The 72,089-nt window shown below is 42.3% G+C and overlaps 1 protein-coding gene across 2 annotated transcripts; it reads left to right on the top strand.

Annotated features, from left to right (window-relative positions):
- Positions 1 to 20,452: 20,452 nt before the first annotated feature.
- Positions 20,453 to 68,393, top strand: LOC142749043 (lateral signaling target protein 2 homolog). 2 transcript variants are annotated; one of them, XM_075856574.1, is made up of 13 exons: positions 20,453 to 20,641; positions 31,387 to 31,527; positions 32,184 to 32,321; positions 32,397 to 32,599; positions 39,526 to 39,615; positions 44,062 to 44,151; positions 56,841 to 56,942; positions 60,736 to 61,137; positions 63,010 to 63,089; positions 63,167 to 63,268; positions 67,029 to 67,106; positions 67,221 to 67,324; positions 67,406 to 68,393. In XM_075856574.1, exons 1-13 carry the CDS (start codon positions 20,600 to 20,602, stop codon positions 67,541 to 67,543), a joined length of 1,710 nt encoding a protein of 569 aa, XP_075712689.1. In that variant the 5' UTR covers positions 20,453 to 20,599; the 3' UTR covers positions 67,544 to 68,393. The 2 variants fall into 2 exon arrangements, with proteins under 2 accessions (XP_075712689.1, XP_075712688.1); XM_075856573.1 differs by having other exon boundaries at positions 20,454 to 20,641; positions 63,167 to 63,277.
- Positions 68,394 to 72,089: the final 3,696 nt, after the last annotated feature.

Genomic DNA, 72,089 nt, shown 5'->3' with positions numbered 1-72,089 from the left:
AGTTATGACCATTTTTGTATTTATGCAAATGAGGCTTGCTAAAGTCCAACTGGGCGTGTTTAAAGTAAAAGTCCAACTGGGCGTGTATTATGTGCGTACATCGGGGCGTGTTTACTACTTTTACTAGCTGGGCGTTCTGACGAGAAGTATCATCCACTTCTCTTCAGAACGCCCAGCTTCTGGCAGTGCAGACACGGCGTGTTCTCGAGAGATCACGCTGTGTCGTCATTCACAGATCCTGCATCGTGTCGGACGAGCGAGGACACATCGGCACCAGAGGCTACAGTTGATTTTGCAGCAGCATCGGCGTTTGCAGGTAAGTCGATGTAGCTACTTACCTGCAAACGCTGATACTGCTGCAGAATCAACTGTAGCCTCTGGTGCCGATGTGGCCGACACGATGTAGGACCTGGGGCAGGAAGTGACGTCACAGCGTGATCTCTCGAGAACACGCTGTATGTCTGCACTGCCAGAAGCTGGGTGGTAACGAACAGAAGTGGATGATGCTGATTCGTCAGCATCATACACTCCCATTCCTAACGCCCAGCTAGTAAAAGAAGTAAAAACGCCCCGATGTACACACATAATACACGCCCAGTTGTACTTTTACTGTAAACACGCCCAGTTGTACTTTTGCAAGCCTCATTTGCATAAATACAAAAATGGTCATAACTTGGCCAAAAATGCTCGTTTTTTAAAAATAAAAACGTTACTGTAATCTACATTGCAGCGCCTATCTGCTGCAATAGCAGATAGGGGTTGCAAAATCTGGTGACAGAGCCTCTTTAAGTCTGTCATTGAGCTCTTTTCTTAATGTTTGATTGTAGAAGCACTTTTTTTTAACAGTGCATTTGCAGCTATTTAAATGCAGGTGGGATATTGTTCATGCCTCAGGGCTTTCCACTGCATTTATGTAATACAATTTTTTCCTGTTAAGAAATTAATAGCCTTTGGAGTATGTGACACTTTAGCAACTGTATCAGTAGTGGACTTGTGAAATTTAGTGGAAGCGGGCAACTGTTGGCTCCGAAGTGGCTCGTGATAGGATAGCACCAGCTATATATTTACAATGACAGGCCATTACAGGAAGGTATTTGACAGTAGCTGGCCATAAATGCAGCCTCTGCTTTCATGTTCAGGTCACTGGTTGTGGTCTGTAACTGTCTGTAGAAACAAAAGAAATGCAATTGTGAACCAGTATACATCCTGCAGTAAAGGCCCTTCTACATCAGCCAATAATTGGGCACACGAGCAACCACAGAACGCTCGTTCCTGATCATTGCCCTGTGTAAACAGGGCAACGATCAGCCGATGAACAACCAAACACTTGTTCATCAGCTAATTGTAATGTTTTAACCCATTCCCGCTTTGCTTACTTTTGACCTTCCTGACAGAGCATCATATTTCAAATCGGACATGTTTCACTTTATGTGGCAATAACTTCGGAATGCTTTTACCTATCCAAGCGATTCTGAGCCTGTTTTCTCGTGACATATTGGACTTTATGTTACTGGCAAAATTTGCTCGATACATTCAGTATTTGATTGTGAAAAACAGCAAAATGTAGGGAAAAATAGCAAAAATTTGCATTTTTCTCAATTTAAATGTATCTGCTTGTAAGACGGACAGTTATACTACACAAAATTGTTGCTAATCAACATCCCCCATATGTCTACTTTAGATTGGCATCGTTTTTTTGAACATCCTTTTATTTTTCTAGGACGTTACAAGGCTTTGAACTTTAGCAACAATTTCTCACATTTTCAAGAAAATTTCCAAACGCTATTTTTACAGGGGCCAGTTCAGTTGTGAAGTGGCTTTGGGGGCCTTATATATTAGAAACCCCCAAAAAGTCACCCCATTTTAAAAACGTCACCCCTTAAAGTATTCAAAAAATCATTTAGAAAATGTCTTATCCCTTTAGACGTTTCACAGGAATTAAAGCAAAGTAGAGGTGAAATTTTCAAATTTCGTATTTTTTGCAGAAATTAATTTTTAATCAATTTTTTTTGTAACAGAAAATTTTACAAATTTCTATTTTTTTAACGAAATTCATTTGTAATACAGTTTTTTCTGTAACACAGAAGGTTTTACGAGAGAAATGCAACTCAATATTTATTGCCCAGGTTCTGCAGTTTTAGGAAATATCCTACGTGTGGCCGTAGCGTGCTACTGGACTGAAGCACCGGCCTCAGAAGCAAAGGTGCACCTAGAGGATTTTGGGGCCTTATTTTTATTAGAATATATGTTAGGCACCATGTCAGGTTTAAAGGGCTCTTGCAGTGCCAAAACAGTGGAAATCCCCCAAAAGTAACCCAATTTGGGAAACTACACACCTCAAGGAAATTATCTAGGGCTATAGTAATTATTATATCTAGGTAAAGCAATTTCTGGAGAGTAAAACAGTACCGCATGTGTGGTCATAAACAGCTGTTAGGAAACACGGCAGGGCTTAGAAGGGAAAGAGCGCCATTTGGCTTTTGGAGCTCAAATTTAGCAGGAATGATTTGCGGAGGCCATGTCGCATTTACAAAGCCCCTGAGGGGACAAAACAGTGGAAACCCCCCGAAAGTGACCCGATTTTGGAAACTACACCAATTGAGGAAATTATCTAGGGGTATAGTGAGCGTTTTGACCCCACATGTTTTTTGCAGAAATTATTGGAACTAGGCCCTGAAAATGAAAATCGACATTATTTCAAAGAAAATGTAGGTTTAGCAATTTTTTTCTCATTTCCACAAGGACTGAAGGAGAAAAAGCACTGCAAAATTTGTAAAGCAATTTCTCCAGAGTAAGACAATACCCCACATGTGGTCATAAACGGCTGTTTGGAAACATGGCAGGGCTTAGAAGGGAAAGGGCGCTATTTGGCTTTTGGAGATCAAATTTAGCAGGAATGGTTTGCGGGGGCCATGTCACATTTGCAAATCACCTGAGGGGACAAAACAATGAAAACACCCAAAAAGTGATTCCATTTAGGAAACTACACCCCTTGAGGAATTCATATAGGAGTGTAGTGAGCATTTTGACCCCACAGATGTTTCATAGAATTTATTAGACTTGGGCAGTAAAAATAAAAACAATCCTTTTTCTTCAATAAGACGTAGCTTTAGCTCCAAATTTTTAATTTTCTCAACAAATAAAGGAAAAAAAGAACCCAACATTTGTAAAGCAATTTCTCCAGAGTATGGCAATACCCCATATGTGGTCATAAACTGATGTTTGGGCACACAGTAGGGCTCAGATGGGAAGGAGCAGCATTTGGCTTTTGGAGTGCAGATTTTGCTGTATTGGTTTCTGGGCGCCTGTGGGACCAAAACAGTGGTAACCCCTCAGAAGTGACCCCATTTGTGTAGTGAGCATGTTAACCCCGCAGGTGTTTTGTAGAAATTAGTGTGCACTCGATGTTGCAGAGTGAAAATGGGATTTTTTTCCATAGATATGTGGTGCCCAGCTTGTGCCACCATAACAAGACAGCTCTCTAATTATTATGCGGTGTTTCCCGCTTTTAGAAACACCCTACATGTGGCCCTAATCTTTTGCCTGGATATTTGACAGGGCTCAGGAGTGAAAGAGTACCATGTAAAATTGAGGCCCAATTTGGCGATTTACAAAGTATTGGTTCACAATTGCAGAGGCTCTGATGTGAAATAATAAAAGAAACCCCTGACAAGTGTCGCCATTTTGGAAACTACACCCCTCAAGGCATTTATTAAGGGGTGTAGTGAGCATTTTCACCCCACAGGTCTTTTCCATAAATGAATTCGCTGCGGATGGTGCAAATTAAAAATTTATATTTTTCCCTAGATATGCCATTTCAGTGGCAAATATGTTGTGCCCAGCTTGTGCCACTGGAGACACACACCCCAAAAATTGTTAAAAGGTTCTCCCGGGTAGGGCGATGCCATATATGTGGAAGGAAACTGCTGTTTGGGCACACTGTAGGGTTCAGAGTGGAGGGAGCGTCATTTGGCTTTTGGAGGGCGTATCTTGCTTGGTAGTAGTTTTGTTTGAGTATTGCTGATGTTTCCGTTTATAATGTGGTGACATATGTAAGCTGGGCAGAGTACATCAGGGGCATAGTCAGGTGGTATAATAATGGGGTAAAAAAACAATTAAATAATCCATAGATGTGTGTTACGCTGTGGAGCAATCCTTTCTGCACAGGCCGGTGTCACACTGATAATTGTCCTTTCAAATCCCCCTTTTGGTCCACACGCCGCACCTTTGCGGTTTGGGGAATTTTGCTAGGAAAGTGTTGTCCTAGTATAATACGGGCACCGTCGCTTCCAGCGGATATGTTTGGGTCCTCCCCTTCCTGGTTCCCTAATTTTATAGCCTTGATGATTCGCCTCTTGAAACAGAAGAAATGCTCCCCTCGGATGTGCACAACTGAATATTTTTTATTTCCTGACTTATTGGAGCCTTAACTAATTTTATTTTTCATAGACGTAATGTTATGAGGGCTGTTTTTTTGCGGGATGAGCTGTAGTTGTTATTGGAACCATTTTGGGGTACATGCGACTTTTTGATCACTTTTTATCCTATTTTTTGGGAGGCCAGGTAACCAAAAAAAACGCAATTCTGGCATAGCTTTTTTTGTTTTTTTTATACAGGGTTCACCATGCGTTATAAACTACATGTCAACTTTATTCTGCAGGTCAGTCCGATTCCGGTGATACCTAATTTATAGCACTTTTTTATGTTTTACAACTTTTAGTAAAATAATTTATTTTTTCTGTCGCCATGTTGTGAGAACCATAACTTTTTAGTCGACGGAGCTGTTTGAGGGCTTGTTTTTTGCGAGACGAGCTATAGTTTTTATAGGCACCATTTTTGGATATGTGCGACTTTTTGATCACTTTGAATTCTAATATTTGTAGGGCAAAGTGAACAAAAAACAGTAATTCTGGTATAGTTTTTTAAGTTTTTTTTTACGCTGTTCACCGCGTGCAATAAATAATATAATATTTTTATACCTCAGGTCGTCACGGTCGCGGCGATACCAAATACGTATGGTTTATTATTATTTTTTTCACTAATAAAGGACTTGATAAGGGAGCAGGGCGAGTGTGTTTTATTTCACTTAAAACTTTTATTATGTTTTCAAACTTTTATTTTTTTCACATTTTTACACTTTTTTATACTTTTTTTCAAGTCCCAGTAGAGGACTTGAAGGTCCAACTGTCTGATTTTTTTTTCTAATACATTGCACTACCTACGTAGTGCAATGTATTAGATCTGTCAGTTATTCACTGACAGCAAGCCGATTAGGCTTTGCCTCCCGGCGGGGCCTAATCGGCTTCCGTAATGGCAGAGCAAGAGGCCATTGTGTCTCCTGTTGCCATAGCAGCAGTCGGCAGCCCTGATTGCATGTCAGGGCTGGCGATCTGCTAGCAACCGATGAGATGCAGCGATCGCGTTATCAAAGGGGTTAATGGCAGGGATCCGAGAAGCGCCACGCTCGTATAAATAAGGCCTTAGTCTACTAATTCCACAGTAAGGCTGGATTCACACGAACATGTTCGGTCTGTAAAGGACGGAACGTATTTCGGCCGCAAGTCCCGGACCAAACACACTGCAGGGAGTCGGGCTCCTAGCATCATAGTTATGTACGACGCTAGGAGTCCCTGCCTCGCTGCGGGACAACTGTCCCGTACTGTAATCATGTTTTTAGTACGGGACAGTAGTTCCACGCAGAGGCAGGGACTCCTAGCATCGTACATAACTATGATGCTAGGAGCCCGGCTCGTGTGAATCCAGCCTAAAAGGTAGCATGCATGGAATGTACATTTTAGTTGGTGGCTCCCCTCCCCGTAGGGGGCATGGGTCTAACAGGGGATTTGCTATGAGGAAACATAGCTTGGATGGGCTGGATTTCATTTTTCATATCTGTTCCTATCATTTCCTCTGAAATAAGCAGTGCCAGTCATGCCTGGCAGCTGCTCATTTTCTCATGGTACATAGATCTAAGGATATGTTCACATATACAAAAAGAAGTGGCTGAAAATTACGGAGCTGTTTTCAAGGGACAAACAGCCCCTGATTTCAAGGCATTTTTTGAAGCTGAAAATGAAGCTTTTTCTGATTCGAAGCTCCTTTTGAGGCTTTTTTTTTTTGTATAAACTCTTTTTATTATAGTAGACCAAAAGGCAATATCAAACATATACATACATAAGAAAGAGACATCCAATATGCATGGTACATTAGCACTGTTAGGCCTTATTCACACGAATGTGTGTATTTTGTGTGCGCAAAAAACGCTGCGTTTTTTGCGCGTGCGATGCAGTTCCGTGTGTCATCAGTATGCGCGCATACATGGTACATGATTTTCACGCATATACCATCCTTATGACACGCGGTTTTGAGGTTTAGAAAAAGAAATGAAGGAAGTGCTTTTATTTTTTCCATCATTTCTTTATCTACTGTTGCGTGAATCACGGGCGTCACACGGAAGTGCTTCCAAGAGCCGTGCGCAATTTTCACGCACCCATTGACTTCAATGGGTGCGTGATGTACGAAAAACTGCCAAGTATAGGACATGTCGTGAGTATTACGCAGCGGACATACGCTGAGTGAAAATCACGCACTGTCTGAACGGCCCTATTCAGGAAATAAAGCAAAGTAGAGGTGAAATTTACAAATTTCAATTTTTTTTTACTAAATTAATTTGTAATACAGTTTTTTCTGTAACACAGAAGGTTTTACCAGAGAAACGCAACTCAATATTTATTGCCCACATTCTGCAATTTTTAGAAATATCCCACCTGTGGCCCTAGTGTGGTAATGGACTGAAGCACCGGCCTCAGAAGCAAAGGAGCACCTGGTGGATTTTGGGGCCTCCTTTTTTTAGGAATATATTTTAGGCACCATGTCAGGTTTGAGGAGGTCTTGTGGTGCCAAAACAGTGGAAACCCCCCAAAAGTGACCCCATTTTGGAAACTACACCCCTCAAGGAATTTTTTAAGAGGTATAGTTAGCCCACAGATTTTTTGCTAAATTTATTGGAGCTGGTCTGTGAAAATGAAAATCTACTTTTTTTTCTGAAAAAACATACAATGTTTTAGTTTTTACAAGGAATAAAGGAGAAAAAGCCCCCCAATATTTGTAAAGCAATGTCTCCCGATTACGGCAATACCCCATATGTGGTAATAAACTGCTGTTTGGACCCACGGCAGGGCTCAGAAGGGAACGAGGGCCATTTGGATTTTGGAGCGCAGATTTTACTGGATTGGTTTTCGGTGCCATGTTGTGTTTGCAAAGCCCTGGAGGGACCATAACAGTGGAAACTCCCCAAAAGTGACCCCATTTTGGAAACTACACCCCTCAAGGAATTTTTCAAGAGGTATAGTTAGCATTTTTAGCCCACAGGTTTTTTGCTAAATTTATTGGAACTGGTCTGTGAAAATGAAAATCTACTTTTTTTCTGAAAAAACATACAATGTTTTAGTTTTTACAAGGAATAAAGGAGAAAAAGCACTGCAACATTTGTAAAGCAATGTCTCCCGATTACGGCAATACCCCATATGTGGTAATAAACTGGTGTTTGGACCCACGGCAGGGCTCAGAAGGGAACGAGGGCCATTTGGATTTTGGAGCGCAGATTTTGCTGGATTGGTTTTCGGTGCCATGTTGTGTTTGCAACGCCCTGGAGGGAACATAACAGTGGAAACTCCCCAAAAGTGATCCCATTTTGGAAACTACACACCTCAAGGAATTTTTCTAGGGGTATAGTTAGCATTTTGACCCTACACGGTTTTTGCTGAATTTATGGGAATTATGCCGTGAAATTGAAAATCTAAATTTTTTCTAATAAAATGTAGTTTTAGCTCAAATTTTTTCATTTTTACAACAGATAAAGGAAAAAAAACAGCCCATATGTGGTAATAAACTGCTGTTTGGACACATGGCGGAAGTTAGAAAGGACGGAGCGCCATTTGACTTTTGGAGCTCAAGTTTTGCTGGAGTGGTTTGCGGCCCCATGTCACATTTGCAAAGCCACTGAGGGGCCAAAATAGTGCAAACCCGGCAAAAGTGACCCCATTTGGGAAACTATACCCCTCGTGGAATTTATCTAGCGGTATAGTGAGCATTTTGACCCCACAGTGGGATAATGCAGTGAAAATGAAAATCTACATTCTTTCCACTAAAATGTTGAATTGTTTTCATTTTCACAAGGAATAAAGGAGAAAAAACACCCCAACAATTGTAAAGCAATTTCTCCCGAGTCCGGCAATACCCCATATGTGGTCATAAACTGCTGCTTGGATACACCGCAGGGCTCAGAAAGACAGGACTGCTACTTGGCATGTAGATTTTGGTTGATTGTTTTTTGAGCGCCATGTCGCATTTGCAGAGCCCCTGAAGTACCCGTACAGTAGAAACCCCTGAAAAGTGACTCCATTTTGGAAACTTTACCCCTCAGGGTAATCATCTAGGGGTGTACTGAGCATTTTGATCCCACAGGTGTTTAATAGATTGTATTAGAATGAGGCAGTGAAAATGAAAAATTATTTTTTTCCCCAAAAATATGTAGTTTTGCACACATTTTTTTTCCTACAAGGGGTAATAGGAGAAAAAACAACACATAATTTTTACCCAATTTCTCCCGGGTACAGCAATACCCCATGTGTGGCCCTAAACTGCTGTTTGGGCACATGGCAGAGCTCAAAATGGAAGGAGTGCCATTGGGCTTTTAGAGCGCAGATTTTGCTGGACTGGTGTACGGGCTCCATGTCGCATTTGCAGAGCTCCCTTTGGTACCAGAGTAGAGTGTAAAACCCTGAGAAGTGACCCCATTTGGTAAACTACACCCCTCAAGACATTTATCATTTGCCTGGATATATGACAGGGTTTAGAAGTGAAAGGCGCATGTGAGACCTATTTTGGTGATTTTCGCAGCATTAGCCCACAATGGCAGAGCTCTGGGGCCAAATAGTAAAACAAACCCCCAAGTAGTGACCCCCATTTTGGAAACTGCACCCCTGAAGGCATTTTGACCACACAGGTTTTTTTTCTATTAGAAATGAATGCTCAGTGGATGGTGCAAAGTGAAAATTGCAAATTTCCACAGGTATATGCCATTTTAGTGCACAATATTTTGTGCCCAGTTCGTGCCACTGAAGACAAATACCTCAAACTGTTAACCCCTTAGGGCACCAGGACGCACCGGTACGTCCTGCATTGAAGTGCTATAAGGCACATGGACGTACCGGCGCATCCTGGCTAAAAACTGTCACCCTGTCAAAGGACAAGGTGACAGAACTGTGCAGTCAGCTGTTTATGACAGTTGACCGGCTCATTAAGACTGCAGGGGACCATTCACAGCGGTCTCCTGCCGGCGATCGCTGTGATTGGTCAGTCAAAGCAGACTGACCAATCACAGCTCCATGACGTGTGTATGTGATGGCGCTGGCTCAGAAGCTGAGCCAGCGCTATCACCGCCGGGAATCAGCTGTCCGACGCCCCTCTGCAACGGCCAGGACCGGAGCTAAGCTCCGATCCGGCCGATTAACCCCTTCGATGCATCGATCAACGTGATCGATGCATCGAAGTGTCTTGTAGCCTGTCGGCAACCACGATGGTTGCCACGGGCGCGGATGTCAGCTGTTTGTCACACCTGACATCGTGCCCTAATGGCCAGGACCGGAGCGAGGCTCCGATCCGGCCGATTAACCCCTTAGATGCAGCTATCGCTGCATCTAAGTGATTAGTTCGTGCCCTATGGTTGCTAATGACAACCATCGGCACCCGCGGGTGTTCCGATGGTTGCTATGGCAACCATAGCCTAACAATCACTTCCTAGTACGGAAGCCTATTAGGCCCCGCCGGGAGGCGAAGCCTAAGGGTATGTTCACACGAGGGCGTCCGTTACGGCTGAAATTACGGGGATGTTTCAGCCTGAAAACATCCCCGTAATTTCAGCCGTACCGGCATGTGCAGGCGCTTGAACGCCGCGTCCATTACGGCCGTAATTAGCGCTGCTATTCATTGGAGTCAATGAATAACGGCTCCAATTACTGCCAAAGAAGTGACAGGTCACTTCTTTGACGCGGGCGTCTATTTACGCGCCGTCATTTGACAGCGGCGCGTAAATATACGCCTCGTGTGAACAGACAAACGTCTGCCCATTGCTTTCAATGGGCAGATGTTTGTCAGCGCTATTGAGGCGCTATTTTCGGACGTGATTCGGGGCAAAAACGCCCGAATTACGTCCGTAAATAGGCCGTGTGAACATACCCTAATAGGCTTGCTGTCAGTGAATAGCTGACAGCTCTAATACACTGCACTATGTAGGTAGTGCAGTGTATTAGAATAGCGATCAGGGCTTCATGCCTTCAAGTTCCCTAGTGGGACAAAAAAAAAGTTAAAACAAGTTAATAAAAATGTTGTAAAAAAGTAAAAAAAAATACGTTTCATGTTAAAAAACACTATAACAGCCTTTTTTCCTATAGTAAGTATTTTATTATAGGAAAAACCAAAAAACATAAAAAAAGTATACATATGTGGTATCCCCGCATCCGTAACGACCCAAACTATAAAAATATCACGCTATTTTACCCGTACGGTGAACACCGTAAAAAAAATTAATAAAAAACTATTCCAGCATCGCTGTTTGTTAATCACTACCCCTCGCAAAACAGAATAAAAAAAGGGATTTAAAAGTTGCATGTACCCCAAAATTATACCATTAAAAAACGCAGCCCGTCCCGCAAAAAACAAGCCCTCCCACCGCTTTTTTTGACGGAAAAATAAAAAAGTTATGGCTCTCAGTATAAATTATTTGAAACAAAAGTGATTTTATCGTGCAGACGCTTCAAAGCATAAGAAAAACGATATACATCTGGTATCACCGTAATCGTACCGACCCGCAGAATAACGTAAAATTGTCATTCATAGCGCATAGCGAACGCCGTAAAAAAATAAATTATAAAAAACATCAGAATTGCAGGTTTTTGGTCACGTTGCTTGCCAAAACAATGAAATACAAAGTGATCAAAAAATCGCATGTACCCCAAAATGGTACCAATGAAATCTACAGATTGTCCCGCAACAAATAAGCCCTCACAGACGTTTTGGCTCTCAGAATATGGCGATGCAAAATGTGCAGAGTGTCCAAAAGCGGATCAGATTGGGCGCCATTTATCAGTGCGACACCGGCCACACATCTGTGAATAATTATTTATTTACCCCATTATTATACTCTCTTATTATACCCCTGATGTTCTCCGCACAGATTACATATGCCCCCACATCATAACTGAAATACCAGCAAAACCCCTAACAGAACAACTAGCGAGCAAAATCCACGCTCCAAAAGCCAAATGGTGCGCCCTGCAGCATGCCCAAGCAGCAGTGTACGTCCACATATATGGCATCGCCATACCCGGGAGAACCCGCTTAACAGTTTGAGGTATTTGTCTTCAGTGGCACGAACTGGGCACAAAATATTGTGCACTAAAATGGCACATACCTGTGGAAATTTGCAATTTTCACTTTGCACCATCCACTGAGCATTCATTTCTAATAGAAAAAAAACAACCTGTGTGGTCAAAATGCCTTGAGGGGTGCAGTTTCCAAAATGGGGGTCACTATTTGGGGGTTTGTTTTACTATTTGACCCCAGAGCTCTGCCATTGTGGGCGAATGCTGCGAAAATCACCAAAATAGGTCTCGCATGCGCCTTTCAATCCTAAGCCCTGTCATATGTCCAGGCAAATGATCGATGCCTTGAGGGGTGTAGTTTACAAAATGGGGTCACTTCTCATGGTTTTACACTCTACTCTGGTACCTAAGAACGCTCTGCAAATGCGACATGGCGCCCGTACACCAGTCCAGCAAAATCTGTGCTCTAAAAGCCACATGGCACTCCTTCCATTTTGAGCTCTGCCATGTGCCCAAACAGCAGTTTAGGGCCACACATAGGGTATTGCCATACTCGGGAGAAATTGGGTAACAAATTATGTGTTGTTTTTTTCTCCTATTACTCCTTGTGGGGAAAAAAATTGGGTGCAAAACTACATATTTTTGGGAAAAATTTTTTTTTTTTCATTTTCACTGCCTCATTCTAATACAATCTATGAAACACCTGTGGGATCAAAATGCTCAGTATACCCCTAGATGATTACCCTGAGGGGTAAAGTTTCCAAAATGGAGTCACTTCTCAGGTGTTTCTACTGTACGGGTACCTCAGGGGCTCTGCAAATGCGACATGGCGCCCAAAAAACAATCAACCAAAATCTACATGCCAAGTAGCACTCCTGCCATTCTGAGCCTTGCGGTGTATCCAAGCAGCAGTTTATAACCACATATGGGGTATTGCCGTACTCGGGAGAAATTGCTTTACAATTGTTGGGGCGCTTTTTCTCCTTTATTCCTTGTGAAAATGAAAATAATTCAACATTTTAGTGGAAAGAATGTCGATTTTCATTTTCACTGCATAATCCCAATAATTCAGCAAAAAAACTGTGGGGTCAAAGTGCTCACTATACCGCTAGATAAATTCCACGAGGGGTATAGTTTCCCAAATGGGGTCACTTTTGCCGGGTTTGCACTATTTTGGCCCCTCAGTGGCTTTGCAAATGTCACATGGGGCCGCAAACCATTCCAGCAAAACTTGAGCTCCAAAAGTCAAATGGCGCTCCGTCCTTTCTAACTTCCGCCATGTGTCGAAACAGCAGTTTATTACCACATATGGGGTATTGCTGTGCTCAGAAGAGTTTGCTTTACAAATATTGGGGTGTTTTTTCTCCTTTATCTGTTGTAAAAATGAAAAAATCTGAGCTAAAACTACATTTTATGAGAAAAATTTAGATTTTCAATTTCACGGCATAATTCCCATAAATTCAGCAAAAACTGTGTAGGGTCAAAATGCACACTATACCCCTAGAAAAATTCCTTGAGGGGTGTCGTTTCCAAAATTGGGTCACTTTTGGGGAGTTTCCACTGTTATGGTCCCTCCAGGGCTTTGCAAACACGACATGGCACCGAAAACCAATGCAGCACATATGGGGTATTGCCGTAATCGGGAGACATTGCTTTACAAATGTTGGGGTGCTTTTTCTCCTTTATTCCTTGTAAAATCTAAAACATCGTATGTTTTTTCAGAAAAAAAGTAGATTTTCATTTTCACAGACCAGTTCCAATAAATTTAGCAAAAAACCTGTGGGCTAAAAATGCTAACTATACCTCTTGAAAAATTCCTTGAGGGGTGTAGTTTCCAAAATGGGGTCACTTTTGGTGGGTTTCCATTGTTATGGTCCCTCCGGGGCGTTGCAAACACGACATGGCACCGAAAACCATTCCAGCAAAATCTGCGCTCTAAAATCCAAATGGCCCTCGTTCCCTTCTGAGCCCTGCCGTGGGTCCAAACAGCAGTTTATTACCACATATGGGGTATTGCCGTAATCGGGAGACATTGCTTTACAAATCTTGGGGTGCTTTTTCTCCTTTATTCCTTGTAAAAACTAAAACATTGTATGTTTTTTCAGAAAAAAAGTAGATTTCCAATAAATTTAGCAAAAAACCTATGGGCTAAAAATGCTAACTATACCTCTTGAAAAATTCCTTGAGGGGTGTAGTTTCCAAAATGGGGTCAATTTTGGGGAGTTTCCACTGCTTTGGCACACAAGACCTCTTCAAACCTGACATGGTGCCTAAAATATATTCTAATAAAATAGAGGCCCCAAAATCCACCTGGTGCTCCTTTGCTTCTGAGGCCGGTATTTCAGTCCATTACCGGACTAGGTCCACATGTGGGATATTTCTAAAAATTGCAGAATCTGGGCAATAAATATTGAGTTGCATTTCTCTGGTAAAACCTTCTGTGTTACAGAAAAAACTGTATTACAAATGAATTTCGTAAAAAAAAATTGAAATTTGTAAATTTCACCTCTACTTTGCTTTATTTCCTGTGAAATGCCTAAAGGGTTAAAATAATTTCTGAATGTGGTTTTGAATACTTTGAGGGGTGCAGTTTTTAAAATGGGGTGTTTTATAGGGGGTTTCTAATATATAAGGCCCTCAAAGCCACTTCAGAACTGAACTGGTCCCTGAAAAAATAGCTTTTTGAAATTTTCTTGAAAATGCGAGAAATTGCAGCTAAAGTTCTAAGCCTTGTGAGGTCATAGAAAAATAAAAGCACGTTCAAAAAACGATGCAAACATAAAGTAGATATATGGGAAATGTTAACTAGTAAATATTTAGTGTGGTATTACGATCTGTTTTACAAGCAGATACATTACAATTTAGAAAAATGCAGATTTTTGCAAATTTTCTCTAAATTTTGGTGTTTTTTACAAATAAATATTGAATTTAACGACGAAATTTTTGCAGTATCATAAAGTACAACATGTCATAAAGTGACACATGTCAGATTTGCAAAAATCGGCTGTCCACAAGGCCAAAATAGGCTGTGTCCTTAAGGGGTTAAGCGGGTTCTCCCGGGTATGGCGATGCCATATATGTGGAAGTACACTGCTGCTTGGGCACGCTGTAGGGTTCAGAAGGGAGGGAGCGACATTTGGCTTTTGGAGCGTGGAGTTTGCTCGCTAGTTGTTCTGTTTGGGGTATTACTGGTATTTCAGTTTATGATGTGGGGGTACATATAATCTGTGCGGAGAACATCAGGGTATAATAAGAGGGTATAGTAATTGGGTAAATAAATAATCCGCAGACATGTGGTCGCTGTCGCACTGATAAATGGCGCCCAATCTTATCCGCTCTTGGACACTCTGCACATTTTGCATCGCCATATTCTGAGAGCCAAAACTTCTTTATTTTTTCTCCACCGGAGCCGTGTGAGGGCTTATTTGTTGCGGGACAATCTGTAGATTTCATTGGTACCATTTTGGGGTACATGCGATTTTTTGATCACTTTGTATTTCATTTTTTTGGCAAGTAAGGTGACCAAAAACCTGCAATTCTGATGTTTTTTATTATTATTTTTTCACGGCGTTCGCCATGCGCTATGAATGACAATTTTACTTTATTCTGCGGGTCGGTACGATTATGGCGATACCATATGTATATAGTTTATCTTATGTTTTGCAGCGTCTGCACGATAAAATCACTTTTGTTTCAAATAATTTATTTTTGGTGTCACCATATTCTGAGAGCGATAACTTTTTTATTTTTCCGTTAAAAAAGCTGTGAGAGAGCTTGTTTTTTGCGGGACGGGCTGCAGTTTTTAATGGTATAATTTTTGGGTACATGCAAATTTTAGATCTGTGAATATTAGATGTGATATTTTTATTGTTTGGGTCGTTACGGACGCGGGGATACCACATATGTGTACTTTTTTTTATGTTTTTTGGTTTTTCCTATAATAAAAGACTTATTATAGGAAAAAAGGCTGTTATAGTGTTTTTTAACATGAAACTTATTTTTTTTTACTTTTTCACAACATTTTTATTAACTTGTTTTAACTTTTTCTTTTGTCCCACTAGGGAACTTGAAGGCATGAAGCCCTGATCGCTATTCTAATACACTGCACTACCTACATAGTGCAGTGTATTAGAGCTGTCAGCTATTCACTGACAGCGAGCCTATTAGGCTTCGCCTCCCGGCCGGACCTAATAGGCTTCCGTGCTAGGAAGCGATTGTTAAGCTACGGTTGCCATAGCAACCATCGGAACACCCGTGGGTGCCGATGGTTGTCATTAGCAATCATAGGGTACGATCTAAGGGGTTAATCGGCCAGATCGGAGCCTAGCTCCGGTCCTGGCCGTTAGGGCATGATGTCAGCTGTGACAAACAGCTGACACCCGCGCCCATGGCAACTATCGTGGTTGCCGACAGGCTACAAGACACTTCGATGCATCAATCGCGTTGATCGATGCATCGAAGGGGTTAATCGGCCGGATCGGAGCCTAGCTCCGGTCCTGGATGTTACAGCGGGGTGTTGCACAGCCGATACCCGGCGGTGATAGCGCTGGCTCAGCTTCTGAGCCAGCGCCATCACATACACCACGTCATGGAGGTGTGATTGGTCAGTCTGCTTTGACTGACCAATCACAGCGATCGCCGGCAGGAGACCGCTGTGAATGGTCACCTGCCGTCTTACTGTGCCGATCAACTGTCATAAACAGTTGACGGCACAGTTCTGTCACCTTGTCCTTTGACAGGGTGACAATTTTTTAGCCAGGACGCACCGGTACGTCCCTGTGCCTTAAAGCACTTCAATGCAGTACGTACCGGTGCGTCCTGGTGCGTTAAGGGGTTAAAAAACAGCTGAAACAGTTCCGTGTTTACAGCCATGTTTTGTTAAGCGTGTGAACATAGCCTTTTAGTGCCCGGCTATCTTCATACGCTAAAGTAAAAACAGCTGTAAAATACGGAGCTGCTTTCAAGGGAAAACAGCTTCTGATTTTAAGCCTTTTTTAAAGAATCAAAAGTTTTTTGATGCGTTTTTTTAGAGCTGTTTTTCTATTGACACAATGAAAAATGGCGCCAAAAACGGCTCAAGAAGTAACATGCACTTCTTTTTACGGGGCGTCGTTTTTTTTTACAAGAATGCCCTGTCTGGACAAAACGCAGTTTTTCCCATTGAAATTAATAGACAGATATTTGGAGACGTTTAGCTTCCGTTTTTTCAGGCATTTTTCGAGGCGTTTACGTCATCCCAGGAGGCCGGCCGGCTTTAGTTCTGCAGCTTTTCGCAGCGGACACCACAGTTTGTGTGCGTATTTTCGCCCAGAATTCCCTGCGGCAGACGGCAGATGCGGTGCGTGCTATTACGCAGTATATCTACCACGTGTGAACTCAGCCTATGGGTGCTGTGGGCATTACTGTGTTTCATTACTACATTGCACCTATTGTGTAGTATTACTATGTGGCTACTACAATGCGACATAAAAACTGTTGGTGCGACTATGTGGCATACAATATGGTGCTAGAACTTGTTTCCATTCTTCTTTGTGGAATTACTACATGCTTTTATGTCTAGATCAATACATTCTTTTATACTTGTAGGTATTACTTTATAGGGAAGTTCCAGTAAGAACTTTCATGTTCCATGGAAGAAAAAGTTTTATATTTGCAGATGAGTCGCATGAATATCTTTAAGCCATAATGTGGCCAAAAGTATGTGGACACACCTCCTAATTATTGATTCAGTTGTTTCAGCCACATCCATTGCAAACAGGTGCATAAAATCTAGCACACAGTCATGAAATCTCCATAGACATACATTGCTAGTAGTATGGGTTGTACTGAAGAGCTCAATGACTTTAAACGTGGCATAAGATGCTACTTTGAACTTTTAATAAAAGTCAGTTTGTGAAATATCTGATTTGCTAGATCTGCCTGGTCAACTGTGAGGCTGGGTTCACACGAGCGTGTGCTTTTTGCGCACGCAAAAAACACGGCGTTTTGCCTGCGCAAAATGCACTTAACAGCTCCGTGTGGCCTCAGCATATGATGCGCGGCTGCGTGCTTTTCACGCAGCCACCATCATTATGACACTCCGTTTGGATGTTTGTAAACAGAAAAACACGTGGTGCTTTTCTGTTTTCATTCATCCTTTTCACAGCAGTTGCGCGAATCACGCTGGTCGCACAGAAGTGCTTCCGTGTGGCATGCGTGGTTTTCACGCACCCATTGACTTCAATGGGTGCGTGGTTTTCACGCACCCATTGACTTCAATGGGTGCGTGATGCGTGAAAAACGTCCAAAGAACGGACATGTCGTGACTTTTTTTCAGCGGACTCACGCACATGTCTGCACGGCCCCATAGACCAATATAGGTCCGTGCGACACGCGTGAAAATCACGCGCGTTGCACGGACGTATATCCCGTTCGTCTGAATAAGCCCTAAGTGACATTTTAAAGTGAAAGCGTCTAAAAATCACAACTGCTCAGATACAAACTAGTAGACCACGAAAACTCAGAGAGTGAGGCCGCCGAGTGTTGAAGCGCAGAGTGCGTAAAAATCGCCTATCGTCTGTTGCACCACTCACTGCAGAGTTCTAAACTGTCTCTGGAAGTGACATCAGAACGAGAGCTGTGGCTCAGGAGCTTTATTAAATGAGTCTCCATGGTCGAGCAGCTGCAGACATGCTTAAAGAGGCTCTGTCACCAGATTCTCAAATCCCTATCTCCTATTGCATGTGATCGGCGCTGCAATGTAGAGAACAGTAACGTGTTTTTTTTTAAAAAAACGTTCATTTTTGGCCAAGTTATGAGCTATTTTATATATATATGCAAATGAGGTTTGAAATGGACAACTGGGCGTGTATTGTGTTTTTAACTGGGCGTTGTGAATAGAAGTGTATAATGCTGACGAATCAGTGACCAATTAGCATCATGCACTCCTCTCCATTCATTTACACAGCACATAGTGTTCTTACTAGAACGATGTGCAGCCACATACACAAGTGTCCTGATAATGAATACACATGACCTCCAGCCTGGATGTCATGTGTATTCAGAATCCTGACACTTCTGAATCCTTTCTGTGAGATTTCCAGCAAGGGAAACGAAATCTCGTTTACCTCGTAATCTCGCGAGATTACGCGTGGCTTGCTGGAATCTCACAGAAAAGATTCAGAAGTGTCAGGATTCTGAATACACATGACGTCCAGGCTGGAGGTCATGTGTATTCATTATCAGGACACTTGTGTATGTGGCTGCACATCGTTCTAGTAAGAACGTGATGCTGCTGTGTAAATGAATGGAGAGGAGTGCATGATGCTGATTGGTCACTGATTCGTCAGCATCATACACTTCTATTCACAACGCCCAGTTATTAAAACAAGTAAACATGCCCAGTTAAAAACATAATACACGCCCAGTTGGCCATACGAATAAAAACACGCCCAGTTGTCCATTTCAAAGCTCATTTGCATATATATATAAAATAGCTCATAACTTGGCCAAAAATGAAAGTTTTTCCCCAAAAAAAACATGTTACTGTTATCTACATTGCAGCGCCGATCACATGCAATAGGCGATAGGGATTTGAGAATCTGGTGACAGAGTCTCTTTAAAATAACCATGCACAATGCCAAGCGTTGGCTGGAGTGGTGTAAAGCACGGCCACAATGGACTTTGATCAGTGGAAACGTGGCGTACTATGCCTCGTTTTACGTCTGAAAATAGGACTACAATACGTCGGCAAACATCTGCCCATTCATTTGAATGGGTTTGCCGACGTACTGTGCAGACGACCTGTTATTTACGCGTCGTCGTTTTTGACAGCTGTCAAACGACGACGCGTAAAAATACAGCCACGTCAAAAGAAGTGCAGGACACTTCTTTGGACGTTTTTGGAGCTGTTTTCTCATAGATTCCAATGAAAACAGCTCCAAAAACGGACGTAAAAAACGCAGCGAAAACGGCGCCAAAAACGCTGCGAAAAATGCGAGTTGGTCAAAAAACGTCTGAAAAGCAGGGTCTGTTTTCCCTTGAAAACAGCTCTGGATTTTCAGTCGTTTTTGGTCACTACGTGTGCACATACCCTAATGGTCTGGGGCTGTTTTTCAGGGGTTGACCCCTTGTTTACAAAGAAGAGTAATCTTAAGGGTATGTTCACACGGCAGCCTCCGTTACGGCTGTAATTACGGAGCTGTTTTCAGGAGAAATCAGCTCCGGAATTTCAGACCTAATGGCATGTGCAGGTGCTTTTCGCTGCGTCCATTACGGACGTAATTGGAGCTGTTTTTCCATGGAGTCAATGGAAAACTGCTCCATTTACGTCTCAAGAAGTGACAGGCACTTCTCTGACGCGGGCGTCTTTTTTACACGCCGTCATTTAACAGCGGCGCGTGTAAAAAAATGAACGTCGGCACAGAACATCGTAAGCCCATTCTAATGAATGGGCAGATGTTTGCCGACGCTTTGGAGCCGTATTTTCGGACGTAATTCGAGGCTAAACCGCCCGAATTACGGCGGTAAATAGGGTGTGTGAACCCAGCCTAATGCTTCAGCATACAAACATATTTTGGACAATTGTATGTTTCCAACTGTGTGGGAGCAGTTTGGGGTTCGGCCCTTTTCTGTTCCAGCAGGCCTGTGCGCCAGTGCACAATCACGGTCCATAATGGCATGGTTGGGTGAGTTTGGTGTGGAGGAACTCAGGTGATGTCCTGCAGACAAGATAAAAGCTTACGGGGACGAGCGATTGGTTGTCGCCATACTCCCGATCATTTCTCCGTTTAAATGTAGCAAACTAGTGCCGATTGACAGGCTTTATTGTCGGCGCTCGTTTACTTGCCTGTGGAAAAGGGCCCATACGGAACAATTAACATGCCCCTGTGGAAGGACCAATACTCCCCCTCTACTCAATCTCTCATTTATTTGACATTGCTTCCCATGGTTAGCTGTATTTACATTTTAGATCCATTATCAGGACAAGTCCAGTTCATATCGTGACCAGAGTACACAGAGACCAGACCTCTCCCTCTACCAGGCGAGCACAGGACAAGCCCCGCCCACTTGTGAGAACACCACACGGCAGATGTCCCAGTTCTCAGGTCGGTGGTGACGTCAGCACGCCAGTCATTGTTTAAACAGGTGAGGGAGGAGTGAGGTGTGGAGCGTAGTCATGTGGTGACAGGGGAGAACGGAGTTTACTAGTCAGAGCCGGGAGCCAGGACGGGACCATGTTACCCTCTGTGGTGCGGAGGTGGCTGAACAGACCTAAGGTAGGGGGCGCGCTCACCTGGCGTTAATAACACGTAGCCTGTGGTCTCTAGTTCTCATTGTAGATGCTGAGCTTTCATTCTTCATATCTTCCCTATCCGTAGTTATGTGATGGTTATTATATGACTGACCACCTATGACGCTTTATCTCACCTCGCAGGCGTCGTGGAGCCGTTATGGGATGGAAAGGGTTAAGTATTGTAGCACTTAAAACCTGTTCGAGAGATGTGAAGTCAGTCAGGTGTGGAAACCGGACCCATCCCTGGTGCACTGTGCGGAGGGTTGGTGCATGTCTGCTGCCAGTCTTTCTTTGTTACCCACATAAGCTAGACCTGCTGGCACCATTCACGCAGATGGAGCAAGCTGGTAGAAAGGATGCCGCTTCCCACTGTAGCTCGTGTCCGTTAGGCAGCCTCTCTAAGGCTATGTTCACACGGAGTATTTTGGGGGAGGAATATCTGCCTCAAAGCTCCAAACGGAATTTTGAGGCAGATATTCCTCCCCCAAAATACTCCGTGTGAATAGCAATGATCGCGCCGTTTTTCGCCCGCGGCCATTGAGCGCCGCGGGCAGAAAACACGCTTTCTCCTGCCTCCCATTGAAGTCAATGGGAGGTCGGAGGCGGAAGCGCCCGAAGATAGGGCATGTCGCTTCTTTTTCCCGCGAGGCAGTTTTACTGCTCGCGGGAAAAAGACGCCGACGCCTCCCATTGAAATCAATGGGAGGCGTTCTCGGGCCGTTTCTGCCGAGTTTTGCGACGCGGTTTCCGCGTCAATAAACTCGGCAAAAGACCCCGTGTGAACATAGCCTTACTTCCCGGCCACGAGCAGTTTAATCCGCTGTTCAGTAACAAAGGATGCGGCCCACAGGTTAAACCCACTCTTGTGGAATTGGCATCACATTGAATAGCGGTGCTGGTAGCGTTGGTTTGTGTTGCCAACAGATCGGATACCTGCTACCTGGAAGAGCAAGATGGCAGCTGGGGCCAGCACTGCATTGTGAATATGTTGTGTGAAGTCTGAGGAAATAGTTGAAAAGTAAACTATAAATCATGTAATATATGTGGTGCTCCACCTTGCACAACCTTCTTTCTTGAGGCAGGTCTTTCAAAGATGACTGCTAGGGGTATGGGTGCTGAAGGCCCCCTCTGAAATCAATGGGGTGACCATGTAACATGGTCCTGCTGAGTGCTCACTAGTGACTGGCTCTTCACATGGACTCCCTGGCTAATCGAGGGAGGTCCCGAGTGCATGAGACCCCTCTGATGTGCATTTACCTGGTGTGAATGCTGCCTTAGGCGTCCTTACTCACACCTCAAAATTTTTGATGGAGTTATGACCTATTTTTGCTTTATGCTAATGAGTTTCTTAATGGACAACTGGGCGTGTTTTACTATATGGCCAAGTGGGCGTTGTGGAGAGGCGTGTATGACGCTGACCAATCAGTGTCATACACTTCTCTCCAGTCATTTATACAGCATATCGCTATGTGCAGCCACATAAACACACCATAATGTTACTGCAGTGTCCTGACAATGAATATACATTACCTCCAGCCAGGATGTGATGTGTATTCAGACTCCTGTCACTTCTCTGCACTTCTCTGATTTACAACACAGCAGGCGTAGTCTTGCGAGATTACGCTGTAAACTGTCATTTACAGCGAGATCTCGCTGTGCTGTAAAGTGCAGAGAAGTGACAGGAGACTGAATACACATCACGTCCTGGCTGAGGGTAATGTATATTCATTGTCAGGACACTGCAGTAATGTTATAGTGTGTTTATGTGGCTGCACATAGCGATATAGCTATATCGCGATCTGCAGTGTAAATGAATGGAGAGAAGTGTATGACGCTGATTGGTCACTGATTGGTCAGCGTCATACACTTCTCTCCACAACGCCCACTTGGCCATATAGTAAAACACGCCCAGTTGTCCATTGAGAAACTCATTAGCATAAAGCTAAAATAGGTCATAACTCCATCAAAAATGATCGTTTTTCTAAATAAAAAAATACTGCTGTAATCTACATTACAGCGCCGATCACATCATGTACAATATAGTGCACTTATAATGTGGTGACAGAGCCTCTTTAAGCTAATGCAAGTACCGTGGGCAAAAGACTCCCAGAAATGAGCTGCGGGGAGGTCAGAGGTGGCAACCATTGCAAACGTTTTATATTTTTTTGTTTTTTTCGCGAGCAGCCAAAAGCCATTTGGGGAAAAAAAAAGCGCATCTGCCTCCCATTGAAATCAGTGGTGGGAGGGACAGGATTTCAACCGGTTTCTGTTGCTTATTCCGGTTCGGTTTATGTGTCAAGATCAGCGCCAAAAAACTGTGTGAACTAATCCCTAAGGCTCAGTTCACACTGAGCTTTTTGGCGTGGAAACCGCATCGGCATCCGTGCCAAAAAAACATCTGAAACTGGCTCACATTGATTTCAATGAGAGGCGGTGTCTTTTGTTTGTTTTTTCTTTCCCCCTGCGCGGCGGAATGTCACTTCTTGCAGCAGTTCTGCCTCTGACCTCCCATTGAAATCAGTAGGAGGTAGAAAGTTTTTTTCGCAGCATTTTTTGCCCTCGTTGCTCAATGTCCGTGGGCGAAAACCGCGGCAAGAAATTGCAGACAGGTCAAAAGCTGCCTCAAAATTCCCTTTCCGGGAGATAAAACGTTGACGACTTTTATCTAAAGTGAATGGGACGGAGTTGCGGTACAGATGAGCCAATATGTTTGTGTAAACAAGGAAGGGACCGCCTTGTTTTGCTGATCCAGGTTCAGGGGGGAGGGGCTAGTTTGGACTCCTGCCTATCCCATGTTAGGCCATCATTGTTTGACTCCTGGAAACCCCTTATGACCTCCTTCACAAATAATTTTTCTGGCAATTTAAACGATCAAAAAGTGCTTCCAAACGCCAGCGTTCTTAATCTAACATGTTTTTTTTTTTTTTTTTTTAAAACATTATTTTTCGTGGTTTAATTTTGCACATGTATCTTTTTTATTTTTTCGTGGAGTCATTAGGGCCATTGCACACGATGCGTATTACGTGCAGCAGAACCGTAGCCTAATACGGTACCAGCATAGATAATGAGATTCCAGAGGATCTCCTATCCATGCTGCAGGATTTTTCGGTACGTAAATTGACCCGCAGTGTGTTTTGAAGCCGCGGCATGTCAATTTATACCTAGATTCTGCTTGCAAATTCTATCCTTGTAGCTCTACAGAAATACGCAGCAAAACTTAAAAACCGCACCAAAAAAATTGTCTTTCTTGTGGTTTTGCTGCATATCTTCCGTTGTATCATTAAAGTCTTGTAGAGAAGCTTATCAGAAACACGCCAATGTAGATGAGTTTTATGTGCAGAAAACGTGCAGCAGATTACAGTCCCAGCCGTGAGAATGAGATTTTATAAAAATCGCATTCACATGCTGCGGAACACGTTCTGCACGGAAATCTGATCCGGCTGTGAATTTACTAAATTTCTGCAACAACTCTGCCATGTGTGTGGGTACACTTATGTACACCCTGATACCCATACAGGAGCATGAGGTATGGAACAGAAGTAAGCTCTAAAAACCTGTATGGGTCACAGCAGTAGGGGAATAATAAATGCATTGTGTGTGCTTACAAACAGGCCGTAAAAACCGAGCAGCCGAGTAACAAGGATCATGCACAGGCAAATGTTTAGCTAAAACATCTATCTACTGTTTGTGTGTAAACAAACTTTGAACATTACGGATTACCAGTCAGTACTACTAGTACAGTAGCTCTCTTTAGGCGGGATTCACACGACCGGGTCCCGCCCGAGTATCGGCCGGTAAAATCAGCCATTTTGCCCGGCCGGTTTGCATAAAGTTTTGCATCCGTTCCGGGCCGGGCAGATCTGGACAGTGACATCAGCGGCAACTCCTGAAGGGAGGTTCCCCTGATGTCACTGCCCAGATATGCCCTGTAGATGGTGCCAAAAGTGGCTTTTTAGGTAGCGCTAACCTCCCTTTGTAGATAGCGGCACTCTAGCTCCCTGTAGGAGCGGAATCCTGGCTAGGGCTTTCACTCCTAGAGGAAGCCCCTGATGTCTCTGTCCATATATGGACAATGACGCCAGGGGCTACTCCAGTAACGGAATCCCCTGAGCAGAGTGCCGGCTGGGGATTCCGCTCTTACAGCGTGATCTCTCGAACACGCTGTGTCTGCACTGGCAGAAGCTGGGCGTTCTGAAGAGAAGTGGATGATACTTCTCGTCAGAACGCCCAGCTAGTAAAAGTAGTAAAAACGCCCGATGTACACACATAATACACGCCCACTTGGACTTTTACTTTTAAACACACCCACTTGGACTTTTGCAAGCCTCATTTGCATAAATACAAAAATGGTCATAACTTGGCCAAAAATGCTCGTTTTTTAAAAATAAAAACGTTACTCTTATCTACATTGCAGCACCGATCTGCTGCAATAGCAGATAGGGGTTGCAAAATCTGGTGACAGAGCCTCTTTAAGCTTCTTTTACATCTGCGTTGGGACTCCGTTCATGGGTTCTGTTGGAGCTTAGTCAGGGGAACCTGTGAACGGAATCCAAACTGAAATAAACAGAAACCGTAGGTTTCAGTTTGCATCAATATTGATTTCAATAGTGATTAGATCTGGTGCAAATGGTTTCTTTCTTTTTTTTTACCGTTCCGTCCTTTTAACTGAATCAATGCCGTAGTCGCCTGCGCTATTCATTCTATCAAAACGACGGCAACCCTTAAACAACGGTGACAGACGGAAACCATTTGCACCAGATCCGTCAAATCTTTCTGTGCCATTTGCAAATTAGTCTTCGTGTATGCTAGGCATAGCTCTAATATGGGGAATATAATTATTTACTTGGAAACATGTCAGGAAAGCTGATGGGTCCTCCTTAAAAGGGTTGTCCATGGAAGTAAACTGCATAAAATGATAAAAGTATTACCTTTCTAATCCCCCGCCGCTGCAGCTCTGCTGGTCCAGTGCTTCCCACCTGTCCTTTGTTTCCTGTAGCCAATTAATGGCTTTTTTTTTTTTTTTTTTTTTTTTTTTAAATGCAGGTTGGTTTATTTTTTTTCACTCCTATTACCTATTTTGTGTAATATGGGGAAAAAAATATTGTGTGTGTGTATATATATATATATATATATATACACACACAAAAATATTTAATTTGGGACCTGTATTGACATGTTGCTACTCACAAGATCGTATGACACGCATTCATTATGACGTGCGTATGAAAGTATGAACACCCAGCCCTAAAGCGTTACTTATAAACATGACCTACACCGTGATTTTTGCAATGTTCTGCTTTATCATTGCTTCTTGTTAAACCTGCCAGGCGACTGATTCATAGTCTGCCGTTTTTGTTCGTATGTGCTGTTCGCATAGACCTGCTTTCTGCTTGTACTTTCTCTTGTAGGAATTAAAAAAACGTCAAGTCAATCTCTTTCTTTGTATGAACTTCATTAGTTTGTGATGTCTGTGTATGTCTAGGTTTGCTAATGATAACCTTATCAGGTAGGTCTGGATAGGTGATATCTCTTGCTCCATTTTCCCTATGGGCTAGTCTCAACTCACCCAGGTTACTGATAACTCCATCAGCTATTTACTGATAACACAGCTGCCCAATGTCTCAGTGAAAATAGTCAACAATATGACCATTCTTGGTGAACGATTTTAAAGGGAATGTGTTGCCAGAAAAACATGTTTTTTTTTTAAAAATTAAACATTTAGTGTGTGGGTGATTAAACATGGTTCAAATTTTTTTTATTTTTTTCACGAGTCAGGAAATAGGAAATATTATAAATTAATTCTAATTTATAATACTACCCATTTTTGGTCACTAGATGGAGCTATTCCCAAAATTGCAGCATTGCAACAATGGGTTAAAAGCCCTCGCTCTAGTGAGCTCTCAGCATCCCCCCCTCCTTTATCCTGGCTAGTGCCGGGATAAACGAGGGGTTTGAACGGTGTAACCTCCTACGCTGTGTGTCGCCATTTTTTGAGCTAACACACAGCGTAGTAGGTTTACATACAGTAGTAAACACACACAAACACGAACATACATTGAAATCTCTTACCTGCTCCTGCCGCCGCGGCTCCCTCCGGCCCGTCCGCTCCGTTTGCTGCCGCTGGTCCAAGTGCACAAATCCGGAAGCCGCGACCGGAAGTAGTAATATTACTGTCCGGCCGTGACTTCCGGTCCACAGGAAAATGGCGCCGGACGGCGCCAATTTCGAATTGGACTGTGTGGGAGCGGCGCATGCGCAGTTCCCACACAGACGCCGTACACTGAAGTCAATGGGACGGGAGCCGTTCGCAGTCCCTATGGGACTGTGGCTGCCGTATTCCATGTCTGTATGTGTCGTTAATCGACACAGACAGAAATGGAACAAAAAATGGCAGCCCCCATAGGGAAGAAAAAGTGTAAAAATAAGAAAAAGTAAAACACAAACACACAAATGAATATAAACGTTTTTAATAAAGCACTAACATCTTTAACATATAAAAAAATAATTTGTGATGACACTGTTCCTTTAAATACCAAATTTAGATTTATCTGCCCTGCTAGGAACCTAGGATGTAAAATAATTTATCACGTCACAGGTAGGTGCAGTATGGGCACATAAAGAAAATACTGAACAGATTTGCAACAAAACCAATCCGTCCCACTAATACTTATTCGCTCTACCCTCTGCTAATACTATAGAAAAACTAAATAATATTTACCATAGTTCCAATGTAGTATTCCTGCAAGAAAAGACTGAGCTAAGCTGGCCAGATACTGAAATGTCTGACAAACTTCTTAAAGAGGCTCTGTCACCACATTATAAGTGCCGTATCTCCTACATACGGTGATCGGCGCTATAATGTAGGTGACAGTAATGTTTTTTATTTTAAAAAAACGATCTGTTTTTACCACTTTATTAGCGATTTTAGATTTATGCTAATGAGTTGCTTAATGCCCAAATGGGTGTATTTTTACTTTAGACCAAGTGGGCGTTGTACAGGGGATTGTATGACGCTGACCAATCAGTGTCATGCACTCCTCTCCATTCATTTACTCAGCGCATAGGGATCCTGCTAGATCCTTATGTGCTGTCTTATACTAACACATTAACAATACTGAAGTGTTTAGACAGTGAATAGACATTCCACGGGATGTCTATTCACAATCTCTGCACTTCGTTACTCTGTCTGTTACTTACAGCAGAGCAAGCGTAATCTAGCAAAATTACACTGTAGATGACCGGTTACAATGAGATTACGCTTGATCTGCTGTAACTACCACAGAAAGAGTAACGAAGTGCACAGATTATGAATAGACATCCCGTGGAATGTCTATTCACTGTCTAAACACTTCAGTATTGTTAATGTTAGTATAAGACAGCACATAGCGATCTAAAAGGATCCCTATGTGCGGAGGAAATGAATGGAGAGGAGTGCATGACGCTGATTGGTCAGCGTCATACACTCCTCTGTACAACGCCCACTTGGTCTGAAGTAAAAATACGCCCACTTGGGCATTAAAGACACATTAGCATAAATGTAAAATCGCTAATAAAGTGGTGAAAACAGATCGTTTTATTAAATAAAAAGCCCTACTGTCACCTAAATTATAGCGCCGATCTCCTTATGTAGAAGATACAGCACTTATAATGTAGTGACAGAGTCTCTTTAACACTTTCTTGGCTCAACCAAACAACAAGCTTAGGAGAAATAAGTAGCAGGCCAGATCCCTCTGATGCCCTTCATGTGCCAAGGGAAACAATAGGATTAGGAAGGAAAAATCTGTCCCAGAGGTCTAGAAGACCTCATGGACTAAGTCTTTTCTTTGCCTGCTGATATTAAAGATTTAAATAAAAAATAAAAAAGGTACAAAAAGAAATCTGTATCTAGGTTTTTCCAAGGCATTAGATACTGTGCTACATAAAAAGTTGGTACATAAAATGAGGCTGCAAGGAGGTTTGGGGGCAAACAGAGGGTGGTTATTAATAGTACATCCTCCGATTGGGTCACCGTTCCCAGTGGTGTCCCACAGTATTGGTCCCTCTTCTTTTTAATATATTTGTTAATTACCTTGTAGAAGCATACCTATCAACTTTCATGTATTGTAAAGGGGGACAACTGATGTGGCACGCGAAGCCCCCGTAGTGCCCCCACAAAGTATAATGCCACCCATACCCGGTATAGTGCCTAATAAAAAATACCCTTAGCATCGTTCCCACAATTTATTGGAGGTCCCTCTGCTCCTCCGAGTTGTGCTCTGTGTGGCTGGCCATGGACAGGCGTGATGTCACTGAATCACACCTGCCTGCTCCAAGCTGCTAACGATTAGCTTTACGTAGTGGAGCAGGGAGCTGACTGTTTCCTATTCTGCCCTTGGTTTCAACTGTATCAGCGTCCTGAGGACACAGATGCAGTTGACAACGGGACATACCACTGGCTGCCTGGACACTGCCCAGAATCCGGGATGGTTGGGAGGTATGCTAGAGGGCTTAGGTTAAAATTGCAGTATCTGCAGATGATACTAATCTCTGTAAAGTAATCAACACAGAGGAGGGTCATGGAATACCACAGAAGGATTTAGGGAACCTGGAGGCGTGGGTTGAGAAGTGGCAAACTAAGTTTAATGTGGAAAAATGTAAGGTTATGTTGTTGGGCTGAGGATTTTGTTTTTAGAAAAGTTGTGTATTTAATATTAAAAAAACTGGATTTAAACGGCAACTCAAAGGGACTTGGGGATATTGGTGGACTGTAAAATATACCCCTTCCCGACATACTCATACGTGGTTGAGCCTGTTCCGTATGAGGGCGTCTGCTGTATGTTACAGCCGACAACTATAACTAGCGGGCTCGAGTATTGTTTAACCCCTTAGATGCCGCGGTTTCAACAACCTAGACTGGGATTCTTTACTGTAAAGGTTCTTTCACGTGGACAGATTTACTGGTCGGCTAAATATTGATACAACATGTCAATCGGTGCTCGTTCGCTCCATTTACATGGTGCAATAATCTTACTGTATAGGGTCCCCATAAATTGGTTTCTTGTCAGCAGCACATCCCGTTTACACGGAGATGTGCTGCCAACTAGCAACCCTTTTTATGGCAGCGTAAATGATTCGATCAGTCAATCAAGTTTTTGCTCGTTCGACGGCTAATCGCTGTACTGTTTAGACAGGGCAGTGATCGGAAATAAGCATTCGTATGAATGCTCGTTCGTCCGGTCATTGTCCTGTGTAAAAGGACCTTAAAGGGGCTCTGTCACCAGATTATAACTGCCCTATCTCCTACATAATCTGATTGGCGCTGTAATGTAGATAACAGCAGTGGTTTTTATTTTGAAAAACGATAATTTTTTAGCAAGTTACGAGCAATTTTAGATTTATGCTGATTAGTTTCTTAATGACCAACTGGGCGTGTTTTTACTTTTTACCAACTGGGCGTTGAACAGAGGAGAGTATGACGCTGGCCAATCAGCGTCATACACTTCTCATTGTTCCAGCCCAGCTTCTTTCACTGCACAATCACACTGTAACAATGGGCTGGAACAATGAGAAGTGTATGATGCTGATAGGTCACTGATTGGTCAGCGTCATACACTCCTCTGTACAACGCCCACTTGGTAAAAAGTAAAAACACACCCAGTTGGTCATTAAGAAACTAATTAGCATAAATCAAAAATTGCTCAGAACTTGCTCAAAAATTATCGTTTTTCAAAATAAAAACCACTGCTGTTATCTACATTACAGCGCCGATCAGATTATGTAGGAGATGGGGCACTTATAATGTGGTGACAGAGCCTCTTTAAGAGCAGTCGGACTATGGAACCATCTACTACAGGATGTTAGTATGGTTGATCATTTGTACAAGGTCAAGAAAAAAAAATAAATATATATATATATATATATATATATATCTCGCGATAAATGGGTTTATTTTGCTTGGGAAGGAATTTCCCCCTAATATAAGGCAATTGGCATCCGCATTATAGTGGTTTTTGCCTTCCTCTGGATTAATACTGTGGGATTAAAGGTCGGACTTGTCTTAAAAATGAAAAACTTTACAAATGTATCATGGGTTTAAAGAGACTCTGTCACCACATTATAAGTGCCCTATCTCCTACATAAGGAGATGGGCACTGTAATGTAGGTGACAGCAGCGCTTATTATTTAAAAAAACGATCTAGTTTCACAACGTTAGGAGCGATTTTGGTTTATGCTAATGAGCTGCTTAATGCCCAAGTGGGCGTATTTTTACTTTCGACCAAGTGGGCGTTGTACAGAGGAGTGTATGACGCTGACCAATCGGCATCATGCACTTTTCTCCATTCATTTACACTGCACTAGCGATATAGATATATCACTATGTGCAGCCACATACACAAGCCCTAACATTACTACAGTGTCCTGATAATGAATACACATGACCATCCAGCCTGGACGTCATGTGTACTCAGAATCCTGATACTTCTGACTCTTTTCTTTGAGATTTCCAGCAATGGAAACGAAATCTCGTGAAAAACAAATATAGGCGATACGTTCCCTTTAAGAAGTCTGCTGTCACTCACTCACCTTTTTGTTAACGCCACAACACTACTGAACACGAGGCACTGTGAATCTTGCTACAACCTTCAGTACTAAGATGAACCTTAGGGGCACATGCTATGCAGATTGGCATCTGTGTAATCTTGTCAATCTTGACCAAATAATGAGTTTATTTCTGTTCTTGCTCCGCAGAAGTCAGATCCTCGTCTGCTGGCAAAGTTCTTTTATGTAGATGAGGAGGTGAGCGCAATTGTACACGAATTACAATGCCTCGATGTGCGGAAGGATCCTCAGAACTACTTGGTTTTGCTCAGCCAGTTACACACCAGCCAGGTAAGTCAGGCTTTCTAGATAATTTCTAAGCTTGTAGACCTGTCATGCTCGTGCAACCTTTATTTTTCTATTCTACAATATGGTTATGTGGCAGGGTTTATAGTACCCAAATACGGACTACAATTAGACCGCTACTAATCCGGTGTGACTTGCCTTTCACTGTTCAATATTCTTATCTTTCGAATGTTTTTTGTCCTTTTTAGAAGACATTTTAGATGTCCTCAACTGTTGAGATCATGTTTAAGTTCCATTGACTTTTGTGGGGTATTGTTTCTATCCATATCCAGATCTGGCAATTTCCACTTCGACTACAATTTTGGACAGCTGAGATGTTCCCACGTTGAATTGAGCAATTTTTGCATCTCTATTGTAGAACTGCAACAAATAGCAGTAGTCTTGTAGCCTGAGATGTCCGCTTGGTGTAGGATTTTTCTTCAATTGAAATGATAACTTGGGTAAAAAACAGTTGTGACTGCACAGGACTACTGCATTGATGTATTGACCGATCACCTAGACTTGTCTGTCAGTCATGACCGTTTTAACTTTGGGCTTCCTGGTTACTTTGGCAGCGTTGGTGTCTCTAACCTTTGGTTCAAGGATATTTCAAACCATAAAGTTGGCCAACTTTTCTTCTGGAATTCTGTTTCTGCCTGCAGGAGCGCATGCTTGTAATACTGGAGCAGATTCTGGAACAGTGTGTACCAACCAAGAGGAGACAGAGAGACTATCACCTCAAGTTCCCTGATGACATTGTGAATAATACCATGACCACTCACCTCCTCTTTGCTGCTGAGGTATGGTTGTGTGTAAAGTCAATAGTAATCCTCCTCTCCGGAGTATAGGTTTATCATTCTAAATATTTTTTTAAGCTCTTGGTAGGAGGCACATATGTTGAAGTGGAAGAGGCAGATGGAGTTTTACTTCAACCCCTGGCCCAAGAGCTACTACGAAGTTTGGAATGCCTGCGAAGAGTCCTAAGAGAACAAAGTCTTGAAGATCCTGGAATATATCCAAAATCGACCCATAAGGCTATGCTACAATATGACAACTTGTGTGCAGAGTTTGAGCTGAGGTGCGTAGCTGCTAAATGCGATGCCACTTGCCGCAAACGTTTCATATTTTTTTACAAAATCTGTAAGCTAAAAGCCTCTGTGTGAATCTTCACGGGTGATGTAATACAATTTTTAATACGGCTATGTGTACAAGGTATTAAACTAAACTTGTTGCGTAGAAGAGCTATACCTGCCAATTCTAAAGCGTAAGGGTCATCTTGGATTATTGGGCTTTTTAAAAAAAAAAAAATAAATTTGTGCAACTTTAAAATGAGGAAGAATGACGTGCTCCTAAGCATCTTAATTTGTGTATACCCATGTAGAATGGAAAGGCTCTCCACCCAGCTTTCTGAACAGATAATAATCCAGCACTCAACATTAATTTGAAAAATTTGCTTTCACATGATCAAAATGGTGTTTTTTTTTTTTTTTTTAATTTCTTTTTGTTACCGCCTTCTTAAAATCTTACTATTGACTTAACCCTTTCAGGAACGAGCTCATTTTGGCCTTCAGGACCAGCCCCATTTTGGTTTTTTTAAAATCTGACATGTAATTTTTATGTGGTAACTCTGGAATTCTTTCGCCTATCCGAGCAGTTCTGAGATGGTTTTCGCGTGACATATTGTACTTTTAGTGAAAAATTTGGTAACTAAATTCATTGCTTATTTGTGAAAGACACCAAAATTTTAAGAATTTGCAAAACTTATGATTTTTCTAATTTTAAATGGATCTGCTTGTAAAACAGATAGTAATGCCAAACAAAATAGTTACGATTTCACATAACTTTATTTTTCTAGGACGTTACAAGGCTTAGAACTTTAGCAGCAATTTCTCACATTTTCAAGAAAATTTCCAAAGGCTATTTTTCAAGGACCAGTTCAGTTCTGAAGTGGCTTTGAGGGCCTTATGTACTAGATAGACCACATAAATCACCCCATTTTAAAAACTGCACCTCTCAAAGTATTCAAAACGGCATTCAGAAAGTTTCTTAACCCTTTAGGCGTGTCACAGGAATTAAAGCAAAGTAGAGGGGAAATTTGCACGTTTTTGGGTTTTTTTTGCCGAAATTCATTTGTAATGTTTTTTCTGTAAGGCTATTTTCACACGATGTGTTTTCAGACGTAATTCGGGCCGTTTACGCCTCAAATTACGGCTGAAAAAAAACTGCACCATTACGCCTCCAAACATCTGTCCACTGCTTGCAATGGGATTTACGGTGTTCTGTTCCCACAAGACATAATGTTACTTGTTGTTTTTAAAATACGGCACTTGAAAAGACCCCGCGTAAAATGTGCAGGCCATTTTTGGGACGTTTTTGGAGCCATTTTTCATTGAATCCATTGAAAAACCGCTCCAAAAACAGCCGTAAAATACGCCGCGAGAAACGCGAGTTGCTACATAAACGTCTAAAAATCAGGAGCTGTTTTCGCTTGAATACGGCTCCGTATTTTCAGACTTATTTTGTTAAGCCGTGTGAACATACCCTGACACAGAAGGTTTTACCAGGAAACGCAACTCTATTTATTGCCCATATTGTGCAGTTTTTAGAAATATCCCACATGTGGCTCTAGTGTGATAATGGACTGAAGCACCGGTTTCAGAAGCAAAGGAGCACCTAGAGGATTTTGGGGCCTCCTTGAGGTCTCGTGGTGCCAAAACAGTGGAAACTCCCCAAAAGTGACACACTTTTGGAAACTACCCCTAGATCAATTCCTTGAGGTGTGTACAGTTGGAATCTTGACCCCACAGGTCTTTTGCTATATTTAGTGGAATTAGACTGTGAAAATGAAAATCTACTGTTTTTCTGAAATATAAATTAACATTTTTACGAGGAATAAAGAATAAAAAGCACCCCAAAACTTGTAAAGCTGTTTCTCCTGATTATTGCAATACCCCTTATGTGGTAATAAACTGCTGTTTGGACCCACGGCGGAACTCAGAAGGGAAGGAGCGTCATTTGGATTTTGGAGCGCAGATTTTGCTTGATTGGTTTTCAGTGCCATGTCGCGTTTGCAATGCCCTGGAGGGACCAAAACAGTGGGAACCCCTCAAAAGTGACCCCATTTTGGAAACCACATCCCTCCAAGGAATTTTTCTATCTTTAGTTACCATTTTGACCCCACAAGTTTTTTTTTTTTTTAGTTTTTTTTTGCTGAATTTAGTGGAATTAGACTGTGAAAAGAAAAATCTACTTTTTTTCTGAAAAAACATAGACCTGTTTAATTTTTACAATGAATAAGTGAGAAAAAGAGCCCCAAAATTTCTAAAGCTCTTTCTCCCGATTACGGCAATACCCCATATGTGGTAATAAACTGCTGTTTGGACACACGGCAGAGCTCAGAAGGGAAGGAGCAATGTTTGGCTTTTGGAGCTCAAATTTAGATAGAATAGCTTTTGGGTGTCATGAAACATCCCAAAACTTACCCCATTTGGGAAACTACACTCCTTAAAGAGGCTCTGTCACCACATTATAAGTGCCCTATCTCCTATATAAGGAGATCGGCGCTATAATGTAGGTGACAGTAATGCTTTTTATTTAGAAAAACAATCTATTTTAAACCACTTCAGCGATTTTTAGCTTTATGCTAATGACTTTCTTAATTCCCAAGTGGGCGTGTTTTACTTTAGACCAATCAGCGTCGTTCACTTCTCTCCATTAATTTACACTGCACTAGCGATAGTTATATCGTTATGTGCAGCTACATACACAAACGCTAACATTACTGCAGTTTCCTGATAATGAATATGCATCACTACCAGCCTGGACGTGATGTTTATTCAGAATCCTGACATGTCTGTAGCGTCTCTGAGATTTACAGCAAGGCAAACATAGTCTCGCGAGATTACGATGTAACCTGTCATTTCAAACGAGATTACGCTTGCCTTGCTGGAATCTCACAGAAAAGATTCAGAAGTGTCAGGATTCTGAATAAACATCACGTCCAGGTTGGTAGTGATGTGATGTATATTCATTATCAGGACTTCAGTAATGTTAGCGTTTGTGTATGTAGCTGCACATAATAATATAACTATATCGCTAGTGCAGTGTAAATGAATGGAGAGAAGTGTATGACGCTGATTGGTCAGCGTCATACACTCCTCTGTACAACGCCCACTTGGTCTAAAGTAAAACACGCCCACTTGGGCATTAAAGAAGCTCTGTCACCACATTATAAGTGCCGTATCTCCTACATACGGAGATTGGCACTATAATGTAGGTGACAGCAGTGCTTTTTATTTAATAAAACAATCTATTTTCACCACTTAGCGATTTTAGATTTATGCTAATGAGTTGCTTAATGCCCAAGTGGGCGTATTTTTACTTTAGTCCAAGTGGGCGTTGTACAGAGGAGTGTATGACGCTGACCAATCAGCGTCATGCACTTCTCTCCATTCATTTAGTCAGCGCATAGGGATCCTTTTTGGATCGCTATGTGCTGTCTTAGGCTGAGTTCACACGAGCGTGTGCTTTTTGCGTGCGCAAAAGGCACTTAACAGCTCCGTGTGGCCTCAGCAAATGATGCGCGGCTGCGTGCTTTTCGCGCAGCCGCTATCATTATGACACTCCGTTTGGATGTTTGTAAACAGAAAAGCACGTGGTGCTTTTCTGTTTTCATTCATCCTTTTCACAGCTGTTGCGCGAATCACGCAGGTCGCACGGAAGTGCTTCCGTGTGGCATGCGTGGTTTTCATGCACCCATTGACTTCAATGGGTTTGTGATGCGCGAAAAACGCCCAGAGAACGGACATGTCGTGACTTTTTTTTTCAGCGGACTCAAGCTGAGTAAAAATCACGCACATGTCTGCACGGCCCCATAGACTAATATAGGTCCGTGCGACGCGTGTGAAAATCACGCGCGTTGCACAGACGTATATCCCGTTCGTCTGAATAAGGCCTAATACTAACACATTAACCATACTGAAGTGTTTAGACAGTGAATAGACATTCCACGGGATGTCTATTCACAATCTGTGCACTTCGTTACTGTTTTTGTGGTAGTTACAGCAGAGCAAAGCGTAATCTCGCTGTAACCTGTCATTTACCGCATAATCTCTTGAGATTACGCTTCCTCTGCTGTGACTACCACAGACAGAGTAACGAAGTGCAGAGATTGTGAATAGACATCCCGTGGAATGTCTATTCACTGTCAAAACACTTCAGTATTGTTAATGTGTTAGTATAAGACAGCACATAAGGATCTAACAGGATCCCTATGCGCTGACTAAATGAATGGAGAGGAGTGCATGAGGCTGATTGGTCAGCGTCATACACTCCTCTGTACAACGCCCACTTGGTCTAAAGTAAAAATACGCCCACTTGGGCATTAAGCAACTCATTAGCATAAATCTAAAATCGCTAAGTGGTGAAAATAGATTGTTTTATTAAATAAAAAGCACTGCTGTCGTCTACATTATAGCGCCGATCACCGTATGTCGGAGATACGGCACTTATAATGTGGTGACAGAGCCCCTTTAAGAAACTCATTAGCATAAAGCTAAAAATCTCTCATAAAGTGATTTAAAATAGATAGTTTTTCTAAATAAAAAGCATTACTGTCACCTACATTACAGCGCCGATCTCCTTATATAGGAGATAGTGCACTGTAGTAATAATGTGGTGACCGAGCCTCTTTAAGTCATCTATCTAGGGGTATAGTGAGTATTTAGACCCCACAGGTCTTTTTTGCAAAATGTATTGGAATTAGGCCGTGAAAATGAATATCAAATTTTTTTCCCACAAAAACGTTGCATTTTTTTCATTTTCACAAAGGAGAAAAAGCACCCCTACACTTGTAAAGCAAGTACAGCAATACCCCACGTGGTCATAAATGGTTTTTCCTTAGAAATTAATTAATCCTTTCAGGACTGATCCATTTTTTGCTTTTCGTTTTAGTTTTTGCCTCCCAACTTTTTTTTATTTTTCCGTCAGAGTGGTGTGAGGCCTTATTTTTTGTGGGAGGAGTTGTAGTTTTTAGTGACACCATTTATAGTACCATTTAATGTACTGGGAAACTGAAAATACAATTCTTTGCAAGCTGAAATTGGAAAAAGCTGTGATTCCTCCATTAAATTTTTTCGGAGACTTAATACCAAATTTATATGGTTGTTTTATTTACTACTTTTACAAAGTAAACGATTTGTTAAAAAAAAAAACAACCGTTTTGTTTTACCACATTCTAAGAGCCATAACGTTTATTTTTTATTTTTTGGTCGATTGAGTGGTGTGAGGGCTTATTTTTTGCACGATGAGCTGTAGTTTTTATTGGTATGATTTTTTTTGGTACATACAACTTTTTGATCACTTATTAAAATTTTTTTTTAAAAGCTACGGTGACCAAAAAACAGCGATTTTTTTTTTTTTTTTTTTTTATTTATTTTAAATGCTTTCATTTTTTTACGCCGTTCACCGCGCGAGTTAAATAATGGTATATTGTAATAGTTCTGACTTTTACGGATGCAGCAAAACCAATTTATTTATTTTTTTTTTTTCATTACTTTAGAGGAAAAATGGGAAGGGTTTTTTTTACTTAAACTTAGTGGGGAAAAAAATAATTAAATTACTACTTTTTTTTACACATTTTATTAGTCCCCCCTAGGAGACTTGAACCAGCGATCATTAGATTGCTGGTACAATACACTGTACAATACAATGTCATTTTTACAGGTTCCTGTAACTGCACGATCGCTGTTCCTGTCAGTTTAGTCCTGGGTGTCAGCTGTAATACACAGCTGACACCTGCAGCATATGGAGCGGGCTCTGCTCATGAGCCTGCGCCATATATAACCCCCCGCACCATGTCATGCTATTAAGACATTGTATGGCTTCCGGTTTTGCCGTTACAACCGACAGCAGTCGGTCCCTGGGGAAGTTTTGTTGTAGCAACAAACTTTCCCTGTGATCACATGATCGGGACCTGAACCAATCAGATCCCGATCATGTCTCCGGGACCAGAGGTAGGGGTCCACAGCGCAATCCGGGTGTTAACGCTACTCTGAGACACCAGATCGCGCTTTTTAACACCCACCGTGAATTCACGTCAGCACTGCACAGAGCCCAGCAAGTGCCGACGTGGATTTACAGTGGGAGGTCGGGTTAAAGAAATTTGAAACAATATTTACGACTTTTGTTTTTACATTTAGTAGTTTGCAGGTGGAAAAATCTGGCTCAAAATTCCTTCAGGAACACTTCACATTTTTCAGCCACGGCCATTGAGCAAAAAACGCAGCGAGAAATGCTTTCTCTGCCTCCCATTGATGTCAGAGACTGAAAGGGCATGTCACTACTTTTTCCCGCAAACGTTTTTCCGCTCGCAGGGGAAAAAACCCTCCGCCTCCCATTGTAATCAATGAGCGATTTCAGCTGTTCTTTGCCGTGGTTTCCGCGGCAAAAAACTTTGAATTTGCTTAATCTTTCTTCACCAAGACTAATTTAAGCGTAAATTCTCAAGTATTCCTACTGTTGTATAGTAAAATATTGCTATTTTTATTGGAATTGAATGCGTTCTGGCTTTACAAATCTTTCTTTTTGGGAGATTCAAAACTTTATTAAGGAGCCATTGTACAGTAGATTTGAAGGCTGTGCACGCGCAGTTGGCACGTCTCAATTGAAATGCACAGGTTTTATTCTGCAGTAGAATCTGGCAGCCAGTATATGTGATCATTCTCTGCTCTGTGTTAGCTGGATGGCATAGCTTTCATAAGGGCACAGAGCAGGAGGGTGGAATAGTGATGATGAAAATTTTAAGAGCCCCCTCCTTCCTTTAAAAATGAACAGCCTCTTCTTCTTTTTTTTTTTTTTTTTTAGCAAACCATTCTATGTTTATGGTGTGAAAAATATATACTTGCAGATCCAAAAGCCCTGGTGTACGTTGCCTTCTAGTATGTGCCCAGGAATATTCCATATTGATCTATGAAATGCCTAATCATTTTATGTAATATCTGGCAGGTACATGTCATTGGTGGTCAGTGTAAAGACTCCTGAAGAAATCTATGAGCAGCAGGAAGTAGCAGTACTCTTCTGTGAGACTGTTTCCAGGTAAGCAATTGCAAAACAACTATTCATCCAGACCTAGCCAGCCTTAGGCTATGTTCACACGGAGTATTTTGGGGGAGGAATATCTGCCTCAAAATTCCGTTTAGAACTTTGAGGCAGATATTCCTCTCCCTGCACGCCGATTTTCGCGGCAATTATCGCGCTGTTTTTCGCCCGCGGCCATTGAGCGCCGCGGGCATAAAACAGCGAGATATACGCTTTCTCCTGCCTCCCATTGAAGTCAATGGGAGGTCCGAGGCGGAAGCGCCCGAAGATAGGGCATGTCGCTTCTTTTTCCCGCGAGGCAGTTTTACTGCTCGCGGGAAAAAGACGCCGACGCCTCCCATTGAAATCAATGGGAGGCGTTCTCGGGCCGTTTCTGCCGAGTTTTGCGACGCGGTTTCCGCGTCAAAAAACTCGGCAAAATACCCCGTGTGAACATAGCCTTAAAGAGGCTCTGTCACCAGATTTTGCAACCCCATTCTGCTATTGCAGCAGATCGGCGCTGCAATGTAGATTACAGTAACGTTTTTATTTTTAAAAAACGAGCATTTTTGGCCAAGTTATGACCATTTTTGTATTTATGCAAATGAGGCTTGCAAAAGTACAACTGGGCGTGTTTACAGTAAAAGTCCAACTGGGCGTGTATTATGTGTGTACATCGGGGCGTTTTTACTTCTTTTACTAGCTGGGCGTTAGGAATGGGAGTGTATGATGCTGACGAATCAGCATCATCCACTTTTGTTGGTTAACACCCAGCTTCTGGCAGTGCAGACACACAGCGTGTTCTCGAGAGATCACGCTGAGACGTCACTCACTTCCTGCATCGTGTCGGCCACATCGGCACCAGAGGCTACAGTTGATTCTGCATCAGCGTTTGCAGGTAAGTAGCTACATCGACTTACCTGCAGACGCCGATGCTGCTGCAGAATCAACTGTAGCCTCTGGTGCCGATGTGTCCTCGCTCGTCCGACACGATGCAGGACCTGGGGCAGGAAGTAAGTGACGACACAGCGTGATCTCTCGAACACGCTGTGTCTGCACTGCCAGAAGCTGGGCGTTCTGAAGAGAAGTGGATGATACTTGTCAGAACGCCCAGCTAGTAAAAGAAGTAAAAACGCCCCGATGTACGCACATAATACACGCCCAGTTGTACTTTTACTTTAAACACTCCCAGTTGTACTTTTGCAAGCCTCATTTGCATAAATACAAAAATGGTCATAACTTGGCCAAAAATGCTCGTTTTTTAAAAATAAAAACGTTACTGTAATCTACATTGCAGCGCCTATCTGCTGCAATAGCAGATGGGGGTTGCAAAATCTGGTGACAGAACCTCTTTAAGGCCCCTCTACGTGAGCCGATCGGGTTAATGATCGCTCATACAAACACTCGTTCCCGATCATTGGCCTACGTAAAGATGGCAGCGATAAGCCCTTCGTATCTTTTTATTCTGCCATAAAAATGGTAGATTGTCGGCAGTACATCTAATGCAGACTGTATGGGGACTAACTGCCGTGTTAACTATTTATTCTCATCTAGCCACGATCGTGTCTCCAGTGAAGCAAACGAGCGTTGATCAGCATGTAATTGTCGATTGGCACTCGTTACCGTTCAGTAGTCTACCCGTGTAAAACCACCCTCAGCACCAACTCTATTCTAATTCTATTACCTGAATTGGTTTTTTTGTTTTTTTATTTTGTCTGGGAATGAAAACTATAGTAAGGGAGAACGGTCTTGAGCATAAATAAAATTCCTTGCAGCTTCTGTACCCAGTGCTGTAAGCTGAATAATGTAGGTAATATAAATAATAATTGAAAAAACATTCCTAGAGTTCTAAGGATTCTAAATGGAAGCGATGACACTAATGTGTGTAGACCTTGTACGACATTTTTGAAGCTCGAATCAATAAAATATTTAACTTTTGAATCAAAATCTCCATTCTTTCATCCTGCTGAGAAATAAAAGGAAAATATATTGCTTATTTAGTGTGTCTTTCTATGACTGTAAAGCAATGCTTTACATATAGGCAGAGGCGTAGCTAGGTTCTTAATCACCCGCGGCAAAGATTCAGTTTGGCGCCCCCCCCCCACACCTCTTTCCCGACATCTCCTTCCCCCTCGTCGTGTTTGTTTTCTCTACCAATCAATGACGTGTCATCTCTTTCCCACATTTCTTTTTATGTAACTCGAGCATAAAAACATTTGTACATTTTACAAGCAATATAGTTCTATACACAACACCAGAACCAAGCTCAGTACATAAATACAACACCAGCACAAATACAGCTCAATTTAGTTCAACCCCTGCCGTATAGGTATGTACAGCGTAAAACTACAGCTCCCAGCAAGGCCATTCCAATGGTGTGGATATGCTGGGAGATGTTTCGCAAAAAATAAATCCTATCCTAATCATACCACCCATCATCTCGCTGCAGATCATACAGTGCTGATTAGAGGCAGAATAAACATTTACATTAAGTGACTCACCGGTGACATCTCAGATTCTAGTTCTTTTTCTCCATCCGGTCCAGACCTCTATGATGACTTCTCCCGGTCACAGCCCATTTCTGCAACTTGCCGCTCAGATGTCTTCAGCTTCTCAGTTTTCCAACATTTCTACACCTATAAATAAAGATAAAGTTCTCATGATACCACACACTACGCCCCTACATATAATAGCGCCATACATTGCACCTCTAATTATAATCACACCATACACTGTGCCCCTGTAGATAGTGCCCCCCCCCACTTTTTATTACAATAAAATAACAAACTATTCAAACTCCCGTTAATCCCGCTCCCACGCCGGCCGGCAGCAATGGAGACCTGCGCTCTTCTGCGCAGGTCTCCTGGGGGGTTGAACGAAGCATCTACGAAAGGCGCTGATTGGCTGGGCAGAATGACTTTCCCTGTCAGCGCCTTTCAGCGACGGAAGCGCGATACAGCTTCCCTCGTAGAAAAGAGTTGACTGGCCGGGCACGGAACGTACCCGGCCATTCATTGCTTCTAATTGTGCCTGTGTCCTATAGACACAGGTACAATTATAGTGCAGGAGAAGGTGGCGCTGGCGCCCCCCTCCAAGTTGCCCCCCCTAAGCTACGCCCCTGATATAGGGAAGACGTAATTTTGCTGCTGCCTAATATTAGCCAGCACAATCTTCTCTCTAGGTCCGAGGCGTTTGGGATAAATTCACATGTGGCAGATTTGTTGCCGATATTTCCGTGGCTGAAAATTTGTTACATACATCTGAATAGGATTGTTTCTGCAGCATATATATGGATTTTTACAAACCTGATTCACATATATGTAACAATTGCAGAGATCTTGACGACAAATTTGTCACGTGCGAACATAATTTTATTCACTAGCGTCTACTCATTACCTTCCCACTGCAGCTCTGGGAGAATACAACCACTGCATCAGAGACCCATTACTTTACTAGGTAAGTGTATATACTCATTTATTTTTTTTCTGCATGTAGAAAGATGTTCTAAATACTACATGCAATTTAAATTGTGCCTCCGATTTATAAAACGTAATAGTAAAAGCGAAGATATTAAACTGGACAAAGAATAAAAATTATTCTGCAATAAGATATATATTAGACTCCTTTCTGCTCCGCCCCCCCATTTTCCCATGTTCACTCATAGAATCTGTAGAGTAGAAAGGAGATTGATTCTTGCCTTCGCTGACAGATCCAGTTGCAGCTTCTCGTTTAAGTGTATAGAGGGGAAGGAGGAAGCGGGAGACTAGCTGCAATGATGTCTCCCATGCACAGCATACAGGGAAAATCCTGTCGCCCCCCCCCCCCCCCCATCTCACACATACTTAGAAGCCGCCACATGGAGGACATTATACAGAGCAGTGTCGCTTTGAATCCAGCACTAAGGTGAGACTGTAAAACACTTACTAGAAGCCGCAGCATCTCTGTGTGTGTCTCTCTCACACTCTGCTGCTACTCTCTCTCCTGCTTCCCCTCTCATCTTCTGATTAGCTGTAAACTAATCGCTCAGTGAAGCTGATACTCCTCCTTCTGCTCTACGGGTTCTGTGAGTGAATTTTGAAGTAGTGAACATTTAAGGAAGCAGGGGATGAGGAAATTAAGCGGAGTAGAGGCATCTTTTCTTAACCTATATTAGTCTTATCTTTCCTTGTACTTTTGCTTTATGAAAAGTTTTCTCATCAGAGGTACACTTTAAAGTTAGAATAAACTGAAGATTCGCTTTATATATAATATATTATATCGCTTATTTTTGCTTCCCAAAAAGTAGCTATATATATCTTAGGTTAGGTTGGTTCGAACAATTAAATGTCCAAGATTTTGCCTATAGTTAAAAGAATGCAAACTGTAACGCACACTTTTATTCTCTAAATATAATGGTAGAGGGTCAATGTTGGCTATATATATTATTTTTTTAAAGAGAAATTTGTTTTTTTTTGGTCTGCACAGAGCTCTACAAAGAGGATATCTAACACAGGAAATGATTGATGACTGTGAGCCAGAATTGATGATTTCCATCCCACGCTTAGCAATTATCAGGTGAGATTAGCTGCACGGTAGCAGCGGGGAGTTTAAAATTCACCGGAGATCTGCTTAATGCTAGGACACTCATTGCATTCAAAGAATCGGCGCTTATTTTTTCGTCAACATAGCCATATGAGAGCTGTTTTTTTTTGTCTTTTAAGACGAGCTGTAGTTTTTAATGGCACAGTTTAAAGGCCCTGCCTGTACTGCTGATTCCATCAGTTAAGCTGAACCCGCAGGTCATGTGTGTCTAACACACAAGATCAAGATAATAATGATCATATCGAAGCTTATCAATTTAGAGGTGATCGATGTTCGGTGGATCCTGGCTTTGTGAATTTTTTTTCCAATGTTCGCCTGGTAGGTTAAATAACGTGACCTATTAAGGCTGGGTTCACATGACCTATTTTCAGGCGTAAACGAGGCGTATTATGCCTCGTTTTACGTCTGAAAATAGGGCTACAATACGTCGGCAAACCTCTGCCCATTCATTTGAATGGGTTTGCTGACGTACTGTGCAGACAACCTGTCATTTACGTGTCGTCGTTTCACAGCTGTCAAACGACGATGCGTAAAAATACAGCCTCGTCAAAAGAAGAGCAGGGCACTTCTTTCAGACGTAACTTGAGCCGTTCTTCATTGAAGTCAATGAAGCACAGCTTAAAATTTACGGCTGTCAGAGAAGCCTCGCAAAATGCGAGGAGGAGCAATTACGTCTGAAACAAGGCAGCTGTTTTCTCCTGAAAACAGTGTCTTTTCAGACGTAAAAGCCACTTCTCGTGTGCACATACCCTAATAGTTAGAATATATATGAATGTATAACAGCGAGGAACGGAGTTACCTACGAACCTGTCCCTTGCAGGCGGGTGTCGACTCTATAAAATAGCAGTCACCCGCCACGTATGACGCAGACTCCTGAGGTAGCATACATTTGCAGTAGATGTAAGGCAGATGTCGCTAAGGGGTTAAAGGAAGCAATTCTAATTCCATTATATGCAGAGATTGGAATTCGCCAACACAATCTTTTAAAGGGGAACCTGTAGTATTAAACATGTAGTTTGAGCTATGGGAAATATGTTCTAGGGCAGGAGCAGCTGAGCAGATTAATATATATATTCAGGATAACCTGTTGTAGTTTGATTTAAATCCCTGCTCACGGAGTCCAGTAGACAGTCTTACTCTGGTAGCTATTTCTGTATTCACACTTCTACAGGAAAGGCTGTCAATCACGGAGTAGGACCGCCGACTGGATTCTAGCTCAGTGAGCATGGATTTAAACGAATAAACTATGGTCATGTGATGGACACACAGGTACTGGGAACATTAGAAGACACCGCTCTGATACACATATTGTGTCCATCACATGACCATGGACAGAATTTTATCCTCGAAGTAAATAATGGCTGTTCCTACTCAATAGCAAGCAGAGATCTTGAGGAATTAATACAGAATGTATATTGAAAAATTGCATAACTTTTTTTTATTTTTTTTATTATTTTTTTTTCAAAATATAACATTCATTTTCTGAAACTGGACAACCCCTTTAAAATCCACAGCATTCACTGTTTGAGGACTTTGAGCAGGTAGTTTGGGTTTGACTTTTTTTTTTTCCCCCCCCAATTGAATGGAAGCCTCATCTGTATGTAAAACTGCAAACAATACTAATGCTGCGCTTTAGGGCTCATGCACGTGGCTGTCTATCCAGAGCCAGGGATGGAATCCAATCCCATCCTGAAGGTCCGGAAAGTCTTTCTCAAAGCAAGCTTTGAGATGGCCTTGGTTGATCAATTGTCATTAGCCCTAGGAGTCATAATAAGACTGTGTGGAGCTTTGGGGGTATGTTCACATGGGTGGGATACGCTCTGGAAAAGTATGCAGCTCAGATCCTGCAAGGAATTCCATCCGAAAGACTGCACCCCAAATCGCTATTGCCATAGCGACGCATCCCTGCTTTCCGTCTGTGGTCTCTGTGCAGCCTGGCCTGCTGTGCGGACTCTGCAGCCCATGTGACCGCTACAGCCTGTGACTGGTTTCAGCAGTCACATGGGATTAAACATCAGCCAAGGAGGGCCTGCAGCCAGAAAATCTGCCGTTGCTATAGCAATGGCGGGGAAGCAAGTATGGACTTGTTACATTTTAAAGGAGTTTTCCAGTCCCTAAAAATTGATGGCCTATCTGGAGGATAGTCCATCAATAGCTGATCGCTCTGGGTCCAATTGGCAGGACTCCCGCCGATCAGCTGATTTGAAGGGGCCACGGCACTGGTACGAACGCAGCTTCCCCTTCATTCCGGTCACTGCTTGTATTGTGAATCACTGACACAGCAGCAGCATCGATTTACAGTATTACAACCTTATCCCAAAATACAGGCAGGATAACAAGAGTAACGCAAAATATAACCTCTTTTTTTACATACACGATAAAATACAGAATATATGATGGAGCGACAAACCCATGATGCAAGGATTCCCACACACAAATACTAAAAACCTCCTATAGAAAAAAATGCATAGGTAGATACAGCAAAGTGTAAGTGCCTGAACAGTAAATGCACTGACATGTCAAGTTAGGGAAAACAATTGGACTAGACAGGCACAAAAAGGAAGACCGAATGCAGACAGTCTGTATTCAGAAATCGCAACATTTGCCATTTGTTGCTGCTTTTACCTCCCCAATAAGCTCAATAGGGGAAAAAGTGCAATGATTCCACAGCATATATTGATATGCTGCTGATTAAAAATCTGCACCGCAGATCAATTTGCATGTCTTCTCTGCTGAAATTCAGTCCTGAAATTCAGCTGTGGTGCATAATTTTATTTCCGCAGCATGTCCATTATTGCTGCAGAATTTGGTCTGATTTACTGCGTTGTTCTGATGTACTGTGGAATTTGCTGCGGAAACACTGTGGAATTTCTTACAGGGGGTTGAAATAACATCAAAGGATGAAGAAATATTGCCATCACACAGACCTTGAAAAAACAACGCAAATCCGTTGCGTGTGGGCAAGGCCTTCTATAGGAGGTAAGGAAATGGCATAGCTCTACGAGCTCGGCTGTATCCGTATTCCCGACCACCTCTGCAGACAGTGGTGCGGGAGCCGGACGAGGTAGGACATCGTTCAGGGGGCCCCGTTCTAGAGATAGACGTGGTACCTGCGTCTATCTGATACCTTTTGTATTGGAATATTTTTTACTGACTCCTACTAATCCTTGGCCGGGCATAATGGGAGCACAAAGTTGGCAGACCTGGTGACCTTCTTTAGGCTTTAATCGGCACCCCAAGATCGTGTCAGAGGTCCCCCTCTTTCTAACAGTTTAGATGCCATGGTTGCTATTGACCATGGCATTTAAGTGGTTAAATTGCCTAGATCAAAGTGATCAGTTAGTGACGCGTTGACTCTAAAATACAGCCGACACCTGCAGGGTTTAGCCAGTGTACCTGCTCCATTCTCCTTCATGGCCGTGACGTACAGATACGTCATAGGACGTTAAGGAGTTAAATCTTAAAACTTGAGCTTTTAGTTATTCCTCCTTTCTACTGTGAAAGTAGAGAAGGTATATTGCATATGTGCACCCTTCCGGATGTTCTGAATTATTGCACACTAAATTCCTGAAGCTTAGAACCTGTGTAAACCCAGCTTTTGTAGTATTGTTGGTAAAAGTGTGTGTGTGTGTGTGTGTGTGTGTGTGTGTCAGATTTACTTCATGAGAAATACATTTACTTTTTTTTTTTAGGTAGAGTATAGATAGATATAGAATGAATATATATATATCTATATATCTATACTCTACCTAAAAAAAAACGGAAATGTATTTCTCATGAAGTGAATCTGTAGCACTTAGACCTCTACATTGTGCCTTTCCCCTTGTATTCCTTCTGGAAATGTATGAATAAATTGACAGCTGGGCTCTGGTACGGTCTAATGTGTTCTGACAGTGTCCCTGTGTAGGAACACACCCTATTGACAAGGAGTATGTTTTCAAGGAGGTCCACTTGAAGGAAGTTATCAATCGTCCACATCTCTGTGTTAAAGTAACTGCCTCCTAAACTTAAAGGGAATGTGTCGCTCGAATTTTTAAAATTTTTTTTTTTTAGTTAAACAATTATAATTTCAATGATTACACATTGTTTTAATTTTTTTAAAAGTCCGGAAATATTCAAAATTAGATTCTAATTTATAACCTTTCCATGTGCTGGTCACTAGAGGGAGCAGTTCCCAAAATTGCAGCATGGTCAATGTGGTAAAGCAACCTCATTGCTTTATGCTGCAAATTTGGGGTAGACACTCCCTCTCTAGTGACCTCACACAATCCCCCCTCCCTTCTTCTGGCTAGTGCCAGGAGAAGGAGGAGTTTGAATCTTCAAACCTCCTACACTGTGTGCCGCCATTTTCTGAGCGACTGCACAGTGTAGGAGGATTAGATACAGTGCTAAGCAGACAGTATAACACGAACATAATACACACATCACATACACAAACATAAATGACCTGCTCCTGCCGCCTCCGCTTCTATTCCTTGCGTCTTTGCTTCCTTGAACATATGGCCGGAAGCCGCGGCCGGAAGTCGTCACCTTACTGTCCGGCAGCGGCTTCCGGTCCACATGAAAATGGCGCCAGATTTCGCTCTAACTAGCCTAGTTTTGGTCTGTGTGGGAGGGCGCATGCGCCGTTCCCACACAGACGGCGTACGCTGCAGAGAATGGAACGGCTCCTGTTCGCATTCCCTATGGGGATGTATGTGCTGTATTCCATCTCTGTATGTGTCGTTAATCGACACATATAGAGATGAAAAAAAAGTCCGCCCCCATAGAGAAGTAAAAGTAAGAAAAAAGTAGAACACCAGAACACAAATAAATAAAATTTATTTTAATATCCTACTAAAAGCAATATTATAAAAAAATAAATAAATTCATGACCTCTTCCCTTTTAAAGGGCTTTTCCCACCATAATGCTTTGACAGGTCCTATCTTTCGATCAGACTCCCACCAACGATTGTTTTATCCGAACACATTATGGTGGGAAAGTGCCATTAAGTTATTGCACCACCTCTAGGACAAGTGTTTCAGCGAAGGATGTCTGGGTAGTAGGAACACACTATTGCTGGTTGCTCTTGCAGGGGTTAGTGTAGGGATGAATTGCATGTCTGCTAAAAGTGGCATAACCCTTGGTCATTTTGTATGAACTAGCTTTTCTGGTCTTGCCATAACATGAGGCCTTATTCAGTGACAGACCTTTATGCAACCAATTTGCCATGTGTAAACTAACCCTAAAGGACGTCCCGTCTGTGCTTCCATCAGGCATAGTATATACTAGTATGAACATGTAGTAGATCTAAAGTAAAGGGCTAGATAGAGAGATTTATTTATTTATATATATATATATATATATATATATATATATATATATATATATATCCAAAAAAGGATTGACACTGGGAAACTAAAAAGTAGTAAAGGTACAAAAACTTTATTAACAATAATAGCACAATATAAAAAAAGAGAATCCAAAAAAACCACAGTAAAAACAGGGATCATTGGCTGGTGAATGGAGTCAGACCATGCAACTATGTGAGAGGCAGGTAAATGACTAAATAGAGAGCATGTACGTCCTTTAATGTATGCCACTATCCAGTAAATGGTAGTCTGTACAGAAAATAGTACAATAATATTATGAAGTGTTTCAGACTATATAACTGTATTAAGGTAGTATGGTTGTTCTAAGACAACAGATATAACGGCACAAATACCAATTGACATGATGACATATAAAGGATCGAAAACATGCAAACCAAAATACATGAATTACCGATTTCTTGTGAAACCTTCATGTATTTTGGTTTGCATGTTTTCGATCCTTCATATGTCATCATGTCAATTGGTATTTGTGCCGTTATATCTGTTGTCTTAGAACAACCATACTACCTTAATACAGTTATATAGTCTGAAACACTTCATAATTGTACTATTTTCTGTACAGACTACCATTTACTGGATAGCGGCATACATTAAAGGACGTACATGCTCTCTATTTAGTCATTTACCTGCCTCTCACATAGTTGCATGGTCTGACTCCATTCACCAGCCAATGATCCCTGTTTTTACTGTGGTTTTTTTGGATTCTCTTTTTTTATATTGTGCTATTATTGTTAATAAAGTTTTTGTACCTTTACTACTTTTTAGTTTCCCCGTGTCAATCCTTCTTTTTTGGTTCTCTATTTGCATTTTCTGATGCTGTTAGGGTTTTACACCCTGAAATCAACCCAGTGGTCCACCCATACTTCCATGTGCGATTTACCTTGGACCTTTGGGGATTTAGATTTCTGCTGTTTTCTTTCTTGAATCGGCTCTATATATATATATGTCTCTCTGTCTCTCTGTCTCTCTGTCTCTCTGTCTCTCTGTCTCTCTGTCTCTCTGTCTCTCTGTCTCTCTGTCTCTCTGTCTCTCTGTCTCTCTGTCTCTCTGTCTCTCTGTCTCTCTGTCTCTCTGTCTCTCTGTCTCTCTGTCTCTCTGTCTCTCTGTCTCTCTGTCTCTCTGTCTCTCTGTCTCTCTGTCTCTCTGTCTCTCTGTCTCTCTGTCTCTCTGTCTCTCTGTCTCTCTGTCTCTCTGTCTCTCTGTCTCTCTGTCTCTCTGTCTCTCTGTCTCTCTGTCTCTCTGTCTCTCTGTCTCTCTGTCTCTCTGTCTCTCTGTCTCTCTGTCTCTCTGTCTCTCTGTCTCTCTGTCTCTCTGTCTCTCTGTCTCTCTGTCTCTCTGTCTCTCTGTCTCTCTGTCTCTCTGTCTCTCTGTCTCTCTGTCTCTCTGTCTCTCTGTCTCTCTGTCTCTCTGTCTCTCTGTCTCTCTGTCTCTCTGTCTCTCTGTCTCTCTGTCTCTCTGTCTCTCTGTCTCTCTGTCTCTCTGTCTCTCTGTCTCTCTGTCTCTCTGTCTCTCTGTCTCTCTGTCTCTCTGTCTCTCTGTCTCTCTGTCTCTCTGTCTCTCTGTCTCTCTGTCTCTCTGTCTCTCTGTCTCTCTGTCTCTCTGTCTCTCTGTCTCTCTGTCTCTCTGTCTCTCTGTCTCTCTGTCTCTCTGTCTCTCTGTCTCTCTGTCTCTCTGTCTCTCTGTCTCTCTGTCTCTCTGTCTCTCTGTCTCTCTGTCTCTCTGTCTCTCTGTCTCTCTGTCTCTCTGTCTCTCTGTCTCTCTGTCTCTCTGTCTCTCTGTCTCTCTGTCTCTCTGTCTCTCTGTCTCTCTGTCTCTCTGTCTCTCTGTCTCTCTGTCTCTCTGTCTCTCTGTCTCTCTGTCTCTCTGTCTCTCTGTCTCTCTGTCTCTCTGTCTCTCTGTCTCTCTGTCTCTCTGTCTCTCTGTCTCTCTGTCTCTCTGTCTCTCTGTCTCTCTGTCTCTCTGTCTCTCTGTCTCTCTGTCTCTCTGTCTCTCTGTCTCTCTGTCTCTCTGTCTCTCTGTCTCTCTGTCTCTCTGTCTCTCTGTCTCTCTGTCTCTCTGTCTCTCTGTCTCTCTGTCTCTCTGTCTCTCTGTCTCTCTGTCTCTCTGTCTCTCTGTCTCTCTGTCTCTCTGTCTCTCTGTCTCTCTGTCTCTCTGTCTCTCTGTCTCTCTGTCTCTCTGTCTCTCTGTCTCTCTGTCTCTCTGTCTCTCTGTCTCTCTGTCTCTCTGTCTCTCTGTCTCTCTGTCTCTCTGTCTCTCTGTCTCTCTGTCTCTATTAGTATATGTATGTCATTCATTAAGTATCCCATGTCTGGCAACAATGGAGAAAGAGAGTGGAATTGAGGGGCTGTAGAAGGTGGGGTGTGTCTTCACTGCCTGCCCATACAAGTCTATGGAGGGGTGAGTGTGGGGAGCAGAGTAAGACTGCTGGTAAGATTTCTCTCACGGTCACCCAAGTGCTGGATTCTTAGATACACTACTCATTACTGCTGTATATTCTCCTCCATGCTTATGCAGCTTCTATATATTTGATAGAGGCAATTTCTGCTCTTATCTCTGTGTGCAGTGTATAGAAAAACGTGATGGCAGTTAGGCTGCGCCCACTAGCTTAAAGACCGCAGAATTAGAAAACCCGCAGAGGACAAAACTGCTAAATAATGCCATACACAAGTCCTATAATGGCCATAAATACATAGACCGCTTATCCTGAATGTCATCTGAGAAGTTGGGTTCGCTTTAATAGCTAATTTGTATATATACCCCTATACTATGCCTAAAATTACACTGCAAAGTACCTAGCATAAAATGTCTTCTTGACTAAGTAGTTGTTGTGCCGAAAGATGTTCAGACTTGCTCACTGGGAGATGTAAGAAGATTGGAAACCTTCAGCAACTAAGGGTCCTTTTACACCAGCCAACTTGGGCCATAAAAAAAACAGAGCGCTTGTTGATCGGCACTCGTTCGCTCCATTAACAAGGAGCAATGATCAGTAATATATAGGGACGGGCGCTTGTTAATACCATCGCTCGTCCCCATATATTTATTTTTTTTTTTCCCATTTTCTCCAAACAAACACGGTAAAGCAGGTAATGCACACATCTGCAGTACACATCAGCACGCAGGCCAGCATAAGTGATCACATTAAATGCAAGAAGAACAATAAGGAATAACTTAAACTCTAACTGAGACAAACCCCTCAGCATCCTGAACCCGCAGCCATGCAGAGAGGCCCCAGGGTAAACATATCAGAAAGGAAGAATAAAGAAAGAAAAGAGGAATGACGGAGGGAGGGAAGAGAACTAGCATTGTCCCCTAAGCTTCAGAATCATATCAAGAGGCCACGATGTTCCTGAACTCCGCGGAAGATTGGAATCTGACCCAATGATACCAAGTCTTAAGGAACTTGGCATGGGTGCCTCTCATGGATGCCGTGAGATCCTCCATTCTCATGATCTCCTTTATCTTACTAAACCACATGCTGATCGACGGAGGGCAAGTTTGTCTCCACAGCGCTGGGATACACGCTCTAGCTGCATTCTCCAGGTTGCGAACCATAGAACGGCGGTACATGGGTAACAGAGCCGCGCACAGATGGAGCAAGAAGAAGGCCGGCGTACGCGGGAGCTGGAAATCTGTGAATTTGGAGGAGATACGCCACACCTCTGACCAAAAAGCTGTCAGCCGCGGGCACTCCCAAAAAATATGTCAAATCGTGCCCACCTGGTCTCCACATCTCCAACACAGTGGCGAGACCGCCGGAATCATTGCATGCAATCTGGAAGGCACTCTAGACCAACGCGATAAGATCTTAAATCACGCCTCCTGATACCTGCTAGCCATGGATGATTTATGTGTCATAGTATACACCCGATCCTGTTGTTCTGCTGTGAGTTAGGCCCAAGTCCCTCTCCCAGTTGAGCAGATAAGTAGTTGTGGGAAGAGTGGATGGGGAAATTAGTAGGGTATATAGTCTGGACAGTGAGTGATGCAACGAGCCTGTACCTATGCAAAGGAGCTCAAACAGGGTTTTGTCCCGCGTGTGTTCAGCAGGGTTAGGCAAGGACTCCCCATGCATTTTTATCACATCAGGACATGCTGCCAACAACGATAATATTTTGTGCTGCATAAATGACATGATGAGCCGATGAACGAGTGTTTGCTCGTTCATTCGCTGATCATTGCCCGGTTTACATATGAATGCTTGTTTGCCCGATCATTGGCCCGTGTAAAAGAGCCTTTACGGAGTGTCTAGTACAGGACATGATGGGTAAACTATGTGATTTTACATACTGTGAAGGTGGGATGATCATGAGTGAAGCCCTGGCATAAGCAGAACTCCTGTACTTGTGAACGGCAGTTGTAAATGTTTTTGATTTCTGGAGCTGGCCTGAGGGTTGTTAGACTTGTACAGGAAAATAGACCAGCAACAGTCACTTAAAGAGAACCTTTCACCTCCCCATACATGTGCAGCATGTAATGGGGAGGGCTGAACTAACCCTGGGGCACTTTAAAAAAAAAAAAAAATTCTATCTTCCTCCGTTATTTATATATCGGTGCTGTTATATTTGGTGCCTGATATTTAAATAACCTCCTGAACTGTCAATGGGGTGTGTTACTATGGCTGGCTGTGACACTGCTCTCCTCGCTCTTGCTGTAACACGGTCCATATCTGATTGGACAGTGTCACAGCCAGCCATAGTAACACACCTCTTCAGCTTTCAAGATTAGTCTTCTGCCGAACTGGCAAGGGGCCGTGTCACTGCTACGGACAGTGTAAGAGCTGTGGAGAGGAGAGCGCGCATGCGCGCTCATCTCTGCAGCTATTGCGGGAGATCAGTCTTGTATTATCTGCCGAACTGGCAAGGGGCGTGTCTCCGCTGCGGACAGTGCAAGCGCTCCCCAGCTCTTACACTGTCCGTAGCAGAGACACGCCCCCTTGCCAGTTCGGCAGAAGGCTGATCTTGAAAGCTGAAGAGTGTGTGTGTGTGCGTGTGCACTCTCTCCTCTCTCCTGCTGTAACACTGTCCATATCTGATTGGACAGTGTCACAGCCGTAGTAACACGCCCCCTTGCCAGTAAAAAAATGTAAAGTGCGCCAGGGTTTGTGCAGCCCTCCCCATTACATGCTGCACATGTATGAGAAGGTGAAAGGTTCTCTTTTTAAAGGGGTTGTCCTAGTATTTAAGGGAATGTGACACTAGAAAAAAATGTATTTTTTTTAGTTAAACAATTAGTGTATAGGTGATTAAACATTGTTCTAATTTTTTTCACAAGTCAGGAAATATTATAAATTAGATTCTAATTTATAATATTTCCCAGTGCTGGTCACTAGATGGAGCAATTCCCAAAATTTCAGCATTGCATGTGGTAAAGCAACCACATTGCTTTATGCTGCAAAATTTGAGAAAACTCACTCGCTCTAGTGAGCTCTCAGAATCCCCCCCCCCTCCTTTATCCTGGCTAGTGCCGGGAGAAACGAGGGGATTGAACGGTCAAACCTCCTACACTGTGTCGCCATTTTTTGAGCTAACACAGTGTAGTAGGTTTACATACACTAGTAAACACACAGAAATAACTCACCTGCTCCAGCCGCCGCCGCTCCCTCCGGTCCGTCCGCTCCGTCTGCTACCTCCCGCTCCAAGTGCACAAGTCCGGAAGCCGCGATCGGAAGTAGTAATCTTACTGTCCGGCCGCGACTTCCGGTCCACAGGAAAATGGCGCCGGACGTCGCACAGTTCAACTCGGACTGTGTGGGAGCGGCGCATGTGCCGTTCCCACACAGACGGCGTACAGCATAGTGGATGGAACGGGCCCCGTTCGCATTCACTATGGGACTGTATGTGCCGTATTCCATGTCTGTATGTCGTTAATCGACACATACAGAAATGGAAAAAAAAATGGCAGCCCCCATAGGGAAGAACAAGTTCAAAAATAAAAAAAATTTAAAACACAAACACACAAATATATAAAAGTTTTTAATAAAACCCTAAAATCAAACTGATGTAAAAAAATTTTTTTTCGTGACACTGTTCCTTTAATTTTTAATGCTGAATTACATTGCAAAAAACATTTTAGTTTTGTAACTTGCCTTCTATTGCAAAAGCTCCAGTTGTGCGATGTTCCCTTTACTTCATTTGTAATGGTGCCCCCTGAAGTTCAAGCTGCATAGTAATGTGCATGTCTTCCTACTGAGCTGAATAAGGAAGGACACTCATTCCTTGTTCCACTCTCCAAATTTGCCACCTGCCAATAGAAAATATTTTCTGCTCTGCTTGTAAAGAAAGACGAAGCATTTCTGACAAGTAGGGAAGCTTCAGAAACACAGTAGTAAACACACAGGAGAGCTAGCACTTAGATGAAGACAGAGCTGGCATACAGCACTGCTAACATACAGCATTGAGCACTTCCCCCTCTGCTGCTCATCCTTTGTGTAAGCTTCAGGCTCTCCCTCTTGTTATATAAAGCTGGGCTCTCCCTCAAAAAATGTAATGGCCATTTATGAAGCTTCTAGAGAGGGACAGAGTTATGTTTCACTGCCTATACAAGTTATGATGGTGGGGGAGCTGCAGCATAAACATACAGCTTAAAAGTCAAGCAGAGCAATTGGAATAATGGGGTGATCTCTGGATCCATGTAAGATAAAGGACTGGTTCTAGCTTGGTTACAAAGCATTTGACATGCTGTATATTATGTCTGGTTTTTTTTTTATATTGATACTAGGACAACCCCTTTAACAGAATTTGAACCAGGGACCAAGTTGGCCTCTCAACATACAGTACAATACTGGACACTGGGACTGACTAGATCAGTGTCAGCGGTTCCTGCGTCTCTCTGACACGCAGGATCCACCTGTAACCTATAACATCTAAGTGATGAACTTAGGTGTGATTGGTAACAGCTCGATGCTGCATGTCAGATGCAGGACCCGCTGACACTGAGCCAGTCCCACTAACCTGACGGATTCAGGTCTTAGAAGCACGATGCAGCTGCTCTGTATACAGGATACAAAACATCTGTATCTCCAATGTAAAAATCATTTTTAACTAAGTACTTTGAAAGCTGCAACAATCACATTAATAAAAATGTCTTTCAAAGGTTTATATGGCCTTTAAGGGGTTAAATAGCTGAACATTTTCAACAAATCTGAACTAACGAGACTACTAAAAATTAAAAATAGATCTACAGAAGACCTTTTGAATACGCTTACTGCACTGTGCTTTTTTCAGAGTCCTGTTTTGTGTTTTTCAATGTATATATTCAGGCCTCTAATGTAAAATGATGATCTCTTACAGTGGGCTTCTAATATTCCCTGATGGACCGTTAAACTTGGAGAAACCACCAGAGGACATGTGTGAACTTTTCAGTCCATTTTATGGTTTGCTGAAGAAAATAAGGTGACCGGCAACTAGGATTTTAGTTCCCCTGTCTGAAGAGTTTGAAACCAACATTAACTTGTTTTCGCGAATGGGTGTACCGCTGTGGTTGATTGCAATAGAATGTAACGGTACGCTGAGTGGGGACATCACAGCCGACCTCCCGCTGCAATTGCCGGGGCCAGAGTTGCCTCCAGTCTCTGCCGTTTAGACACTTAGATGCTGCCATCTATGTCGACTGTGGCAATTAAATGGCTACAAAGGGAGGGGGCTCCCTCTGTCACCCCATTGGGGCACAGGTTTGTTGACATTTCAACTGGGGGCCTAACAAAGGTCCCCTGGCTTGCCATGGCAATATGTCCATTAGGCTGTGCCAAAGAGAGCCTAATAGACTGCTGGTCTGTTTTACACTAGGGCCCTGTTCACACTGGTTTTTTGAGGCAGAAAATTCTGACTAAAAATCTGCTCTGGGTTTTTTTTTTAAGTGGTTTTGCACCACAGGCGTTTTTTGACACTTTCTTTTTACCCCTTTCTTCAACAGGCAAAGGGAAAAAAACACTAGCGGTTTTTGCCATAAAACGCGTCAAAAAGATGCCTTGGCCGTTCGCTGTGTTTTTTTCAGTCTCCTATTGATTTCAATAGGATTTTTGAGGCGGAAAACACCAAGATAGGGCATGTTGCTGCTTTCTCCTGCGAGCGTTTTTCCACTTGCAGGAAAAAAAACGCCTCCACCTCCCATTAAAGTCATTGGGGGGCAATTTCGGCCATCAAAACTCAGTATGAACAGGGCCGAACAGACAATGCTTTGGTATACTGAGTATACCAAAGCATTATATAAGAGATCAGAAGATGGCGTGTTGATGTCCCCTAATTGGGACTATAAAATAAAACAAAATATTTTTTTAAGTTAACATTTTATTGAAAACCACACTATGAACAGCATAAAAAAAGGCGCAAAAGTAACGGCAGAATAAATGCATAAGGTTTATGTTGTCCTATTTGAGGGCAGCATAAAATAGTCCCAGAGACCCTTATTACGGCGCTGTCACTTACTTTGGAATAATTTTTATGGTTTTCATAAAATCACTGTTTTCGCCTGCAGCCCTTGTGAGCTGCGGCTAGTCTTTTCCCGCCTGACGCTGATTGACCGCTTTCTCCACATACCGTTCATAGGGAGAGAGCTGCCAATCAATAGCTGGTGGCTGGGGCTAGCCGCAGCTCATAAATGTCGAGGACTACTTATCGTGCTATGTATTCCTCTACATTTATGAGCTGCAGCTACAAAACCAATATTTTATGAAAACCACAAAGTGACACAGCCCCGTAATCCAGGGTCTCTGGCACTACTTTATTTTGCCCTAGATAGGACTATGCCGCCACGTTTATTCTGCCCTAATTACAAACTTAAAAGGGAATCTAACAGCCATTGATTGACCAAAGTCATTAGACAATTTTCACACAGAGTAACCTTTGTTTTAGAACCAAACAAGACTGGGTAGGAGATTTTTGTCTAATACTTTGTGCATAGGAGTTTATTACATAAATTTATTGACCTACCATTAATACATGTAAGGCCCCATTTATATCGTGTTTTTGGCCTGCGTTTTGAGTGTATGCCAGCGTAAGCTCCTGTTGTATACATTAAACAGAGGCTGTGGTGGATGCCATAGTTTCATCCGTTGGCCATGGGCTTTCATGTTGAAAAGAAGTATATATATTTTTTTTTATTTGGGAACTTGTATAGAATAGCACATTCTACCCCGCTTTGTCATACTTTTATATTTTTCGTATTATGCTGGTCCGATGGGAGACAAAAGAACACTTTGGCCTACGTCAGGCTAATGTTACCCTATGTGGAATAGGGTGAAGAAAAAAGGATTGTATCTCCAGCGCTGTCCACTGTTATTGCATTCAGGCAAATGATCCAAGGCAGGAGGTATGGAATAAGATCTAGGTTTCATTAAAATGCTACGCGTTACGAGAGAAGACTGATCTCTTAATCGGGCAAGAAAAACATAGTTGAGGCTCTGTCACCACATTATAAGTGCCCTATCTCCTACATAAGGAGATTGGCGCTATAATGTAGGTGACGGCAGTGCTTTTTATTTAAAAAAACGATCTATTTTCACCACTTTATTAGCGATTTTAGATTTATGCTAATGAGTTGCTTAATGCTCAAGCGGGCGTGTTTTTACTTTAGACCAAGTGGGCGTTGTACAGAGGAGTGTATGACGCTGACCAATCAGCCTCATGCACTCCCCTCCATTCATTTAGGCAGCGCATAGGGATCCTTTTAGATCGCTATGTGCTGTCTTATACTAACACATTAACGATACTGAAGTGTTTAGACCGTGAATAGACATTCCACGGGATGTCTATTCACAATCTCTGCACTTCGTTACTCTGTGGTAGTTGCAGCAGAGGAAGCGTAATCCTGCGAGATTACGTGGTAAATGACCGGTTACAACGAGATTACGCGTCCTCTGCTGTAACTACCACAGACAGAGTAACGAAGTGCAGGGATTGTGAATAGACATCCCGTGGCATGTCTATTCACTGTCTAAACACTTCAGTATTGTTAATGTGTTAGTATAAAACCGCACATAGCGATCTAAAAGGATCCCTATGCGCTGAGTGAATGGAGAGGAGTGCATGACGCTGATTAGTCGGCGTCATACACCCCTCTGTACAACGCCCACTTGGGCATTAGCATAAATCTAAAATTGCTAAAAAAGTGGTGAAAACAGATGCTTTTTTAAATAAAAAGCACTGCTGTCCCCTGCATTATAGCGCCAATCTGCTTATGTAGGAGATAGGTCACTTATAATGTGGTGACAGAGCCTCTTTAACCAATAAACTGTTTGGTTAATCAAACCGGAAGCTGAGTGAAGTGTTTAAAGAGGCTCTGTCACCAGATTTTGCAACCCCTATCTGCTATTGCAGCAGATAGGCGCTGCAATGTAGATTACAGTAACGTTTTTATTTTTAAAAAACGAGCATTTTTGGCCAAGTTATGACCATTTTCGTATTTATGCAAATGAGGCTTGCAAAAGTACAACTGGGCGTGTTGAAAAGTAAAAGTACAACTGGGCGTGTATTATGTGCGTACATCGGGGCGTGTTTACTACTTTTACTAGCTGGGCGTTGTGTATAGAAGTATCATCCACTTCTCTTCACAACGCCCAGCTTCTGGCAGTGCAGATCTGTGACGTCACTCACAGGTCCTGCATCGTGTCGGCCACATCGGCACCAGAGGCTACAGTTGATTCTGCAGCAGCATCAGCGTTTGCAGGTAAGTAGCTACATCGACTTACCTGCAAACGCCGATGCTGCTGCAGAATCAACTGTAGCCTCTGGTGCCGATGTGTCCTCGCTCGTCTGACACGATGCAGGACCTGGGGCAGGAAGTGAGTGACGTGTCAGCGTGATCTCTTGAGAACACGCTGTGTCTGCACTGCCAGAAGCTGGGCGTTCTGAAGAGAAGTGGATGATACTTCTCGTCAGAACGCTCAGCTAGTAAAAGTAGTAAACACGCCCCGATGTAACACACATAATACACGCCCAGTTGTACTTTTACTTTTCAACACGCCCAGTTGTACTTTTGCAAGCCTCATTTGCATAAATACGAAAATGGTCATAACTTGGCCAAAAATGCTCGTTTTTTAAAAAGAAAAACGTTACTGTAATCTACATTGCAGCGCCTATCTGCTGCAATAGCAGATAGGGGTTGCAAAATCTGGTGACAGAGCCTCTTTAAGATTACAAATTTTAAGAAAATTGAGTCAGGCTTTCAAAGTATTCTATTTTCTATCAGGGAATTACTCTGCGTATTGACTGAGGATGAACTATTTTCCCTTGAGAGAGCATTGTGCTCTTCCTCTGAAGATCCTTCCACGCGCCTGTCACCCTGTGTGCTAACCTCAACGGATTCTAATTCTTCAGACTACAGTGACCAATCTGTGAATACTAAAACCTCATCTGCTAGCGAACAGACCTTCCAAAATACATCTCGGACAAACTTTCCACATAGTAACATTGGTGCATGTAATGGTACAGTATCTGGAGCCTACTATCCATTTGTCTCTACAATAAGTGGTCAGCAAGGTATTATGGCAGTAGACTCTGAATACATAAGAAACCAAGATGTGAAATTGCAGGATAGTGCAAGAAGACCTGCAGAAATTCTCCGCAACGTGCATGTCCGATGTTCTATTAGGTAAATAAATGTATAAACAACCCTTTGTATGCTTTGGGTAAAGGCTTTCCTGATCTTATAGGATGGGGTCTGATGTCATCATTGACACTAAATATACATCTCCTGTGCAGGGCCTAATATTGTGTAAAAACTGTCATTAATTAAAACATGAGGTTACAGATAGAATATATTTTATGTATTGCTTATTATATATTACAGGAAAGCTAAAATAATATAATTAAATATAAAAAATAAGCTTTCTAGACGCACTGTGGAAAAGCAAAGACAACACATTTTGTGATTAAGACTTCTGTCTGTAAGCTCTATGTGGACTGCTTTTTGGGTCCCATTGAAAAACAATGCCCCTCCCAATCCCAGCCTTAAAGGGGTTAATTTTAAGGCCTATTAGAGCTGTTTATTACAAAGTTACTTACTAATGACATGTCTAATTACATTTTATTCTGCCTTTGTGCAATCTGGAACTTGTTCTGTGGGACGAGGGCGCATGTAAAAAGCAGCGGCAGAATTAGTAACGGCAGTCATGTCTCTTGTGACTTCTGCATCCCTGCTTGAACTTGTGGATATAGAAGCACCAGTTAAAGAGGCTCTGTCACCAGATTCTCAAATCCCTATCGCCTATTGCATGTGATCAGCGCTGCAATGTAGATAACAGTAAAGTTATTTATTTTTAAAACGTTCATTTTTGGCCAAGTTATGAGCTATTTTATATATATATATATATATATATATATATATATATATATATAATATATGCAAATGAGCTTTGAAATGGACAACTGGGCGTGTATTGTGTTTTTAACTGGGCGTGTTTACTTGTTTTATTAACTGGGCGTTGTGAATAGAAGTATATGATGCTGACGAATCAGTGACCAATCAGCATCATGCACTCCTCTCCATTCATTTACACAGCAGCATCACGTTCTTATTAGAACGATGTGCAGCCACATACACAAGTGTCCTGATAATGAATACACATGATCTCCAGCCTGGACGTCATGTGTATTCAGAATCCTGACACTTCTGAATCTTTTCTGTGAGATTCCAGCAAGCCACGCGTAATCTCGCGAGATTACGAGGTAAACGAGATTTTGTTTCCCTTGCTGGAAATCTCACAGAAAAGATTCAGAAGTGTCAGGATTCTGAATACACATGACGTCCAGGCTGGAGGTCATGTGTATTCATTATCAGGACACTTGTGTATGTGGCTGCACATTGTTCTAGTAAGAACACTATGTGCTGTGTAAATGAATGGAGAGTAGTGCATGATGCTGATTGGTCACTGATTCGTCAGCATCATACACTTCTATTCACAACACCTAGTTAGTAAATCAAGTAAACACGCCCAGTTAAAAACACAATACACGCCCAGTTGGACATACGAAAAAAAACACGCCCAGTTGTCCATTTCAAAGCTCATTTGCACACACATATATATATATATATATATATATTATAGTTAGTCATAACGTGGCCAAAAATGAACATTTTAATAAAAAAAAAATAAAAAAAATCTTTTATCTACATTGCAGCGCCGATCACATGCAATAGGAGATAGGGATTTGAGAATCTGGTGACAGAGCCTCTTTAAGTAATGGCTGTTAGAAGTATGTGCATAACCTAATTTATAGCATATTTGATCTATTTATTACAAAGTGGCCAAGCCACTTTAGAGACATGCCTGACTAAATCTATACCTGTAGAGTGTAAAACATAATCTATAATTAAGTGTGCAGACTTTGTGATCTGTGATTTACAAATGGAGAAAAATAACATGCAGCTGTAAATCAGAAAATGTAGCTGTTAATAAGTGAGGGAAGAATATGCTGTGGCAATGAAAGAGTTGAAATAATTACACTTAGATTTATATTGTAGGGGATCAAAGCTCAGCGAAGTGCGTTCCCGGTACCGCAGTGACCGTGATATGCTGCATCGTCTTTTTGTCTGCATTGCAGGTGAGTTTTCCTGTGACACTTGCTGATACCAGTTTGCAACCTCTGATCTCTCCTGATTGTTGTGCTCTGTCTTGCAGGTGTTGCTGACCAACTGCAGACTAACTTTGCAAGCGACTTGCGTATTATCCTTAAAACTGTGTTTGAGACGGTGAGCTCCAGGCAGCAAGCAGAGACCGAAAGTAAGCCAGGTGAGACATTTCCCCCCCACCCCCCTGATTACTTTGCTAAGAACAAACGCATCAATTATTTATAATCCACTAGTCCTTCTCGATGACTTAGAATATCATCAATAAGTTTTTCAGTAATTCAAAAAGTGAAACTCCTATATTATATATATTAATTACACACAGTGATCTATGTTATTTTTCTTATAATGTTGATGATTATGGACCAACACTGCTGCTCACTGGTCCAAAGTCCTGTTTTCAGATGAAAGGAAATTTTGCATTTCATTTGGAAATCCAGGTCCCAGAATCTGGAGGAAGAGTGGAGGGGCATCAATCCAAGTTGCTTGCGGTCCAGTGTGGAGTTTCCACAGTCAGTGATGGTTTGGGGAGCCATGTTATCTGCTGGTGTTGGTCCACTGTGTTATATCCAGTCCAGAGTCAGCGCAGCCGTCTACCAGGAAACTTTAGAGCACTTCATGCTTCCCTCTGCTGACAAGCTTTATGGAGATGCTGATTTAATTTTCCCGCAGGACTTGGCACCTGCCCACACTGCCAAAAGTGCCAATACCTGTTTTAATAACCACAGTATCACTGCGCTTGATTGGCCGGCAAACTCACCTGACTTAAAGCCCATAGAGAGTCTATGGGGTAGTATCAAGAGGAAGATGAGACGCCAGACCCAACAATGCGGACGAGCTGAAGGCTGCTTTCAAAACAACCTGGGCTTTCATACCACTTCAGCATTGCCACAGGCTGATCCAGTGGTGAATTAAGTAGACCATAGACCCTGGGCTTTTCTCCCAAACTTGGGGCCCCCCTTCCCCACCGCCGCTCTGCCGTGTCTATAGTGAACACCACTTTTTTTTGCGAGCATTGATAAATGGGTGTTAAGATTCCCCTTGTCAAAGGGCTGTGTCCCTACATACTGACAGTCTCCAACCATCGCTGAGAGTATCACACTGTGTAGGGACACTTCCTCTTGACAATGGGAATGGTAACACACATGTCTTAGTCCTTGGTACACAAAGATATGTAGAATACAAGGATTTCCTACAACAGACATGTCAGGAGAGGGGACAGATCCCCTATAGATCCAGTGACTCACAGGTGATGTCTTCTCTGATGGGAGTCTTTTTCTTTTCTTCATCTGACGCAGACCGTTATGGTGACTTCTCCTGATGAGACATCTTTGCCCATCGCTTCTTCTGCCATTTCCAGCCTCTAAAGAAACACACAAATTTAGACACCAAGGCTCAGGACCATACATTAAAGGGGTGGTCCGGGCACAGACCGTTTTTTTATACTGATTAGCTATCGATTTGCCCGGACAACCGCCTTTACTCAGACTAATAAATTTGGACCCCAGACTAGATCATAGAATACATACAGACCCACACCTTTTAAACTATTGCAGTCCCCAGACCAGAACCCCACCCCCCCCCACCTAAACAAATACAGACCCCAGAACAAGAACCATAAATAAATACAGACCTCAGACCCGACCCTCTACACTAATGACCCCAAACCTGACTCCATTAACTAATACAGACCCCTCAAACTAACACTGACCCCTAAATATACAGACCTTAAACTGATAGACTCCAAACTTCCTAAATACAGTCCCCACACCAGACCCCCTTAAACAAATTCATCCCCTTCTACTTACATAGCAACTCACCTCAGTCTTCTCTGTGGAGTCTTGCTGCTGCTCATGGACCTGCGGTCATGTGACCAGCAGGTCTCTAAGCATTAGTGAGAACTTCAGAGATGAGGTCATGTGATCTTATGTCTAAAGGTCCTTTTGCAGGACATATACAATGCCGTTTCATCGTGGTATTTGCCGCGATTCGTGGCAAAAACGCGACAAAATGACATTGTACTCTGGGCAGCCATAGGAGCCTCGGGCAGCTGCCCAAAACATCCTATGATGATCTGCCATTGGGCTGATCGCCTCCATGTCACACCGCATTGATGCAGTAATTCATACAAAAGGAGCCCTGACCAAGTATTGAGGACGTATACTGTACATACCTTTTCAGTAGGCCAACATTTCGGTATTAAAAATAATTTTGGAAATTGTGCTTATATAATCAAATTTTCTGAGACTAAATTTTGGGTTTAACTGTTAGCCATAATCATCAACATTAAAAAAAAAACACTAGAAATAGATCACTCTCTGTAATTCTATATAATATTGGAGTTTCACTTTTTGAATTGAATTACTGAAATTAACTTTTTGATCTTCTAATTCATTGAGAAGGACTAGTACATGAGTAAATAGAATCGCTGTTCCCCTGGAGAACATCTGTAAGAGGCAATTGTCGGTCATTACTGATTGACCAGCCTTAGATCACTGTTCTCGGGGATCTCCTCTAAATATGGTAAATGCAGGGAACACATGATCTATATGCACATTATCTAATCTATACCCCCCCCATAATTAAATATAAAAAATAATTAGATCTACTGTGTGCCCTAAATCCATTTTGCATGGGCGTCCGGTGCTTAAGCATGACTACATTCCTGTCGCACAAAATGTATGTTACCATAAACCATACAATATTTAGGCCTCATGCACACGACCGTAGCAATGTGCACGGCTGTGACTTTCGGGTCGGACGGCCACGTAGTGTCAGCCGCAGCAAATTGTGGGTTGTGCACATGGCCGCGACCATTGTTTTCCATGTGTGCATGACCCCGTAGGAATGAATGGGGCCGCAAATCTCCCGTGTACTTTCGGGGGAATTGAGTCTGCAAAAGCACGTTTGTGTGCATGGGGCCTTCCTCCCAGCCACCGATTTTTGGCTGTTTAACCCCCGGCCATATCTACCTTTTGCGTCTTCTACAATTTACACGTTTTGTATCAGTATGTACGGGAGAATAAGAGGATTAATATTTTGGGTAAGGCTCATTCATTGAACAAGTCACCTTTAAAACAGAACATGAAGAGAAAAACAAAAGTCCTACAAAATGAATTAATATCTGCTCCAATGTTAAATAGTAAAGCCCTGTGTCCCACCAAAGAAAATCTTTAGGGTAGAGAAAGAGGGAGAGGAAATAAGAAAATACTTGCCATTTTGGAGTGCTGCATTCTAAAAGGTGAAATTTTCCTCTGAGCAATAAAATCAAATGCACCCCAGTTATTAAAGGGTTAAAGAATTTTTTAAAGAGTCTCCGTAATGTGCCTGAACAGTCTCTAATATTTAAATGCGACTTTTTGTTTACTTAGGTCTGTGACCTATCCTTCTAGTGAATAGGTTACCCGTAAAATGACCCAACTTTATATTTTCTAAATGCTGTAATTTATACTTCTAAAAAGGTCGAATTTGAGATGTAAATTCTTACGCAAAACTTGAACTGTGTAATTCCTTTGTCTGAATTTGTTATAACCTATATGTACCTGCCTTCCCTACCCCCTTCCCCCTGTTATGTTTATGAGAAATTCAATAAAAAAATTGAAATGTGACTTTTTTGATCTTCCTTTGAGGGTCTGTATTACAGCTTTGACACCTGGAAATACCACCCTCCTTCTCATGGTACTGCTAAACAGAAGTTAGACCTCCATAGAACCCTATGGTGATTTAAGTTCGGTTTAGTAAAAGGACAAGGGGTCCGGTGTTACGGCTGTTAGGCCAGGCTTAGGGCATAAACCATACTCCCACCTCCCATATAACAAAGAGGAGACTAGTGTAGGGGGTTATTTGTATGTACACGGAGTTGATCAAAATAGAATTAAAATTGGAGAATTTGTTACTGTGCTTGTTTATAACAGGAATGCCTGAAAATGCCTGTCATTTACCTGATTGTTCTGCTTGCCAAAGGGAACGGGAGATTGGTGAAGCAACCGTTGGTAAGTTGATATTCAAGGAGCCGACAGACTGTACTACACAAGGGAACCCGTTTTATTGTCTGACATACACATGGTGGAGTGTATGATACTTATATTGCGCTCTCTTTTGCCTAGAACCTCCACAATGGGTTCCAGACAGTGCCAGTACCCAGTGCATGAGTTGCTGTGCACCCTTCACGCTACTACGGAGGCGGCATCACTGTCGAAGCTGCGGAAAGGTAGTGATTGTTCCACTATTATTGAAAATATCGATTTATGTATAGTGTCTACATCTTATATATATTTTTCTCCCCTTTTAGATTTTCTGCTCCCGCTGCTCAGGTTATACAGCCTCTCTTCCTCATGTTCACAATACTCAGCCTGTTCGAGTATGTTCTCATTGTTATCATGTGCACTCCAGCCCTTACAATCAGCAGACGATTGAGATCATCACCTAGCACGATACTTCTATGGCAACTGACTGGTTTGAAAGCACATTTCACTCCCCCCAACCCCCCCCCCCCCTTGTAACCGTGCCAATACTGACTAACTTTATATGTATAAATATTTTTGGACAGTCCGATGTGTTTACAATAAGGTGGGAGCAGGGGGCTTCAATTTCCAGTGTCAAAGATTTTAACAGGGTAGCTAATTTATAAATAGTCTTAATAATAGATATTATGTATTTTTAAATTGTAGATTTTTTTTTACCTTTTACATGGTTCGTGTTTAATTTTTTGTGTATACCTAGTATCTGCGATTTAATATTTTATAGTGCGTTACTTCCACCGTGTGGTCAAATTTTGAGCTTCTGAACGAAAAACTTCATCAGTGTCCATCCGTTCCCAGCATCCAATGGCTCTATTTTTCTATGTGCCAACAGTGGCAGCCTCTTTGCAGAATGGAGATTAAATAAATTGCACTTTGAGGCAATTCTGTGATCTTTGGAATGAGATTTGGGATTTTTGAATATGTATTACATTTTTTATAGGCAAGAGTTACAGCATCTAATAGTAATGGAGGCTTAGCCATATCAATGTAACACTCATGTAGACTACATGCTGCAATGAGTCTTGGTAACTGCTGGAAAATAATACCAAGCTATTGCTTTATATTTGGAGTCCTTACAACTAGAGATTTTTATACAGTTTGTAACAAAATAACTTTTGTATGTTTTTGTCTGTCTTTTTTATATTTTAAGTCCTCCAAATTGTTATCGCTCAGGGGCTGTGGCACATTTGTGCTACTAAAGGGTGTGCAGGGCGCACCATTTTGCTATGGTTATGATAATAAAATGTTTTCTATTTATATATAGTCTTCCATTTATTTCATTGCTATCATGAATAAGGGTATGTTCAGTGTTTTCAGCCGTTTTTGCGGGCCGTAAACGTCCCGAAAAACTGCTGAAGAATCTGAAGCAGATTGCCTCCAAACATCTGCCCATTGATTTCAATGGGAAAAACTGCGTTCTGCTCCGACAGGGCGTTTTTACGCGGCCGTTTTACAAAACGGCCGTGTAAAAAATGTCCGGAAAAAAGTGCATATCACTTCAGACTTTTTTGGAGTCGTTTTTCAGACTCTATAGAAAAACAGCTCCAAAAACAGCCGTTAAAAATGTGACTGATTAAAGAACGTCTGAAAATAAAGAGCTGTGTTCCCTTGAAAACCGCTCCGTATTTTGAGACTTTTTATTTTTTTATTTTGTGTGCGCACAAAAGGGTTATAAAGACTAGTTTGTGCAAAGGGCATTAAGTAGATGTAGCTGGAAGGAATTTACCAACAAGGGAATGTTAACCTGTACTGGTAGTGATGCAGCAGCAAGCCAAAAAGAAGTTGAAATTTACAGTGTGGACAAATTAACGTGTTTTCAGCCCAAATGTCGGCAAAGCTTTTGCATCATGAGCATAATGGACAAGCTACATCATGAGTATTGAACTCAATGAGCTCGTGATCAAGAACCGGACAAAATCTGTTAGGCCCCATGCACACGATCGTAGATTTAGTCCGTAATTAAGGTCCCATTAATTTCCAAGGCCGACTGACACCCCGTGCCGTAGAAAGGCTCCACAAAAGATAGGACATGTTCTATTTTTATTTTACGGACCGTGCTCCCATACTTTCTATGGGAACATGACCCGCAAATGCGGGTGGCTATCCGCAGCCGGCCTTGCCTGTAATGATTACGGGTATGGTCGAGTGCATGGGGCCTAACACATAGCTGCACTCCTGCTCTAGTAGCACAGATCAAATACGGCATCCAGCTTAAACCCTTTCTATGCTGCAATCCATGCTAATCACAGAATATGGATCAGTCAACGCGTGTAAGACTAGGGTATTTTCGTACGGATTTTCCGCAGCATATTACAATAGCAACAAAGTGTATTAAATTTTGAGCCTTTGACCATATGACAGGGAATCTTGGTAATGCAATCTTGGCCATACCATATGTGGGTAGGCATCCTAGGGTCTGATGAAGGACCCTAGGGCTGTCTGGCCATAGTGCCTGTTAGGACATACTTGGCCTGTGAACTATTGGTGCACAGCCTAAAATAGTGTCAGAAATTTATGCCAGTACATTTAATAAAAATAAACTAAAGATCAATATTTAACCCCTTTAGTGACCAGCCTACTTTTTGCCTTTTTGAAAGGGTTTATCCGGGAAGTAAAAATGTTTCTTATGGGCTGCAAATGAAATAAATAATAAAAAAAAGCAATGCTTGCCACCAGCGCTGTTGCTCCGGAGGCAGTCCCAGTTTATATGCACGTAGCATGTGACCGCTGCAGCCAATCTGGGGCGGGGGGGGGGGGGCGGTTCAGCGGCCATACATTGTATTTCTGCCATTATGCCAGAAATAAGATTAGTCACCTCTGGCTGCAGCAGGTACATGCTACGTGCATATAAACTGCCTCCGGAGCGATAGCACTGGATTGCCGAGGGCAAGCATTGGTCAGACTTTCAGCCTGCTCGTAGTTCCTCTGGTTTCTATATCTCCCACCCAGGATTTGAGCCAAAAAATTTGCTCACATGGAATCGCACATAACCTATTCTTGGAGCCTAGCTAGATGATCGATTGGTTAGAGCCTCTGACAAGAAGAGGTTCCTCCAGGCCTTTCCATCTAGGGTTTGCAGACCCTTTGAAAATCCACATAGACCTAGGGAAGATAGATAAGAAAAGGGGACTATAATAGAATTTTGTATCCGTTCCTCCCAGCCGGTTTCTAATTAAAAAAAAACACCCCTATAAATCAAGGTCAGATTGCTACATTAACAGAAGTTCGGTCTCAAAGATCGAAGGGTACCTGGCTCCAGTTCATTCTCAGGAATATGTTTAGGGTTTGTACTTGACCCTGTTTTTATAGAATGCAAAAATATATTAAAAAAAAAAAAAAAAAAAAAAAATTGAGTGGCTGTATTGAAGTTCAATGCAATGCAGTCAAACTAGCATGCAAATGGAATTTTACTCGCATATGTGAGGAGAGCCAGGCACCCAGCTCTCCTCTGATCCTGGTTCACTTTAAATATTACTCCCCTGGCCACTCTTTCAGTATTACAGCAGGCAGAATTATCTACCAAATGTGATTTTAATAGCATTTGAATATAAAAACAAATATAAAATGGCCAAACATTTTACGTGTATCAGGGCATCCCCCTTCATCCGGAATCATTAGCTGTCATATACTAACACGTTTCGATACCCACTTTCCCCTTATTCCCGCCTCCCCTACCCGGAAGTGAGGTAAATCTGTAACCCCTCTATGATGCGATTCAGCCTCTGACATAGCTCCTCCCACAGGAAGTGACAAAACCTGAAGCCGCTCGATCTATGCTCCTATGTCTCCTTTCTCACACCGGAAGTGACACACAATTTGAATCCCAGCCACACCTACAGAAAGTGACATGACCTCAAACACCACTATCTCCACTTCTACAACTTCCTTCTCACCGGAAGTGCTACCTAATCTAAAAAAGCCCTCTCCACAACCACACCTCCTGCACGAAGTGACATGTAACCTGAAACAGCTCTATCCTTACTGCAATATTAGAGAGCACCATCTATAACCACACATACTTACTCATTCATATCTACCGCACCATCTTCATTTAGAACATCCATACTCTGAGACCTCACTCATTCCCAATTATTAAGAAATTGAAGGTGGGCATCAGTACCCCTCTCTGGACTACCTAAAAAATATATAAGCTATCAAATCCTCCCCTAACTTCTCGTACTCCAAGATAATAATGTCTGAAATTACCTACCTATTTTCTATGCCTTCTTCCTTCTCTCAAGTCACCCTCTAAAATTAAATTTAACCCATTTGGGCAGAGGCGCTCCAATCTGAAAATCCAGTACAGCTCTCTTCTCACAAATTTTTTTGAGCTGCGACAGTGACTGACTTTCCAATTTGTTCTATACGAGTAACCTTCATTAAAGAGGCACCCCCTCCGTGCTTTTAAGCAAAATACCTGGAAACACTGTTCCATATATCTATGGTTCATATTAAACCTGTGTTTGATTCTTAACCTTAGGGTGAGTGTCGTCCTACCCACAAACCGAAGGCCACATGGACATTCCAGCAAGTATATCACAAAGTCACTGTCGCAGTCTAAAAACTGCTTTGTTTTTCGAATCGTTCCTTAGCCATATGACACACTATTTCTTGTCTCGTATGCGTTATTTCAGAGCAACACTTACATCTATTATGCCCACGTCTATTTGACCCTTTCATTGCCCCCATTCCTATTCCCCTAACCTTGCTATAGTTTCGCCCTAATTTAGGATATGATGGAGCCACCACATCTTTTATTGTTCTAGAGCTTTTAAAAATCCTCTGCAGGATTCTGGTCACCTCCCCCCTTCAAAAAAAGGATTAAAGGAACAGTGTCACCCAAAATTTTTTTTTTCATGTCAGCTTTATGTTAGTGTTTTATTAAAAACGTTTTTATTTATTTGTGTGTTTGTGTGTTACTTTTTTCTATTTTTTCACTTTTTCTTCCCTATG

This window comes from Rhinoderma darwinii, chromosome 3 (genome assembly GCF_050947455.1).
Source record: "Rhinoderma darwinii isolate aRhiDar2 chromosome 3, aRhiDar2.hap1, whole genome shotgun sequence".
NCBI lineage: Eukaryota > Metazoa > Chordata > Amphibia > Anura > Rhinodermatidae > Rhinoderma > Rhinoderma darwinii.
The sequence above is the reverse complement of the archived record's forward strand: the minus strand, read 5'-3'. Positions and strand labels throughout refer to the sequence as shown.

Coding starts and splice junctions, on each gene's coding strand:
- LOC142749043 (XM_075856573.1), top strand. CDS start 20,600: ATGTTACCCTCTGTGGTGCGGAGGTGGCTGAACAGACCTAAG. Junction 20,642..31,386: donor GGTGGCTGAACAGACCTAAG/GTAGGGGGCGCG, acceptor CTTGCTCCGCAG/AAGTCAGATCCTCGTCTGCT. Junction 31,528..32,183: donor GCCAGTTACACACCAGCCAG/GTAAGTCAGGCT, acceptor TTCTGCCTGCAG/GAGCGCATGCTTGTAATACT.